General features: G+C 39.2%; 3 protein-coding genes and 1 long non-coding RNA gene across 10 annotated transcripts; 3 read left to right on the forward strand and 1 right to left on the reverse strand.

Annotated features, from left to right (window-relative positions):
* Positions 1 to 1,660: 1,660 nt before the first annotated feature.
* Bivm (basic, immunoglobulin-like variable motif containing) lies at positions 1,661 to 26,682 on the reverse strand. 5 transcript variants are annotated; one of them, XM_076550479.1, is made up of 11 exons: positions 26,545 to 26,682; positions 19,989 to 20,594; positions 17,692 to 17,795; positions 14,189 to 14,315; positions 13,044 to 13,139; positions 12,493 to 12,597; positions 12,182 to 12,276; positions 8,289 to 8,421; positions 6,071 to 6,157; positions 4,291 to 4,387; positions 1,661 to 3,353 (listed from the first exon to the last, which is right to left on the reverse strand). In XM_076550479.1, the coding sequence occupies exons 5-11, from the start codon at positions 13,055 to 13,057 to the stop codon at positions 3,060 to 3,062; spliced, it is 825 nt and encodes a 274-aa protein (XP_076406594.1). In that variant the 5' UTR covers positions 13,058 to 13,139; positions 14,189 to 14,315; positions 17,692 to 17,795; positions 19,989 to 20,594; positions 26,545 to 26,682; the 3' UTR covers positions 1,661 to 3,059. The 5 variants fall into 5 exon arrangements, with proteins under 5 accessions (XP_076406594.1, XP_015845585.1, XP_015845584.1 ...); XM_015990099.3 differs by lacking the exon at positions 17,692 to 17,795 and having other exon boundaries at positions 6,071 to 6,154; XM_015990098.3 differs by lacking the exon at positions 17,692 to 17,795.
* Positions 10,797 to 11,499, forward strand: LOC143268337 (uncharacterized). Its single transcript, XR_013044191.1, has 2 exons — positions 10,797 to 10,980; positions 11,086 to 11,499. It is a non-coding gene; the product is annotated as an uncharacterized LOC143268337 (long non-coding RNA).
* A 205-nt stretch (positions 26,683 to 26,887) lies between the features above and the next one.
* Positions 26,888 to 47,769, forward strand: Poglut2 (protein O-glucosyltransferase 2). 3 transcript variants are annotated; one of them, XM_076550477.1, is made up of 10 exons: positions 26,888 to 27,577; positions 28,821 to 29,026; positions 31,143 to 31,348; positions 31,505 to 31,582; positions 32,820 to 32,992; positions 33,113 to 33,350; positions 35,309 to 35,518; positions 36,152 to 36,241; positions 38,438 to 38,545; positions 47,696 to 47,769. In XM_076550477.1, exons 1-10 carry the CDS (start codon positions 27,396 to 27,398, stop codon positions 47,750 to 47,752), a joined length of 1,548 nt encoding a protein of 515 aa, XP_076406592.1. In that variant the 5' UTR covers positions 26,888 to 27,395; the 3' UTR covers positions 47,753 to 47,769. The 3 variants fall into 3 exon arrangements, with proteins under 3 accessions (XP_076406592.1, XP_006996868.1, XP_076406593.1); XM_006996806.4 differs by lacking the exon at positions 47,696 to 47,769 and adding an exon at positions 39,287 to 39,514; XM_076550478.1 differs by lacking the exons at positions 26,888 to 27,577; positions 47,696 to 47,769 and adding exons at positions 27,589 to 28,397; positions 39,287 to 39,514.
* On the forward strand, positions 44,173 to 53,447 carry Tex30 (testis expressed 30). Its single transcript, XM_006996805.4, has 6 exons — positions 44,173 to 44,228; positions 47,696 to 47,769; positions 48,225 to 48,455; positions 51,546 to 51,597; positions 52,043 to 52,248; positions 52,998 to 53,447. The coding sequence occupies exons 2-6, from the start codon at positions 47,755 to 47,757 to the stop codon at positions 53,169 to 53,171; spliced, it is 678 nt and encodes a 225-aa protein (XP_006996867.1). The 5' UTR covers positions 44,173 to 44,228; positions 47,696 to 47,754; the 3' UTR covers positions 53,172 to 53,447.
* Positions 53,448 to 58,560: the final 5,113 nt, after the last annotated feature.

Here is a 58,560-nt window from a genome sequence, read left to right on the forward strand (position 1 = left end):
GAGTGCCACAAACAAAGACCATATGGTACAAAATGGGTGAAAACCTACAAGTCTACAAGACAAGAAATCAAACTTGCCAAGACCCTGTCTTGATCTACAGAACTGTGAGGAAAGAAACTTGTTTTTAAGAAATCCAGTTTCTGGTAATTTGTTATGACAATTCTAGCAAATCCAGATTCTCTATAACCCTAGGGAAGTTTCTTCGCCAGTGAGAGCCTCCTTTTTAACTGGCACATGTCAGTACCACCAGCTTCTTGGGGGTAAATCTGAGTTTTTATATGAAACACCTAATAAGTGATGGCATTAAAATTAGGGGTATTATTATTATTATTACTATTTTATTAAGTGGAAGACTGGCAGAGTAGAAATGCTAAAAATGAAACTGGGTTAAAAAATATTATAGATCTTGGAGCAGTCGCCTGAACTCATCCCATGTCTGGAACAAAGCAATGTGGAAAACAGGAAAAGTTTATTTTTTGCACACTGATCATATGCTCTATAAAAACACTGACACATCACCACTTAAAACTTTAGCTTACACATTTGGAAGTTACATATCTGGAACAAAGCAACGTGGGGATACATTATAGTTGCTACACCAGCTTGATGTGATGGGATATAGCACTGTAACTGGTGTAGTAGTGGACAGAGGAATAGTTACTAGGTTTTAATTTTTGAAAGCTGGATAAGAACAAAGAGCCAGTGTGCCCATTTGAGTATTAGGCATGCTTTGAAAGCCAGAGGAATACATTTTGAATGTGAAATGCTTTTGAAAGAATAGCAACCAAGGAGTGTATATTTGACATAAAAGGTATTTGCTCTTTTCAAGGTCTAATGGGCTCTAACGTACTCAATTAAAACATATTCAAAATAATAATTTTAACACTTAATATAGCTTTCCTATCGTCCAACAACTATTCTAAATACTATACATAGTAGCATATTTGTTCTCAAAAAAAAAAAACTATCAAAGAGTACATAATCTCACAAGTGAGACAATAGCAATTTCAGAGCCAATCATTATCCTTCATTAGACCTATGAAGATTCCTAAGGGTTGACTAAGAAATCAGGGCAGGAATATTATTAGTTTGCAAGGAGAAGCATGAAGGAACTCTTACCTACATACCCTGAAAAAACTCTCCAAACATTACTGTGCTCTAAGTAACTTCCAAATGCGTAAGCTGAAGTTTTAAGTGGCTATGTGTCAGTGTTTTTATAAAGCATATAATCAGTGTGCAAGAAATAAACTTTTCCTGTTTTCCAGTTCTCACTTTGTTCCTAAGGTTTATATTTTATTTTTCATTTGTATCCTTTCCTCTAGGTTCTTCAAATCCATTTCTTTGAAATACTCAACTGAACTATTTAAAAAAAAAAAGCTTATATTGAAAACACTTGATCCACAAAAATTGCAACCTCATGTTGTTAAAACTAATATGAGAAATTTTCTATTCCATTGTGAAGTAGAGAAATAGTACCCAGGAACTTAAGAAATAGCAAGTATGGAACAGTCATCACCTTCTACGCTGTTTCACTTACTATAAAAAATTGCAAGATGTTTCTTATACTACTAGTTACATGGAATTGACAAATTATCATATGCTTCACACAGATACAAGGATATGGCCCAACTAAAACACAGACTCATTAACACTCACATAATTAAAAGTAGAAAACAAAACTTTATTTGATGAAAACATTTTAAAAGTTCCAGTATGAAGTAACAAAACCAATAACCTACAAATCTTTCAGTCCTTTGCATTTCAAGCTAAATAATCTCTTCAGAAATATGACCATTTTGTAATATATATCCCTTTCTGTAGGCTAGACATGTATGAGTGGGTAAATGGATATAAAATTCAAGAGAAAAAAATGAATTTTTTTGAAAAATAAAAATCTGAAATCTCCCCTTGAGGTGTATTGCAATATGGTTCCAACATACTCAGCACCTTGTAGTCACCAAGTTACTGATTTGAGTCCTGGAATGAGCCTATTACATGAAGAAACAAGATCTTAGAAATCTGTGAGTCATACATTGGCAGCAAAAGAAAAATGACAGCAGCTAAAGAGAAGCTCAGGTATTGAATTCACACTTCTGAAATATTTAACACACTAAAAAATCAAATGAATTGTTTGGATGTTTCACAAAAGAGACAGCTCAGAGTTGAGAATACAGAGTGTTGTTCTCAGAGTGAGCTGGACATTGCCAGTGTGTCTTCAGTGCTGTTGTTAACACATGACTCCATTAAGAGACCAAATATCAGATCTTACTGCACATATTACATGGATATAGAAACTCTGGATTCCAAGTACTCTTTTGCTATATCTCTAAAACAAGGTTTGTTCTAGGCCTGAAGACATCATTCAAGACCTATGCTTCTTGTAACTATTTCACAGTCATGTGCCAGATCAAGAGTATCGAATCAATGTCATACATAACTTGTGTATGACATTGTCTGCACCTGGAGAAAGGCCAGTTTCTTGAGTATTTTTCTGTTTCTTTGTTGAGGATCCTGAGACAGTTATTCAGGAAAGCTAAGAGGTGAGGTGGACACTGCTAGCATTGAAAGAACAATTAGACTGGAAAGATAATTTTAAATGAGCTTTAGCATGAACAAAAGCTAGAACTTAACAGCCCCCATTTTTTAAGGGCAGACAGTGCCTTGTAAATTGGTCTTAGAAATATCTGTAATAAATGACTAGGGATCAAGTTTCAAGAAATGACTTCATGCTTTAGTAGTTCAAGTTTTGATGCTGTTAAATACATTTCTATTTTTGTTTTGAAGCAGTTGTGATTTTATTGGTTTTTGTGAAACCCCTTGTCCAGATTGCTTATCTACTTTTAACTTTAAAAGGGCAGTAATCTGTGTTTATCTGCCTATATATTTGAAGCCACCTGTTGTAACACTATGTTAGTTTATTTACTGGAGAACTACAGGTTATGCTTTGTACCACAAGATCTGTTCCTATTGATAGACTTAATAAAACCAGCTTCTGCCTTAATGCAGTCCTGTACATAACAGCTGTATGGGTGATACCAGTGGTTCAGTTCTTGGCATGGTCAGTCATTGCCATTGTAATCACTGTAGCTGTGGTAGCCACTGTTCCTTCTCTCATGGATGCTAGACATCTTCTTCCATGCTGAGTCCTGGTGGAAACTAGCACTAAAGGACCTTCCTAGACGTCCATGCTGCTTCTTGGAGATATTGTCTTCACTCTCAGATTTGGCAATTCCCTGGGCATGTGTGGGAGGCTGTGATTCTTGTCTAATGGTTCCAAATGGAAAGCTCCAAAAGCCAAATCTTTGCCAACTGAGTCTCTGGAATGCTATGATGCAATGCAAATTTCCTCCAACCTGAGAAGGACAAAAAAGATGAAGACAATAGAGAGAAAATATGTATAAGTCTGTGGGGTCCTTATTGACTCCCTTAGAGTAAGGCTGTTATTCTTTCACATGTCTGAAAACACTTCTATTCTGCACTCATCAGAACACACTAACATACTCACTTTTCCTGACAGCTGCCTTTACAATATAACAAACTCCTTAGGGACCAGAGCACTCCTCTCCACAGCCTAGACTCAGCATAGTCATGGCCTCATATACCTAACTCATACACTTAAGATCATGCCTTATTCTTTTCTCTATGTGTGGTCTTTTTCCTTTCCTTCCCTCCTCTCCTCTCCTAAAAACTCATCCTGTTCCCTCCCCTACATATGTGTGTGTGTGTACACAAAGATTTTTGAGTCATAATATCTATAGCTCAGGCTGGCGTGGAAATCATTATCCTCCTATCTAAGAACTGAGATTACATGCATGTGCCACCACACCCAGCTGCATTTATTCTTTTATCAACAGGTTTATAGAAAAAGGATGCCTACTTCTTTCTGCAGTCATGTTTGTACACATGGCTCTGCCTTGTGACAATAATTTATCCAAGTTGGGCCAAGACTATCAAACTCAACCAAGACAGTTAAGTCTCAAGCTAGAACTGAAAATAAGTCATAAGTTGAAAGTCTGCTAGAAGTGCATATTCAAATAAAGCATTGTGAGCACAACATAGCCTACATAAGAATGACTGATAGATATTCTGAGCCACTTGGCTTCTACCATTACTACAGAACTAAGTGTTATTTCCCATGACTGTCCTCCTGGGCCTTAAAATAAGTCTTACTTTTCAAACTAATTCACATAGTTTGAACTTGGTTTCTGTTATTTACCACTTTAAGAGTATTAATAAAATACTGCATTTTGGTCATTTGGGAAGTGGCTTCCAGTGTAGCGGTGTTCTTACCTTCTTTGTTTTCCGGAACTGCAGCCCTCTCTCTAGATGTCGGATATCTAAGAATTCTGGATTTTGAGTGTTTAGATCAGTGACAATATCTGCCCATCTATAGTAAGAAAAGGAACAGTTTTCTTTAGGCCCAAAGTACCATTGTAATAAAGCTTTTTCCAAAAGCAAGTTACCATAATATACCACAGCAGTAATTGGTGATTATTCTCTTAGGTCAGCATTGTTCCACCTACTAGCCTTTAAAAGCTTCTTTTTTTGTGACAGTTGTGGTTATCCAATTCCTGTCAATGTTCTCAGTTTATAATTGGTTTCTATTCTTATATGTCAACATACCAGATAATATCTTGTAGGCTAAAGCAGTGGCATGCCACACTTTCTATTATAATAAAGTCAGTTTATTTTCTTATGGTGGGACATGGGTGGGATATGTTGTATAAGCTGGCCTTGAACCCTTTGATTCACACGATCCTTTTGCCTCATTTACTAATGTGCCACTGTGTGTCTAGCTCAATTTCTGAAAGAATTAAAAAATAACATGTCTCTACTAAAATACAAAATGGTTGTAAAGAAAAATCAAAGAAAGTTATACAAATAATAAGTGAATTTGTTAAAAACATGAAAATCAAGGACTAAATAGGAAATTGGGGTTTTTTTTTATATGACCAGCAGTAACTTAAAAAATGAAAATTTTAAATCAATTTATAATAGGAAGGACAACTTAAAGGACATGTGTGAGTTTATATTGAAAAATCAAAACCACTGCTAAAGGAAATTAAAGTTCTGATTATGTAGTGATACAGTCCTTGATGTTAGTTTATAAGATTCCATGCCATTATGATGTCAACTCTCCCTAAACTAAACCATGAATTCTAGAGATTCTGTCAGTCTATATGTAGAGGGCGTCATGGGAAGAAAAAAGAGAGAGGGAAGAGGAGGGGCAATGTGGGCAGGCACATGGCATGTACATGCTCTAGTGGATGTATGGAGTTTGGAAAATGACTATCAGTAGTTGGTTCTCTCCTTCCACCCTGTGGATTCCAGGGATCAAACTCAGATCATCAGGTCTGCATACAAGCACCTATACCCACCAGTCCTAAAGATTTTATTTTATCAAATATGCATCAGGATTTTTAGCAGAAATGATCCAATTCTAAATTTTTTATTTTATTATTATTATTATTATTATTTTGGTTTTTTGAGACAGGGTTTCTCTGTGTAGCTTTGCACCTTTTCTGGAACTCACTCTGTAGCCCAGGCTGGCCCCAAACTCGTGGAGATCAGCCTGGCTCTGCCTCCTGAGTGCTGGGATTAAAGGCGTGCACCACCGTCACCACCACCCCCTGGCCCAATTCTAAATTTTTTAGAGAAAAATTTTTGATGTTGTTCAAGACAGAGTTTCTCTGTGTAGCTCTGGCTATCCTAGAACTCTCTCTGTAGACCAGATTGGCTTTGCTTCTGCTAGGATTAAAGGAATGCACTATCATGGCCAGTTAGAAAAAAATTCTTAATATGTTACTTAAATGGAAAAGCAAGACAAAAAAAGGATAGAATTTCATTTGCATAAAATTCCCAAATAAGAAAAGTACATCTATGGTGATGGGAAGCAGAACTGGGTGGCTGTGGGGCTAGAGAGAAATAAAACATAGCAGAAATTTTTGTGGCAGGGTTGCACTGTGACTGGCTAATGACCACACAGATGTGCACATGTATCTACATGCATCTAGTTACACAATTTTGATCTGGGCTTTCAGTGAAGGAAATAAAAGCTACTAAAACATACCTTTTACAGTGAATGGCAGGATGTTTTCTACTTGACTCTCCAATTAAAATCCAATATTCCACTTCCTGTGGTGAGAGAGGACCCCTGCTAAACAGAAATATACATTCACAGTCAGCTTGATAAATGGCATTCACTCCCCAAAGTATGCTGATCCAATTATGTATTGGTAAAAAACAAACAAACAAAAACCCCAAAACATTAAAACTCAAAAATGGCTTTTGTTATTTTAGAATGAATACCAGCATTTTGGTTTGGGCCATTCAAGAAATCCTTGAATTAGATTTAAGCCTTAGTTAACTTCCATATTCAAAATCGGGGGTTAAAAGTGTTTTTGCATATTACCCCCTTGGCCCAGAAAGGAAGAACATCCTAAGCTGCTCTCTTCAGCTACTCCTTTTTTCAGGATGCATCTAAGTTTGTAGCAGCATCCTAAAAATATAGTCCTAAAGTGATCATGGCCTGGAGGTAGAAGCTGATGATTTTGAACAATGTTCCAGTCCCACCCCTGGAAATTCTAATTCAAGTTTGAAAAGGAGCCTGGAAATTTGCATAATTTTTAAGACAAAAAATTAATGTGGGTCATAGGAACAAGCATTGATTTATGAAGAACTCCAGCTATCTTATTTTTCAAGACAGGGTTTCTCTATGTGGTTTTGGTGCCTGTCCTGGATCTCCCTCTGTAGACCAGGCTGACCTCCAACTCACAGAGATCTGCCTGGCTCTGCCTTCCCCGGTGCTAGGATTAAAGGCGTGTGCCACCACCACTCTGCAGAATTCCAGCTATTAACAGAACAAATCAGTAAAAGTAAAAGCCTGTTTTACATTTGGTAGGTACCTGAAGGAAGGTAAAGGCATAGGTTGGAATCATGAAAGAAGTGCAGCAGCCAAGCTGTTCACTTGGCTCAGGTTCCCTGATGCGCCACATCCAAGGACCTTTGAGTGGGACATTTGGGACCCATGGCCTCTAGAACAAAAAACCCTCCTATCCTAAAGACCAAGCCACATTCTCTAGCCAGACTCTGGGCCCTCACAGAAGAGGGTAACGTCCAAGGTCCACCTCATCTCTTCCTCCTCCTCAGTCAGCAAGCCCACAAAGCCAAGTGTGAATCAGTGGGGCGAGACAGTCATACATGGCTTCCATTTTCACCTGCTCTTACCCATAACCTCTGCTTTCTGGTCGGTCCCTCATGAAGGAGCTTGCTAAGAAGAAAGAGTAACATTCAAACTCAGCACCCTTGTTTAGACTATATCTCCTTCAAAGAGACAGAAGTGTGTGTGTGTGTGTGTGTGTGTGTGTGTGTGTGTGTGTGTGTGTGTGTGTGTATGAAAACATGTTCATGAAACAGAAACCAGATTAAGAAAAGGGAGAGGCAAATATAACCATGAAGTTTAGATATGAAACTGGTCCTAACCTTCCTTGTGACAAAAGAGACAAACCCTGACAAATTCCATGTTCTTCACATTGAGTACAGAAGGTGCTTTTTAATGTACTCAGTTGTGTACTCTTGGTATAGGGCATGTAGGACAATGGTGAGGATACTGGGAATTGTTGTTTTTAAACAAAATCTCAATTATTTGATTTTTTTTTTCAATAAAGACTGGGGAGCCAGATGGTGGGGTCAAAGACTGCCAGCTCAGAGAGGCAGAGAAAACACTCAACTGACCTTCCTCCTGACCCATTGTTCCAGAAGCATCTCCTCTCCAACAAATCTCCAACTCATTGTCCCTTCTTTCTACTTCCTGTGTGCCAATCCATCCTCCTGAGTCCTTACTCTCTATGGTTTACATCCTGTCAACTGGTTACTTGTTCCGCCTCTTCACCTATGAAATGTTTTTATTTAATCAGAAAGCTCTTGGATTAAAAGTGTGTGCTAGGGCTGAGCCACACCAGAATTAGAAACAGATTTTTCCAGTAAATAATGCAACCTTGGGATTCACAGTGTGATTGAATATCCTGTAACAGGGGATAGCATGTGAATTCCCCTGAACCTCTGTATATAGTCAAAAAAGTGGTACTTCAGATGGCTTTCTCTTATAGTATCTGAGCAACAGCTTCTAAGTGCATTCAGTCCTGTAAAATATATGTACACTCGATGTGAACAAAACATACTACCAAATTCCCAGTTTCTAAGAGACGCGAATCTTTTTTATTCCTGAAAACACCTTGTACAACACATTTTCCTAGTTAAGTGCCCTTATTAAGTATGGAAATGCTTACCTGAATGCCTTACTAGCTTTAACAGGGGTTGCTTCAAAGCCAATTGGACAAAAATAATGATTTTGGCAATGATAGATATAAGCCAGTGATTCATCTTTCAATCCTCGGGTCAACTTTGACAAGGCCCCTGGAGCTACAAAGACAAAACCAGGCAAACTGAGGGCCATAAAGCAATGTCTGTATTTTACACAGAGGACTAGTGTACATAGTTTTGAACACACTGACATTCTGAGTTTCAGTAAGGGGATGAGAAACTACCAATGTGGATAAAAATATAAATGAATTTACTTTTAATTTTAGATAAACTCAGTAGCAAAACAAGTGAAACATGTCCTTGCTTACCAGAACTTTCTAAGAATACACCAAGTTGTTTAAGAAATTCAATAAGTATGTAAAACCCAAAATCATGGTCTCAACTTTTCTGGTGATGGACATCTGCCACTACAAGCTTCTAAATCAGTATGCCTATGCAAAGCACATCTGTCTTTAAACGCTACACATATAAACTAAATCTACAAAAGATTTACAAAAGAAACTTGAAATTAGATTCAATTATAGACATCCTAATGTCTGGATGTAGTGTATATCCCAACTTAAAACTTACTAATACATATAAATACAAACTCCAAGTAAAAACAAGCTACAATAATGGTGTGCAAGCACACACACACACAAATACATATACACACCTGCCACACAATAACACTCACACTTGCCACACAAAAACACACATTATCATTGTGTTGGCTAGTTTCATGTCAATTTGACACAGCTATAGTCATCCAAGTGGAGGGAACTTTGATTTAGGAAATGCCTCCATAAATTTTGGCTGTAGGCAAGCAGGTAGAACATATTTTTTTAAATTAGTGATTGATGTGGGAGGGGTCAGCCCATTGTGGGTGGTGCTAAGTTTGGGCTGTTACTTCTGGGTTCTATTAAAAGGCAGTCTGAGCATTAGGAGCAAGCCAGTAAGCAGCATTCTTCCATGGCCTATACATCAGCATCTGCCTCCAGGTTCCTCCCCTTTTTGAGTTCCTGTCTTGGCTTCCCTCAATGGACTGTGATTCGGACACACCAGCCAAATACTCCCCAAGTTGCTCTGGTCATGGTTTTCATCAGAGCAATAGACACCCTCACTAAGACAATTGTCTTTCTACATACATTACACAGATCAAAGGCATCAGCTTTGCAGTCAGGCTGAAGTTCCAAAACAACTATTTCTCCTGATCTGTTGCCCATCACTGTAATAGCTATCTAGTGATTTCAAAAATATTAGTATAAGAAACAAATTTTTATCAGCACTCAGTACTCAAAGCCATTAACTGGGGTTTCATTAACTTGCATTCCTGGAAGAAATTAAATTATTCATTAACAAATAGCTCATTAAAGCTGAAATCCTGCATAGTATGCTCACAGTGATGGACTTTCTGGGCACTGAATAGCTGCTGACCACCAAGAACTGCCAGTCAGTATCTGCAGGAGCTCCCTGACTGCCTCACATGGGCTAGGAGGGGGGCAGAGCTCTGCCTATGTACATGTTAACATTTCTGGCTTCTATTCTGAAGTTCCATCAAGGCATGCCACATAGACTTTCGCTTCTTGGCAGATCAGGACAGACAAGAAGTCCTCTCTACTAAAATTCCTACTTCACAAAGACTAATAATGATTAGCCATTCTATAGGTTTGAGTTGTATTCAATCACACTTTAAAAACTGACCCACGGGTAGTTTAGATGAAGAATTTTTAAAAATAAATTCAGTGAAGTCTTTCATTTTGTTTCCATAAACAAACATGATTTTACATAGCTTCCAGATAGTGAATTAAGATAAAATGTATAACTTTACTCTTCATATACTCAAGTATTGTAAAAGATGTCTATAATTGCCATTGCTTTAGAAAAATTGAAATTTTTTTTAAATTGTAAAAATGTACAATGAGAAGCTTCCTCGGATAACTGAAACTATTGTTTCAGTTATGAGAGTTGAACTTGAAGCCTTTGGACATGACAGGCAAGCTCTCTACCGCTGAGTAGTGTAGGCTCTGATAATTTGCTGTATTTCTTGAGACAGAGTCTCACTCTGTGTCCCAAGTACTAACCAGGCCAGACAGTGCTTAACTTCTAAGATGAGACAAGAGCAGGCTCATCCAGGGAGATATGGTCATAGACCAGGTCTTACTTTGTAATTCAGGTTAGCCTGAAACATGAAGTCCCAGGCTGGCCTTGTATGCAGAGTAATCCTGTTGCCTCAGAACCTCCTGAGTGCTGGGACAAAAGGCATTGAGACAATATGCCTGAAATCCCAGACATATTCAATAAAAGAGCTTTTGCCAGCAGTGGTGGCATGTGCCTTTAATCTCAGCACTCAGGAGGCAGAGGCAGGTAAATTTCTGTGAGTTTAAGGCTAGCTTGATCTACAAAGCAAGTTCCAGGACAGCCACAGCTACAGAGAGAAACCCTGTCTCAAACAAAACAGAACAAGCGGGGGGGGGGGGGGGGGGGGTAAGAACTTTCATTATAAATGTAATACAAAACTTCATTAGTGTTGTTGTAACTACTTTAATGCTCCAGATTATATCTGGGATTCCATGGGCAGAGGAGATGGATAAGAAAGTTTGCTCTCCTTGGCACTCACATCATTTTGTCTGCTGTAAACGCTCTTTTACCATGTCCTAGCTTTCCAGAAGCAATAAGGTGGGTTTTCTTCTGTGGAATAATGTTTGTAGGATTATTAAATATGACATATAGCATCTATACACATGATTTCTAATAATAGGATGTTTTTCTTCTTTCTCCAAGGTATATAACATTCTTCTAATGATTTCAAGATCAGCAAACTTATTCTTAAAGCAGAGCTGATGTGGCCAAAACAGGGAATGAGGATTCCTGTTGCACCCTCTCCCTTTCCTGCCAAGGCTCTCCCACAGAATCCTCAGGTTTCAACTGAGCACAACTGGAAAATGACTGCATCTTGCCAGGCAGTGGGTGGTGGGTTTTTTTTTGTTGTTTTTCCAATGATTTCTAGTTCCTCTAGTTCTTCATAAATTATTTGTACAATGACTGGATGGATATAAATGTTCTTGTCCAGTTTCCTGATGAATATGTTAGGATGCCTGGCACTGGGTCCTTCTGATTTCTTTTACTTTGGTTTAAATTTCCTTTAACATATCCCCACTCTTTTATTTGTAGAGTGGAATAAATCTTTGAAGTTGAGGCGATTCTTTAATCCTTATCACAATACCCCATTGCAACAATCTTGAATAAAGTCTTCAATTTCAAAGAGGGTCAGAAAAGTTTCTTCTTTAACAGTACCTTACAGTTGTCTGCTCCACAAAATTCAAAGTTTATTATGACAACTGAAAAGTCAAAATCATTAAACAATACAAATAATTCAACTACTATACAATAAATAATCATTAAGATGAACCTCATCAATATGTCTGTTAAAACCAAGACTGTTCTACAATAGTGTTGTCACTTCACAGTTTGTTACCCTATAGTTTTGTGTTATCATTTGATGAAAGTCCAGCATCAAAAGTCCTCAAATGCTTTCACTCTGTTTTAAAATGAACTGCAAATTCCATGCTTTATCTTAGAAGTTTTACTGTCAAGCACACACATACAGAACAATGTCCTAAACAATACACACAATGTATCAAGAGCAGTGTTTATAACATGCCTTAAAGTTCTAAAGTGCCCTACATATTACCACCATGATTTTCCTCTTAGATAAAGAGGTATAAAAACATCAGACTGTTGAGATTTTACTTGTTGTCCTAGGAAACAATATAGCCAATTTCTGAGATGTACTTAATCTGAAAGCTTGGACTCGTGTGTGTGTGTGTGTGTGTGTGTGTGTGTGTGTGTGTGTGTGTGTGTGTTCATTTTTACCTACCAGTTTCTCCAGCTGTTTTATTCTTCCCATGGGGCTTATATAGAACATAAGAACATCCTTTTACATGGAAGTGGTCATTAATTTGTCTAAACCATCTGAAAATAAGAAAATGATTTACTCATAGCAATAGTTTCATAACAAGGAAGGGCACTGTTCTAATTGTACAGAAACCCAAGCACAGCCCACACATGGCATATCTAAGGGAGCCTGGGACCCAGTACTAAAGTATCTTTTACTGTCCACACACACTACAGCATTATCAGTTCATAAAATTAGAAATAAGTTGTTGTCCCTAAGGGGCAGCTCCGTACCTCATGAGTGTTGTATTTCCAGTGAAAGGGCCAAACCTAATATCTTCAAATGGGGGTTGGAAGCCCAAAATATGTAATGCATCTTCTTGGGTAATAGGTGGGAGACTACAAAAGAAATATTTCCTTTCATTTCATTGTTCCAGTCATACCAAATACAATCTGCCTCAGTGTTAATATACAGGTTTAGCTAGCAAAAAGTTTTAGCAATATTTTTCATTTTTTATTTTACTGAAAATACATGCAAATATTTTAAGATGAAAGGCTTATAGCAATATGTACATTTTTCTCAGTTTTTGAAAAATCTGCTCTGAGTCTTCCATTATAAAAAAAAACAAAAACTTAAATTATTTTTTTCTTCTTGAGGCAGGGTCTATGTAGCCCTAGCTATCCTGAAACTCACTGTGTAGACCATCCCAGACTCAAACTCACAGAGATTTGCCTGCCTCTGCCTCCCAAGTGCTGGGATTAAAGGCGTGTGCTACCACACTAGGTTTCCTTCAAACTACTTTCAAAGATGGAATTTGGTGATAGCAACAACCTGGCATACTTACTTTCCAGCTCCCATTGTGCTATATAAGAAATTCCAACAAGAAATTAATGAGGAGATACCACATGAAGTCTTGTATTGTGGCCGGCTTATGCAGTACCTAAGAAATTAAACAGTTTCTTCACTTGAATGAATACAAAACATGCAAAACAGAAGTATACATCTTATGAGTGATTTAAAATGTGATCATTTTAATTTAATGGCAATTTAAGGCAAATTTTAATGCAGTGTAAGATCATTATTTGTTTAAAATATTTCCTACTTATTAAACACAAGAATACATGACAGTAAAAATCATCTATTTTATCAAGAAGAACTACATTATGGCTAGCAACCTACTAAAGCACATCTTATTCAAACCAAGAAAGGAATTATTGTTATATAAATTCTGATACCAACTACTCAAATTTCTATGTGAATGCCCAGCTGGCATGGGTACAGGATCATTTGTAACTTCTGAAATACTGGAGAAAGAAAGCAAATCACTGTTCCATTGTGTCAAGAGGTTCACAGATTCTTCTACTCAGACCAAAGAACATTCCTTTATCACCCACTATGTCCACATGAACCCAAGGGCAGGGAGCCCCAGAGCAGAACTGTCACAGGATTTAAAAGGAAAACACAAAATCCCCCAGACCGAGACAGAGACTAATGGACCATGACAAGCAAGCACATATATGGGTAACTTTTAGAACATTCTAGAAAATGTTAATTTAGTCTGGAATTTATACGCAAAAGAAATATTGCTAATTTTATTAGGTGTGGCAGTAATTACTCCAAGCTAAAAAGCCATTTTTAGAAATGCATACTTAAATAATTGGATGTAAAATAAGGTATCAGTCACTTCCTTGAAAATTCTTCAACAAAGAACAACCAGGCAAACAACTATATCAAAATTTAAGTATCATCCAAAGTAGCTTACCATTAGGAGGATTCACAAAATGAGACTGATGGCCAGGTGAGTCTAGAAAATACTGGCCCAGCTCCATTAGTCTACTTCTAAAATCTGAGATATACTTAAAGTATTTAGATACAATCTTAGAACTAAAGGCATTCATAATGAATGCAAATTATTAACTTATACCTGGCAAAATAATGTCAAATTATATATTTTTAAGAATAGAAATAAAAACTGGCATGGCCACATACCATCGTCTGAGATCTAACACTTTTCGCTGTTTAACATCTTCAAGAGGAGAATGCTGGGGACACTCCCTCTGATGCCGCCCTTTTTTATCTGAAGTTTTTTTCTTAGAAATTTGTTTCTTTGTATTGCCTACAGTACAAAGGAATATAACAGGAAAATTCTCAGATGAATTAAACCACCACACCAGAAGGTACAACAGAATTAGAGAGAAACTGCTATGCATTCTGAAAATGGTATTTGCAAACATCTTGAAGTAATTCCTGTGCTTTCTAGAATAGTCCTCTTCACTAGAAAGAAAGCAAGAAGCAAATTAAAAATAATTTGAACCACCAGGAATGGTATTTCCTATCAAGATTGTATCCAAGTCCAGAGCTAGTGTCTTAGAGATGGTAATAACCAGGCCAAAAGTCTTTAGTCATATCTACAAGTTACTAACAGGAAAGAATTAAACTAGACCACTTTCCTGAAAATGAATTCTTTCTATAAAACAAGAAAACGCACATTAACATAATTCTATTAAGATACTGGATCTGCTGTGATGACATTCTGTCCAATGTGTTACATTATTAAAATGCACTAGTAACCAGAATGCAAAACATGGTGTCCTCTCTCTCTCTCTCTCTCTCTCTCTCTCTCTCTCTCTCTCTCTCTCTCTCTCTCTCTCTCTCTCTCTCTCTCACACACACACACACACACACACACACACACACACAATCTTCCCAAAGACATGAATGACTGCCTACTGGGGAGGGAGAGATATGGAAAATGGACAAAAGAGACAAAAGTGAGAAAGAGAGTTTACCTTGTTTAATTTTGACACATTTATTTATTTCAGAACCATGTTGATATTTTATCCACTCAAAACAGTATATATATTAAAATATTAATCATAACCAAGACTGATTTTGTTAAAATGTTAACATTCCTTTCAGCTATACTCAGATGCATTAATATCTTCCTGACATCACCTATTTTAAATAAAATAAATCTCATATGAAAATTAATTGAGGCCAATATTTTATTTTTGTGTTATCAAACAGATTATGTAGACATAATACATGTTTACAGACTCACAGCAGGAGATCTATTTCAGTACCATACACAATAACCATGTAGCTCCTATAACCAGCTGGGACTCAAGAAATACTGCCACACAAGGGATATCTGTAAACCATTATACAATGAACACTATATCAAAACACAATTTCCCCTCCTGTTTAATTATTCTTTCTGTGTCTTCACAGACACAGAATATACAAAATGTTTCCGAGCTTAACAACCACTTGCAAATGTGAACTAAATCTCACTGGGCCAGATTCTCTCATTGGTTAAAATGAATCTCAGAGAGAAGACAGAAAAGTGACTTTCCTTGGGACTCCCTCCTCTGCCTCTTGATGACTTAATTCCCTTGGTAATTTTGGCAGGCACTCAAACTTGTGAGGCTAATGAAACACCAAGTCTGTGACTCAATGAGTAAAGACTGCCCTGTCATTCTTTCCTCAATGGCTTCTGTGAGTCTGTCCCTGTGCTGCTTTTGGGGTGTGTGTGTGTGTGTGTGTGTGTGTGTGTGTTGTGAATCTTCAACGGGTAAATGAGCATACACATTGCAAGTAAGAGATCTCCATACCGCCACAAGGAGATTTGGTTCTAGAGCCAATGTTTCACTGAACTTGCAGAAAGAAAGCAATGTCAAAGTAGTAGCTAAAGCATAACATACAAAATGACCTTGATTCACTGCTCTGTACCATAATCCTATCCTTTCTTCCCAACCCTACACCCATATAGCCCTCTCCCACTACAATCAACTACCCTGGAATTTAGAGAAAAGTATGAAGAAAGAAAATAAATGAAAATCCAGAGCAGTGTGTAACTACACCCACCTGTAATCCCAGTACTCAAAAATATTGAAGCAGGAAGATTAAGAATTATAGGTCAGAGCCTGGAGAGCTGGTTCAACAGTTAAGAGCACTGGCTGCTCTTGAAGAGGACCTCGGTTCAGTCCCATGTGGTGGCTAACAACCATCTATAACTCTAATTCCAGGATTCACCATGCTCTTCTGGCCTCTGAAAGTATCAGGCACACGCATAGGGCACAGACATCATGCAGGCAAAACACCCATATACATCAAGTAAAAATAAAATAAATAAACTTAAATGAAAAGAATTACAGGCCAGGCTGGCATACAGAGCCAGACCACTCTCTCTCCAGGAAATGGAGAAGGGATGGGGACAGCAAAGGAAGGAAGATCCACCATTGTTTTCCTTACAGAAGCACAAGACAGAGCTCTGGGCAATCATCACCAAATGAGGCTGAAAGGAAGCTGAAAACAGGAAAGTTATCAAAGAAATAGAGGCCCAAATTCTGTGTATAAATGTAGACCAAACCTTGTCCTAAGACCTGGACCACCACATGCACAGAGTAAACCCCAAGCAAGACAGTCAGGGATAATGGCCCAGTCCAAGAACAGAACTGTGCTGTGGGATGGTCTGTATGTCAAATTGCTCTGATTTGTCAATAAATAAAACACTGATTGGCCAGTGGCCAGGCAGGAAGTAGGTGGGACAAGGAGAGAGGAGAATTCTGGGAAGTGGAAGGCTGAGGCAGAGAGACACTGCCAGCCGCCGCCATGACCAGCAGCATGTGAAGACGCTGGTAAGCCACCAGCCACGTGGCAAGGTATAGATTTATGAAAATGGATTAATTTAAGCTATAAGAACAGTTAACAAGAAGCCTGTCACGGCCATACAGTTTGTAAGCAATATAAGTCTCTGTGTTTACTTTGTTGGGTCTGAGCGGCTGTGGGAGTGGCAGGTGACAAAGATTTGTCCTGACTGTGAGCAAGGCAGGAAAACTAGCTACAGAACTGTCTTTAAAAGACAGAACTGGCAATTTCAGTTCAATCAGAAAGAGACAAAGAGACAGAGAGAGGCAGAAAGACAGAGAGTGACACAGAGAGAGATAAAAAAAAACAGACAGTGACACACACACAGATGGGAAGGGAGGGAAGAAAGGAGGGAGAAGGGAGAGAGGAGAGAGAGGTTGCTAGATTTGCTTGCTTGCTTGATGGGTAATATACCAGAGTTGATACAACAGGACATCCAGGACACAATCCAAAATGATATAGTGTGTGAGAAAACTAAGAAACAATTCGCTCTTAAGGAAAAGTTAAGTCGAACTTTGACCTAACCCAGATTTTGAAATCTGCAAAGAATTTGAAGTATGAACTGTACTAGATAATATAGATAAAATGCTCTAGTAATAAATGAAGATACCAAGGCCCTGCAAGTAAGAAACAGAAGCTGTAAATCAATGTAACTTCTAAATCTAAAAGTAAAGAATGGAAGAGGATGTACCAACAAATATCAATCAAAAGAAAGCTGGGACAATCAGGTCAATATCAAAGCAGTTTTCATAAAAGACAGTCCTGAAACACATGCCATATTATTAAAAGGAATATTTTTCTGGAAGGTCATGCCATGTGTCCTGGATTAGCCTGGAACTCACTATGTATCCCAAGCTATCTTCAAACTCACGATCCTTCTGCTTCAGCCTCCAGAGTGTTGGAATTACAAACAAGTGCCACCATGCCTGGCTAAAGAGGGTCAATTCTTGAAAAAAGCATAAAGATTACACATATGAGTTTTCCTAGTAACAGAACTTCAAATCACACTTTAAAAATCTCAACAGTGGAGAGTAGAGGACACCAAGAAGCTGTCTTTACCTAGGCAATAACTGCAATGACAGGTGCTATTATGGAACTCTGGAGACTTCTGGAAATGTGGCACATTTTAAGGAAAAGCCAGAAAAGAAACCACACTTAAATAATACACAGCAAGGCAACTAATACTCATTCCCCACTCCAGTGACCAGCAACTGTAAGTGTTGCTGGGTCACCTAGGGGTTCAGGTTGGGCAAAAGGGACCAGGAGTGAAGAATGAGTCATCACTAAAGGCCCTGCAAATTCTAGAGGGAAAGTACACTCTCAGGCTCCCAAATGGGACAACAAAATTATCAATAAGGCAATTCCATAATTACAGTTAGAAAGTTTTATATCCCACTACAAACTCACAGAAAACAGGAGAAAGCACTCCCCAGCTTGTTTCAAGACACCTGCATAACACTAATTATAAACCCTAAATCAAAATATTACAAAAAAAAGATATATTGTACATAAATACAGGCACCAACAAAGCATGTAAGTCCCCTGAGGATTACAGATTTACACAACAATCTCTGGAACAACTGATTTCAAAATGCACAAACAGAAGTAGAGGTTTTATAAAAACCATCAGAGTGACTAGAAACAAAATAAAAATCCTAGTTCCATATAGCTATGCAACTTTGGGCAGATTTATCCCATCTAAGCCTCAATTTCTTCACCTATACAATTTGAATAGCAGAACCTAGTTCATTTAATCCTGGCATTCCTGTTAACTCAAGGAAAGTGAAAAAGCATTAATATCTGAAGATCACTCCAGTGCAAGGGTGTACACGGCACCCTGAGTGATGCCATCCTCCTACACTGTTCATACACAGCCTATTCTGCGTAGATAGAGGACTTTCTGGGTGCTCAAATTTTACTGTTGTCATTTTTTATATAATTTTTTATTTTTTTTATGTGCATTGGTGTTTTGTCCCATCAATGTCTCTGTGAGGGTATCAGATCCCCTGGAATTGTAGTTACAGACAGTTGTGAGCTGCCATGTGGGTGCTGGGAGTTGAACCTAGGACCTCCGGAAAAGCAGCCAGTGCTCTTAATCTCTAAACCATCTCTTTAGCCCCTACTGTTGTCATTCTTTAAAGAAGATCCTAAAAGATGATGTTTGCTTTTATTCCTGGTGCTTTAGAATTTCTGTTCATATTTCAGTAATAGTAATGAATATGTATTTCCATATCTTATATAACCATTCTTATTTATACCTCTATCTGTATTACATACAATATATAATAGTATAAAATAGTAATATTTAATAGTATAATATAGAAATATACACTAAATCTTAGATACAGAATGTTTGATTATATATTTAATTCTTATGTAATCCTGCTAAAATTTTGGTATGACAAAGAATTCTATATTTATAGGTTCACTGTTATCTAACATTTAAAAGCAATTTGAATGCTTTATGGCCCTGTTCATATTATCAACCAATTTAAGACAAGTACTTCTTAAGTTTGGCTTCATAAAAATACATCAATACCAGGTCTGACTGAAGAAAGAACTTCCCTACCATCAGGAAGTTTTAGAGCTATCACTGAAAGGGAGGGAAGGAGATGTCAAACAGAATCTCCTTTTAACATTTGGAACAAGTAGTGAATGGAAAGAAATGTGAACAAGTCCTTAGAAACATACATACAGACATGTGAGAAATAAAATGGACTTTAAAATATGGTAGCTACAAAAAAAATTTCAAGACTTTGATAAAAACATATGTTCTTTTTACATTGAAAAATTTTCAAAACAGAAGTGTCTTAATATGTTAGAAAATATGAGCATGTTCCTGCAAAGCTACAAAATAACAGTATTAATTAGCCTTTTCTGAGCTATTATGTACTTATCTTTAATACTTACATTTTATAATGCTCCAAAAATGCACACATAATGTTGGAAGTTTCCATGGGCAACACATTCAGGGACTAACTATGCCCAGGGTTACTCAAAAAAAAGAAAAAAAAAAAACTGCAATGACAGACAGGATGGTTAGCGATGCTACTTGTTCAGCAACAAAAAAATATTTCACTGCAAGATTTAGAAATACTTGGCATTGTTTTCACTTGTGAACTTCATAGCTCTTTCTTACCTGATTTGTGTTTCAAATTTGTGGTCACCCCATCAAATTCAGATTTATCAATTTCCCATGCAAGAGGTAGCTTGCCCAGGCTGGTGGATAAGTTTTCCAAGCTATTTTCTTCATTATAGATTATTTCTGATGTACTAGTTGGGATACCAATGTATCTTGAACTATTTTCAGCAGAAATCGAGGTATTATCAGGGAGGCAAGAAGAGCGGGCTGGGTTGGGAGTTTTGTAGATTGAGGTTGCCTGGTTGAGGAAGGCATAATCTGAACATATGGCATAAATTTTTTCCCTAGTATGAGTCACTGGACAACTTGAAGGATAATGACCATCTCCTCTGGGGCCCACGACTGCTCCTGAGGCACTTGAGCAAAAAGATTGTACAGCACCTTGGAGATCCTCTTCTGGGGACTTGTTCTCAGATTTGTGCTCACCATGTCCAGAATCAGTGGATCTTCCAGCTTCTGCAACGTTAGGCATTGAAAGCAACAGCAGATATCTCTGTTCCTAGGAAGAAGTCACAACCCTCTCACTTTTGAAAAACTTTTTCTGAAAACTTTGGCAAATTTTCACAGCATTCTATAAAAGCTTCAGAATTGACAGATGGGATCCTAAGAAAAGACAGAAGGGAAAGATTGTTTGGCTATCCAGCAGGCATGATGAATGGCAATAAACTTTATAATGAGTATGTTTCATATACCTGCACTCAATGCAAATTGATTTTATGACCATACAGCCTGAGTTATGACTAACCATCTATCTTATATTAATGATTAGCTTAGGGGATGGGGAATACAGCTTAGTTGGTTAAGTGCTTGCCATGCAAAAATGAGGACCTGAGTTGGATTTTCAGCACCCACATTAAAAAATAAATAAATAAAAAGCTGGCTGACCCATAATGCCAGCTCTGGGTAAAAAGAGGCAGGAGTATCCCCAGGGTTTGCTGGCCAACAGTCTAACCAAATCAGTGAGGCTCTGGTACAGTGAGGGACCTTGTTTTAAAAAATAAGATAGAGTAATGTGGAACACAGTCAATGTTGACCTCTGACCTCCACACACATGTACACACATGCATGTGCACTTGCACACACACACACACACACACACACACACACACACACACACGAGCTTAAAGCAAAATATGAGAATGAAATACAAATAACCCAGTTACAAGGGGAAAGTCACATCTGTAAAGACATTACAGAAATGAACAATGAGTTCATGAAAAGAAGCTCATTATCATTAGTTGCTATGGAAACACAAATCAAAACCACAATGGTTTACCAACTCATACCCACCAAAATGGCTATAATAAAAAGACACAGGCAACAGTGAATGTTGGGAAGTGTGTGGAAAATCAGATCCCTCATATGCCACTATTAGAGATATAAAATGGTCTGATGAGCTTACCTAATAGTTATTCATACATTTCAACACTTACTGTGTAGTCTGAAAATTTCCCTCTCGATACAGATGGTAAACATTAAACCATGCCCCTGAATAGCAGCATTACTCATAATGACAAAAAGTGAAAACAACCCAAAGCCTCGTAATTGACTAATGGGTGAAGGTGGCACATCCATCTGGTGAAACACTACTTTGCAATAAAAAGAACTACTGGTCCTGATACAAGATAAATGGACTTTGGAAACATTATGCTAATGAAAAAGCCAGTCACAAAAGAACTGATCCCTCAAGAGTTAAATTTACACAAAACCTCCAGGAGCAGCAAGTCTACAAAGCAGAGTGTACCTTTAGCAGTTGCCTTGGGATGGAAGGTTCAGCATGATAAGCCTTTTCTTTGAAATAATGAAGATATCCATAACTAACACAAGAACATAGTAAAGGTCTAACTTGGAGAATATTCTAAAATGCCACTGAAGTGTACATTGTAGTTAGTGGATTGTATGGCATATGAATTAAATCTAAGTAATACTGTCTAAAGTAGTACACTGACCAGATGATAAAAAATGTATATAGGGATAAAACATACATGATGATAATGATCATGTCCAACAAATAAAATTTACAATTTAAAGTTACTCTCACTAACTTCTGATCATTCCCAAGGAAAACTGGGCTTCAAGTCTAATCTGATTCCTCTGAGGAAGAAAATAGTAAAGTTCAAATAGCCATTGAGGGCATTCAAAGAAGCTACAGCCTTACAAAGGAACAAGCCCCTAGTGAGGCACAGCATCATAGGAAATCAAAGGTAGGTGTCTTGTGGAGCAAGACAGGCTTTTCCAGGCTCCAGTGACCAAGCAGTGCATGAAAGATTAAATCCATCCATAGGGGTCATTGTGACTTTTTACTACTGAAATATCTTCTCATTTGCTTATGGTAAACACTAGAAATGAAAATAACCACAGATTATGATTTGCTCAATAGCCATCACACAAGTATTAAATGGTACAAGCCTGGCTGAGTCTCTAAGAAACAGATATGATGAAGAACAGAGGACCCTCCAGCATCTCCTGAATGAAAGGGGTAAAGGTCACGAACACCATTAATGGAATTTAAGGAAATACACTCCTAGGAAGGAGACTCCGTCTGTGCCAAGTAAGCTTCCCCTTCTATAAGACATGACTTCGCTTCACAACTTCAAGCAGGCTTTTTTCTCATTTGCAGTTAACAGTGGCTCACAGGACAGAGGTACATTATCACCAAAGTGGTACCTGCCATGGTTTCACTGAGAACACTTTTTAGTAAAGAAGTCTTAATGTGTCTACAGATAGTGTCTGAGCTTTCTCCTTTTTCTTCGTTTTGTGGTGTGATGGTGATAGTGCAAGAAGATGCAAAGGGAAGCATGATGCATGAGGTTTGCAGACAATGCTGGTTTTCTCTGATGATTGGATTTCTACAAGTTCTGATTTCCAACTTCCTAGCTGTGATTCTCATTGTTGGTTGTTTTCTTTACTTTTTTGCTTTTAGCTCTTTTGGGGGCCCACCACCCAGCTCCCAAATAAATCACACACAGAGGCTTATTCTTAATTATAAATGTCCAGCCTTAGCTTGGCTTGTTTCTTAACCAGCTTTTCTTAACTTTAAATTATCCCATCTACCTTTTGTCTCTGGGGCTTTTCCTTTTCTTACTTCTGTAAATCTTACTTTCACTGTTACTCCATGGCTGGCTGTGTAGCTGTGTGGCTGTGTGGCTGTGTGGATAGCCCCTAGCATCCTCCTCTCCTTGTTCTCTTGCTCCTTCTTCCTTTCCTCCCAGATTTCTCCTTCTATTTATTCTCTCTTCCTGCCAGCCCCACCTATCCTTTCTCCTACCTCACTATTGACCATTCAGCTCTTTATTAGACCCACAGGTGTTTTAGACAAGCAAAGTAATACAGCTTCATAGAATTAAACAATTGCAACATAAAAGAAGGCAACAAATCTTTGCATCATTGAACAAATGTTCCACAGCATAAACAAATGTAACACATCTTAAAATAATATTCTATACCACCTCATGTCCTTCTTTAAAAGCTGTGTGGTGGAGGGGCACAAATGTGTCTGTGGTTGGGTGAGGAAGAATAACAGATAACAGATGGTCAGCTGGGGCAGTGGACAGAGGTTACTGAGTCAGTGCATCACACACCCCCAGGCACTGCCCTTTGTAGATCAAAAACTGACACTTAACTCTACCCTGCCATCACTACCTTCCTCTAGGCAAATAAAATTTTGACTATGGGAACAGCAATATATATCACAGTTTGGTGATTTTATGCTCATTTGGAACCTACAGAAAGGAAAAAAAAAAGTGTGGGCAAAATTGAATGTGGTAGCCCATTTCTATAATCCCAGGACTCAAGAGGCAGAAACAAGAGGCTGCTTCAAGATTGAGTCTAGACTAAATTGCATAGCTAGTTCTAAGCCAGCCACACTGGGCAGGACCCTAGCTCAAATAACCAAAACTAAATAAACAAAATAGGCAAGGGAAACAGCCTCACTTAAGAATGAAAGATATGACTGAACTTGCTAGACCATGAAGGTGATTAAGAACACAGCACTCGATTAATAAAACATGTGGCCATCTGTTTTTGGTTTGTTTGCTTTAAGCAATAGTCACTGAACAAGAACAATCTCTTTGGTCTCATTCTATCTTAAAAAATAAATAAATAAATGCAATCTACCGGAAGATATATTTTACATAGGTTGTCCCTGAAAATGAAAAGTATTAATATTTCTTCCTTTGAACAACTGTTTTATGTGAATATCCCTGAAAATATGTATATTTATAGGTTTGGTGACACAAGTAAAATATATTGCAGAAAAAGTTATGAAGTATCAGAAGGTATTTCACAGAAAATGATAACAAAATGACCCAGAACCCATGCTAATGTTTTTATTTCCACACCATGACTGATCCACATCTGTGCCCCTCCGCAGTTAAACTCAGAAAGGCTTCTGCTTTGGTATCCTCAGGACTTTACTAAGAGCCTGCTTTATTAAAATGAAGAGAGCACAATTGCTGGAAACAAAACAATTACAGACATAGATCATTCTAATAAGCTGCAATCGTAGTCTCAGGAAAAATTGGGGTATGAAGGGCTGATTGTCCATCACTTAGCCTGCAGATGTCGAGATTTGTATCTCCTTCCATCTCTATGTTTATAAGTCCATGCCACCCACCCTTTGAGCTATCCTTTCTACCCTAACCCCTACATAGAGAGCAGATAATATAATCGGCTACACATATGTCTAATAGAACTTCCCTACCTAAAGCCTTCAGCTCTTGGAGCAAAAGGCTAACTCCTTAACTGGTCTGAAATCTATCTCTTTAGAGCCACCTTACCCCACATACCCTCCTCTGTCCTTCCACAGTACTTTTTGGTTTTCTGAAATCTGTCTTCTAGCCCCCACCCTCTTACTATTCATTCTCACCCACCTTCTAAAGGTATACTCAAATGCCACTTGGATGTTCCAACCAAGCCAGGTTTCCTGTTCATACAGTGGAACCTTTCTTTCCAGAACATGATTTTACTTGTGTGTGTGTGTGTGTGTGTGTGTGTGTGTGTGTGTGTGTGTGTGTACAAACGGCTGTCTCCTGAAAGTCTAGTTGTCCTGACAATTGTATCCCAGGGCCTAGCCTTTGTAGAAGCTTAGTCCAACAAATACTTTTTAGGTGCCTACATTGCACCAGACATTATTGTAATTGTTTCCCCCTCATTTTGATTAACATATTAAGACTTGGTAATGAGAACGATTGCAGGAATACAGTTCAATTCCTCAATTTATTCACAGTATCCCCCAAGCAGTAGCAACCCCAAACTTTCAGGACAGCACTAGAGAAATGATTTGTGAAAGTCATTGAAATGGACAGTTCTATCAAATAAACATACCTATTGCAAAGCCAATATTCATCCCCTGAGTTATATTCAAGTTATGTGCTTTTCGTGTCGACATGCCTAAGTATCACGTTCAGTAGAGAACTAGACATCTTATAAAATCTCAATAAAGCTGTCCACATGTCACAAACAGTATAATCAATATTCTGTATAGAAAACAACTGAGACGCAGAACAGAACAGTTTTGCTGAGGACTGTTGAGAACGCAAAGACACCAGCTTGGTCCACCTTCTCCATCATCATCCTGCGCACAATTTCCTGTCTCCTCGACCATCAGACCAGAATCCGCTCCGGATGGCCTACCTGCGGGTACCAGATTCCTGCAGCGAACGGTGCCCCCTTGGAACCCAGGTTCTGGGAAGCCAGGAGACTTCACACCGCCCCCCTTTGAGGCTCCGAGGCAACCTGAAGGTGACAGCAGTGCTGGCGGAGCAGACCCGGGAGCACCAGGGCGTTAGGAGTGCAAGTGCAGCAGCGGGGCTGTGCCGGGTTCCTACTCCCCGCTCACAGTGGCCAACCGAGAGCCCAGTGTCCCCAGTCCCCCTGGCCGAGGCTAGCTAAAGCCTACTAGGCTCCTCCCGGCCTGCTCCCTCACACCCAGCCGGAAGACAAGGTTCACCAGGAGGGGGAGCGCGCGCAGGCCTGTAGGGTGCCGCTTCCAACCTGCAGCGGACTGGAGGGGCGGGTAGCAAGCGGGCAGTGACAACCCTGGAGCTGGTAGGGGAGGCCGCGATGGGTAAGCTGATATCACCAATAATTACAATGGCGGAAAAATAAATAAATAATCCCCAAGTCTTGGCTCGCAACCAGGCCGGCTTTAGCTCACGATCAACCGGGGGGCGGGGGGGTGTTCTGAGTTTTCCACGCCCCTTGCCCGGTGGAGTAAAGGACCCAGCCTGAGACTTCTCTTGCTCTCTGGACCAGATGCGGGTGTGCATAGAGGATGCCCACTGCAGACCTGGTGCCCGAGACCCGTTAGCTCAGCGTGGAAACCCGCTCCTGGAGAGGGTAAACCAGTACCCACGAATGCACTACCCACGGGTGCACCCCGAAGCCGAGCTTTGTTTCGGTGATTTCTATCCCCTGAACCTCTCCCTCCCAAGAGACCCAGCTCAACCCTGATCCTTCCAGGAAGGGCCGGCATCGAGGCAATGGCGGCGCTGCGCAGAGGCGGAGCGCATGGCTGACCAGTCCCTGGGCCCGGCCCACCACTGGGGAATACCTCTGTTTTCGTTGGGTCGCGGAACTCCGGTGCTGGAAGGCAAAAACAGATCTGCATCCTCGAGCCTCCTACCCTAGGCCCGGAGTCTTTCGTGCCATTCCAGCGCACAGGGACAGCGCCAGGACCTTGGAGCCGGGTGGTTGAATATCATTGACAACACCTGCCTTCCTTTCATCGTTTAATCTATAACTGCCATTTGTAGGTGCGGTGGATACCGTGGACAAAATTTTTGTTGGGAAATCTTAGCTGTAACTCCAGACATGCCAGTCCCCTGTTGCGCAACTGTAGTATTTAAGGTTTCCCCGAAAGATGGGATCCAAAATTTTAAAGGGGGCGGGGGAGGGGTACCCTGGCAGGATTTCCGCTAGTCTTATGGTGGACTACATATCCCAGGAAGCCGAGGGCCTGGGACGCGTGTCCACTTTGACCCATTCATCCACTAGCAGAAGACCTTACTAAGCCGGACCACCGCGCAGTCCAATCCTTCGCCTCCCACCTTGGCTGGAACCTGCGACGGATTCGTTCCCAAAATAATGATGCTTTAGTGGCAGGAGTAACACAAGTTTGTCATTGTCCAGAGAAAGAAGATCCTGCGTACGGTTCTTACCCGGTTCAGCAGAACGAGTGGCGTCCCGCTGGACATGCCAGCCCTCGGGTTGTGACATTCTCTGACACAGTGGAGACCAGCGGTCCGACCCCCCCGCACATCAAGCGACACTTTAGGGACCTGCTGCTTTTTTGGCTGCTGCTGCTGCTAGGACTGGCCGCGGTGCCCCTACCTACCCAGGCTAGCTCCTTCCACTTATCACGTTTGCATTTATCCGTGGATCTTCTGAGAGTCAGTCTTGTAAATGTTCAGCATTTCGCTGCTTTCCTGCCTTTTTCTGGGGACTGTGCCAGCACTTGCCCAGACCGGCGGAGAGAGGAAGCTGAGCCCAGAAAAGAGCGAAATATGGGGGCCTGGGCTAAAAGCAGACGTGGTCCTTCCAGCCCGCTATTTCTACATTCAGGCAGTGGATACCTCAGGAGAACAGTAAGTGAAGAAATGACTCCTCAACTGTTTGGAATCGCGGTTTAAAATTACTGGGGGTTTGTTGTTGTTTGTTTTATTTTTGTCCTTCATTTTTATCTGTCCCAACTCTTCTTTTCTCCAAACAGTTTACATTCCAGACTATTTTAGTATAACAGACTTCCCCTTCAAAATCAATTTTTCTCTGTAACTTGGAATAATTTTGAAATATGTATTCAATATAGTATAAAAATGTTGCTATAATGACAGCTCTTTTCATAGTTGTTTAGATGGGAATCGAGGCTAAACAGATCTCGCTTTTTGTTGTTGTTGTTGTTGTTGTTTGTTTCGTTTTTGGTTTTTCGAGACAGGGTTTCTCTGCCTAGCTTTGGAGCTTGTCCTGGAACTCATTTTGTAGACCAGGCTGGCCTCGAACTCACAGATCCACCTACCTCTGCCTCCCGAGTGCTGGGATTAAAGGCATATGCCACCACCGCCGGGATCTATCGCCCTTATTTTTAAGTGCTTTCCCACAAGCTGTTTTAAGAAAAATAGTACAACTGTGGAAACTAAGTACTAAAAGCTAAACACATCCCAAATGCAGGACTATTTAGTCCTTGTGTTACTAATATGATAGACAGTTATTTTGATTTTTCCCTTAACTAAACATAATTGGAATACTAGTATTTTATTAGACTTCCATTAGTAGTATTTTAATTACGTGAATGTGGGTAGCGGTATATACCCACACGAGTCCAGGGGCTACAGAAAGCCCGAGAGGCCATGGATCTCCTTGAGCTGGAACTGCCTGTAGCTGTGAGCCTTGAGGACCATGGGACCTAAGGTAAGTCTTTTATATGACACTAAGTGCTCTTAACCATTGTTATCTCTCTAGACCCAAGAATACTGATTTTTTTTTTTGAGTCATTAAGAGCAATTCTTCAAAATAAGGTCATCTTGAAGTAACCATTTAACAAAAGACAAATTGCCAGATGTGCTGAGCAGGCTGATAGAACTATTGTTCTTTATTTGCTTGATAAATAGCTTGGTAGTCTTAATGTATCCCCTGGCAACTGTCTAATGGAAGTATTTTATATTATTATTTTATTTTTATCTTTGATCCATCATATTGGTTCTGGTACTAAAAGCCTAAGAGATAAGCAAGCAAGTATATCTTAGAAGGATACTCAACCTTTACAGATTGAAGAGAGTAGTGTGCATTTGCTCTTAAAATAACCCTCATATCTCGTCTATCTTCCCATCACAGGTTCACATCTTCTCCAGGTGAAACGGTGTTCCAGGTTAAAATCTCAGCACCTGATGAGCAATTCACTAGAGTTGGTGTCCAGGTTTTAGATCGAAAAGATGGGTCCTTCATAGTGAGATACAGAATGTACGCAAGCTACCAAAGTCTGAAGATAGAGGTTAAACACAACGGACAACATGTGGCTAAGTCTCCTTACATTTTAAGAGGTATTTTGAAACAAAATTTTATGATAAGATTTAAATACAAAAATATATGTCATTCCATCAGTAAGAATTCCTTCAAAAAACTTAGCATACTTTTTTCACTGAAAGAAAAAACTAGATGTTTCTTTAATTGAAAGCTAAATTAGGAGGCCCAGCAAAAGAGAGACATTAATTATAATTCACTAAAGATCAAGAAACATTTCTAGAGAAGTTGCTCCCTACAGACGCATCAGTGAGAATAATCAAGTTAAAAAGCTGGAGGGATGGCTCAGCATTGAGGATCACATGCTGCTCTTGCAAAGGACCAGAGTTTGGGTCCCAGCACCCATGTATGGTGGCTCATAGCCACCTGGAACTCCAACTTAAGGGAAGATGTCTGTCCAGAGGCACCTACATTTTACATGTGCATAATACATGATTTATAATAATAAGTATTTTGCCATTTGAGAGGTTTTTAATGTATAATTTACGACAAGGTTTTATAAATCTTTTGAAACACAGCTTACAATAAGAGATAGCATACATTTATGTATATAAATTAAAATTGATATATGTATATGAACATATGAAATTAAAGCAAAGTCTCAGAAAACCGCACTTACCATTGTAACCATTCCCTCTTCTATGCTGTACTACTTTAGATTTTTTACTTATTTTGTGTGCATGTGTGTGCAAATCTTAGCTATAAAAAAGAATTATCAGGGCTGAAGAGATGATTCAGTGGTTAAGAACACTAGCTGCTTTTCCAAAGGACCTGGGTTTTTTTTCCCAGCATACACAATGGCAGCTCATGACTGTAACTCCAGGTGCAAGGGTGTGATACACTTTTCTCACCTCCAAAGGCACTGCAGGATGTACATGCAAACAAAACACCTGTACATATAAAAATAACAGAAAAATAAATAAATAAAAAAGAATAATCAAGTTAGATATATAGTCATAGATAATTCTTGAATGAATGAATTAAGTAACTAATAATCATCATTAAAATTGCCAGGTGTGGTGGCACACCTTTAATACTAGTGCTCTGAGGAATGAAGAGACAAGTGACCTCTATGAGTTTGAGGCCAGCCAGGTGGCTTGAAGCAGAAAAAGGGATGGATCATTGGTTTGGTTGTCATGCCGGGCCACCATTATAGAGACATTCTCTGCTGCTTTCTCTCATAGGATCAGAAGAAAACTTTTTCACTTTCCCTTTCTGGGGGAGACCAAAGATCTTTTTTAACTGTCTAAATTCTTCTCTTACATTCTACTGGGACTCTGGTAGAGTCCAACCTGCAAAGCATTAAAATGTGTATGAATTCCATTGTCACCTGTTGACTAGATCAGGTCAGAAGCTGAGGATTTCAGAAAGGAATAACATAGTGCTGTTTCAGATTCTTATGTTAGCATTATTTTATTAATGTATAATTAATTCATTGTGATATTAATGAGACCATATGTTTTTAGGATTTTTACTTCTTTATATTTCTTTTAAAAAAGAAGGGGGGAGGGAGAGTAGGAGTCCTTTGTTTACTTCTGTTGCTACTGGCAATGGTTTACCCATTGAGAACAGTACTTTGGATACTCTTAAGAACCTGTTTGTATAATAAACCAGTAAAACTGTAATTCATTTCACTTTTATCCTTCAGAACACAGATTCCTCATTCTTTTGCCAATATTTGGTTATTCTTTTTTTAAAAAAATTATTTTATTTATATATGTATGTGTGTCTCTAATGGGGGTATGTTCACACATGTGCAGATATCACAGAGGCCAGAGTGGTATCGGTTCCTCTAGGCCCAAAGTTATAGGTGGTTGTGGGTCCTAAGAACCTAACGCAAGTCCTCTGCCAGAGCAGCAAGCACTCTTAAACTACTAAGTCATTTCTCCAGCCCCATGATTATTCTTTGGTATAGGAATTATAAAAAGTAATGAATTGTGTCTACATGGAGCATGAATTACTACCCATTGGCTTGGTTTGCACCTGTGCAAAGTGAGCCAGAATAGAAAAATATAGGAAGAAGAGCTGTGAAAAGCTGGTAGGATAGAAGGCTGATGAAAGTTCATAGAGTGTGTGTTTACTATGCTTCCATTGCTAAGTGAAATGTTCATCACTGCGTTGTTTGTATGTGAACAGGGCCAGTTTACCATGAGAACTGTGACTGCCCCTTGGAAGACAGTGCAGCCTGGCTACGGGAGATGAACTGTCCAGAAACCATCACTCAGATTCAGAAAGATCTGGCACATTTCCCTACTGTTGATCCTGAAAAGATTGCAGCAGAAATCCCAAAACGATTTGGACAGAGGCAGAGCCTGTGTCACTATACCTTAAAGGACAACAAGGTACAATATGATCAAAGTCTGCTTGTTTCATGCACTCTGTAGTGTTTTGACCATTTGATTACAAAAGGCTACTTTTGTTAAACATCATCCTATGTTCCTCAGCAACATCTGCTGGGACTTTTACACTCACATAGTAAATGTCAAATTCTCTTCTAGGTTTATATCAAGACTCATGGTGAGCATGTTGGCTTTAGGATTTTCATGGATGCCATACTACTTTCATTGACTAGAAAGGTTAGTATGTTACAATGTCAATCTATATTTTACAACTTAATTTTTCAAAACATCATTAACATCAATATTAGGGGTATTCTGTTCTAGTGCCTTCTATATTGCTATCCTAAAATTTTGTTGTTGTTTTTTTTTTCCTGGTACATATATTAGTTATTAAGGGCTGCTATAGTAGCTTAAAACAGCAGAGAATGGCTCCTGAGGCCACCAGTCTGAAATCAAAGTATTGAAGGGTCACACTGTCCTTCTCTGCCTCTTTCCAGCTTCTGGTGGTCCTCCATTCTTGGTGCTCCCTTGTTCACAGCTTTGTGACTCTAATCTCTGCCTCTTGTCACATGACTTTCTGCCTTCAAGAATCTGAGACTCTGGTCTCCTCCCATCCCGTTCCCTCTCCTCTCCCTAAGATGCCGATCATAATGAATTAACAGCCCATTTCACATACTTGTGTAGCCTCATCTTAACTAATTAAATCAGCAATGACTTATTCCAAATAAGGTCACTCTAAGACATTGGGGCTTAGGACTGAAGCATATCTTTTGGGGGTAAATAATTCAAGCTATAACAATACCACATGGAAAGAAAACGCCTCTAGCTCATTAACAAGAACCCAGGTCTAAAGTCCTAAGTGTTGTATTTCCCTACCTCTCTCCACTCTCCTCTCTCTTTTCTTCTTTCTCTGGTCTCATTAGAGTCTCTTGGTAGTATTAGAACAATAGAAATTAACTTTGCCTGCTTCTTGGTTTTAATAGTAAGTCTACTGGCCAAGTTGGACACCACAGAAAGCAAACTGAGGATATTTATTCACATGACCATATTCTGAACAGTTTCTGGCCATTAAACCTGAAGTAACTGCCATTGCCTGAAGTTGGAGAGATTGGCCTTTTATCTGTGCAATGGCTAATTTTGTTAAATTAACATACTGAATGATGGGTTCCATTGTGACATTTTTATACATGTACATCATGTGCTTATATTTACACACAGTTCCTTTTTTTCCCCCATATTTTGAGGCAGTGTCTTGCCCAGGCTGGCCCTGAACTCGGTATAGCCCAGACTAGCTTTATGTTTACTATGCAGCACACTGGCATCCAACTCATAATCATCCTGCCTCAGCCTCACAACTGCTAGGATTACAGATAAGCACCACCATTTCTAGTTTCAACTACTAATTTTAACTGTTAAGTATATGGCTGTGTGCAATGCAAAGACTGTGAATAAGCTCTTGCCTCCCCACAACCAGGTGAGGATGCCAGATGTGGAGTTTTTTGTCAATTTGGGAGACTGGCCTTTGGAAAAAAAGAAATCAAAGCCAAACATCCAGCCGATCTTTTCCTGGTGTGGCTCCACAGATTCCAGGGATATTGTGATGCCTACCTATGACCTGACTGACTCTGTTCTAGAAACCATGGGCCGGTGAGAGATGGTCAGGGTTGACCCAGAGCCTTGGTTTGCTCTCTTTGGTGAGTCCTTTTCTATCTGATTTCATGAGTTGATGGTTTGGGAGGAAGACATGTTCCGCTTCCTGTCTTCTAGAGTAAGTCTGGATATGATGTCGGTACAAGCTAACACAGGGCCTCCCTGGGAAAGGAAGAACTCCACAGCTGTCTGGAGGGGCCGTGACAGCCGCAAAGAGAGACTAGAGCTGGTAAAACTTAGCAGAAAACACCCAGAGCTCATCGATGCTGCTTTCACCAATTTCTTCTTCTTTAAACACGATGAGAGCCTGTATGGGCCCATTGTGAAACACATTTCATTTTTCGATTTCTTCAAGGTATGACATCACCTATGGCCATTCCTTTCTGCTTTCCAATATGTATAAATAACACTTTGGGGAAGGGAACTAAAGTCTACAAGTTACAGAGGATGGGAAGGTGTCACAAAACTGAGTACTGAGGCATGGAAATGCAGCCCAATTCTGGATTCACCACACAGCACTGATGTTGAATAAGCATTAATGGGATTTAGTTCCTAGAAAAAGCTATTTTCCCAGCTAACCCTTAAGATAAATGCGTATTTGGTCAAATCCTTTTTTTATTAGTAAATGTGTGCAAGTCACTTTAGAAATACTACTCCCCCAAATCACAGCATTACAAGAAGATATGACAGGTAATGAGGTGAAACCCATTCAAATGTTCTGGGCATTCTGGGGATGGTGGATGGTTTTCTGTACCTTGGGTATAGATTCCTAATGTTTCCCAGGGAGTAATCATTTCTGACAACTCCTTTTCAAGCAGTGGGTATCGCCCCACTCTCGGTGCCCCCAGGTGGTTTCTCAAATTCTTTGGGTCAACAAAAAGTGGGAGAAAACAAGAAACTGATGAGCTCTTCTGCTCTGTGGATGCTGAACATTCATTTGATGTGTTCTATGGCAGTAGGTAGACCTGAGGCGTGCCATTAATTCATATGTTGGTATTTTTCACATATGTATATTGAAACAATTTATTTATTTATTTATTTTTATTTTATGTACATTGGTATTTTGCCTGCATGTATGTCTGTGGGAGGGTGTCATATCCCCTAGAACTGGAGTTATAGACAGCTATGAGCAGCCACATGGGTACTGGGAGTTGAACCTGGGTCCTCTGGAAGAGCAGTCAGTGCTCTTAACCACTGAGCCATCTCTCCATCCCTGAAATAGTTTAAGTGTAACCAAAAAAAAAATGTTAGCCATCCCTTCCCAGAGGGTGTGGAGTGCATGTATGTGTGTTTATAGGTACACGTGTGTGTGTGTGTGTGTGTGTGTGTGTGTGTGTGTGTGTGTGTGTGTGTGTGTGTAAAGGCAAAAAGAGCTTTGGGTATCATTCCTCGGGAGCCATACACCTCGGTTTTTGATACAGGGTTTCTCACTTGGCCTGGACATGTCAAGTAAGCTAGACTGACTGGCCTGCAAGTTCCAGGGACCTACCTGTCTCCCACTCCCTAGTATGCACATGCCACCATACCCAGCTTTTGTACAAAGGTTCTGGGCATCCTCAGGTCGTTACCTGAGCCATCTTCCAGGCCCAAGGGCAGTATTTCATCACTTGGTTTTGTTGTTGTTGCTTGTTTGTTTATTTGTTTATTTGGTTTTAGTTTTTCATAGAGAGACAGGATTTCTCTGTGAAACAGTTCTGGCTGTCCTGAAACTCACTTTGCAGACCAGGCTGGCCTTGAACTCACTGAGATCCACCTGCCTCCCGAGTGCTGGGATTAAAGGCGTGTGCCACCACAGCTGAGATGAGATCATCACTTGGTTTTATTCTTACATGTTGAATTTTCCACAACTAGGGCTATTGATTTCCATAGTTCTCTGAATAGTATTATTCATAAATGTTCTTACTCCAGAACTTACTAATTCCCTTAAGACATATGTGTAGCCATGTCATATTTTAAAAATACTATTGACATGGCACAGAATGTGCTGCCATAGATGCACGTGTAAATCAACAAAGAATCAGAGTATTTACAAAGTCAAAGCTCTACCTTTCCTTATGGTTTAGCCTTGGGACATCCATATTATTAATTTGCTAGCTGCTTCAGTGTTAGATGTGTAGCTGTGTTTGAGAAATTTGAGGCCATATCAAATGAACTTTTAGCTCTAGGTCAACATAGTATATAATAAGTACACTTATTAAATGTTAATGGAGAGGGAAAGTCTGTCTGAGGATGGAAAAATGGTGCATAGAAGGGGGAAGAAAAAAGAATAGAATGGGAATTTAGTGAAGGCTCTTTTACTCTCCTGCTTTGCAGCACAAGTATCAAATAAATATCGACGGTACTGTGGCAGCATACCGCTTGCCCTATCTACTGGTAGGCGACAGTGTGGTTCTAAAGCAGGACTCCATCTACTATGAACACTTTTACAATGAGCTGCAGCCTTGGAAACACTACATTCCAGTCAAAAGCAACCTGAGCGATCTGCTGGAAAAGCTTAAGTGGGCAAAAGATCATGATGCAGAGGTAAGGTCATTCTCCTAGAAGACTTGCTCCTGCTTGCACCACTGCATCATAGGAGTATTGGAAAAATGCCTGGACACTGGGATGTTCAGATACAGCTTTTACTTATACATGGGATGCTGCCTGAACAAGGGTAGCTCACAGTTCCCCTCAAAGTGAACATCACCACAATACTTTAGATTAGCTGACCACTCTGCTAAACTCTAGCCTTGATTATATTTTCTTTTTCAGTCAGGTTGGTTGGGGGCATAAACAGTGCCTGTCTGGCAATAGATGCCAGTAACTACTGTAGTGTAAAATGAGGAATTATTACTACTAGTAAGCTTGAGGTTAAGTGTCTGCTGAAAATGAAGAGAAAGCATGCAAGGCTTGCTCTGTACTTGATAAATTGTCATTACTTTGCTTGGGTCTAGCTCCTCTCTCCACGGGAGGCTTATCTCTAAGACATCCCACATGGCAACTTGGACTTTCAAATCTTGCAAACCTCTCTGGGCTGAAGAAATATACTCTGAAATGCTACATAAGCTACTCCCAAAGATGTTTTCTGTCTCATCTCACTATGTAGTCTGAAGGTCTGTTTGCATATGTCTGCAAGAGAAAGAGTACCATTAAAGGGTGTTTTTTTAATTCCCATAGGCAAAGAAGATAGCAAAAGCAGGACAAGAATTTGCAAGAAATAATCTAATGGGTGATGATATATTCTGTTATTACTTCAAACTTTTCCAGGTTAGTATTTTCACACACACACACACACACACACACACACACACACACACACACACATACACACACACACCTTTCATATTGCTTGTGACTAGACATGTTATAGTCAAACAACAGTTAGTGTAAAATTTTCTAAACGTTTAGAAAATTAATAATAACTAATAATAATAACTAATTATAATTAATTATTTATTTAATTAATAGGATAATTAATATAATTATAATAATAACTAATAACTAATATAAAGACATATACCACTTTAGTAAAAATTAGACACAAATACTAATAAGTATTTGAGGCTTGGAGTGTAAAGCACATATCTATCATGCATGAGGCTTTGAGTTCAATTCCAGGTACTATAAGGAAAAAAAATGTTGAATACCGAGAATGTAACAACATCAAATGAAAAGCTTTCATATTAGGCCTCAGGGCCTAGGCTTGGGGGTGGGGCTGTATATATGGAAAGCAAATCCTTGGGTATGAAAAGACCCATGGACTAACAGGTTGAGAGTTCAAGGGGTCTATGGCTGTACTCCCTCAAACAAGTCCAGGCTCATCTAATCTAGGAGTTAAACAGGGTCGGAACTATTTAGTACTTGCATGAGAAACTGCTTGGCAATACTGAGTACTGTAGGCATTCAATCAGTAAAACTATGAAAAAAGGTGTTAATTAAACAAAATGCAAAGTATAATCAGCCTCTTGGCCCCAAATAACTCAAATCTTTTCTTGAAAATTATTTTCAAGGACCAAGAATTTGTAAATTGTAATCCCAACATATCTGATGATTTAAAAGGCTTATCTTAAAAAGGAATGCAGAAGTAAACAAGTTATTTGTTAGTAATAATAGTAGAACTAAATTAAGATTCTTGTCTCAGAGTTCCAGATATCAAACACAATATCTTAGGCCCTGCTACTAAGCAAAGATGGTCTGTCTCTGGTCTATTTTACAACCTATTTTATAACCTTTGTACTAGCCTATTTTATAACCTTTCCTAGAAGGTGGTGAATGATACAGAGAGTGAGCTATGTAAAACAGATGAATTAGACCGGGGGGGGGGGTGGGGGGGGAGTGGTTACAGCCTGAATATCTAAACATCCATTGGGTTATGCCACTTATTTAGCTAATGTTCAGCATCCATGTCTAGCACAGTGCCCACTGCAGAGTAACAATATAATCAAGGACTCAGACTCATGAAACCTTAGCGAGGAAGGAAGAAGTAGGCTCTGTTCTCCTTCTAGGGAGGATTTCATGCAACATTATTTCCACTTAAAGCAGAAAGTAGTTACAAAGAAATATTTAGTCTTATAAATTTTGGATTTCGGGCTGGCAAGATAGCTCAGGAGTTAAGAGCACATACTGTTCTTGCATCTCCCATCATCCATGTTGGGCAGTTCACAATTGCCTGTAACTCTAGCTTCAGGACATCTGATTCCTTGGTCCCTGTTGGCATTCACACTCATGCACATCTCCACATTCAGACACATAATTTAAAGCAATGTTTTTAAAATGTGAATATGTTAGATGTAGAACACATACCTGTAATCCTGTCAGGAGATAAAGACAGAGGATTGCTGCAAGTTTGATACCAGTGTGATCTACATTCAGTAGGCCAACTATAGTGATATCCTGTCTCAAAAAACACAAGATAGGGCTGAGTGATAACTCAATGAGTAGAGTGCTTGCTGCACACACATAAGGGGACCAAGTTAGGACCCCCAGCACCTCTGTGAAGATGTTTGTGGCAGAACTTAATCTGTAATCCCAGCATTGGGAAGCAGAGACAAGAGGATCCCTGGAACTTATGGCTAGCCAGTCTAGTCCATCAGTGAGCTCCAGGTTCAGTGACCCTGCCTCTAAAAATAATGTGGAGAGAGACTAAGAAAGGCATTTAATGTCCTCTTTTGGCCCCTACACATCTATGTGCACATCACACACACACACACACACACACACACACACACACACACACACACACAGTTGTCTAATAAGGCATCTACTAGGAATTGGTAGCCAATGTTCACAGCACAATCAGGAACTCTGTATTGGGCATTTAAGATGGATTTAGAGGACACTTTAAGTAACAGTTAAGTGCATATGCATTAAAAGTATGGTTTACTTGTAAGTTCCAGTGTGTCTCATTTGGTGAGTATACTTAAAGAGCTACTTAAGGAATGCTTTTGTATTGATGCTTAACAGGGCTATGCCAACTTACAAGTGAGCAAGCCACAAATTCGAGAGGGTATGAAGAGGGTAGAGCCACATTCTGAGGATGACCTCTTTCCTTGCACGTGCCATAGGAGAAAGGTAACAACACTAACTTGGCTCTAGTGATGTGAAAGAACCAGTCCATGTGCTTGCTCACTGTCTGTGAAAATGCAGAAATTCTGAATGCAAGTTCAATTTTTGGTAGCTAATTATTAGCCTGGTGGAACTCTGTACACCATGACAATCTATAAGTAGGAATTTTGGTCCTTTGCAGTTTTGTGTGTCTTTGTTGAGAAATGGTTTGCCATTAATTCACTGGCCCCTCAGTGGCACATCATTTATGCTAATCCCTTTTTGTGCTGTAAGAGTCATGAGAGCCAATAATGAAACTGATTAAATGTCACAAAGTTTCTTTTGGCTCTGCATGAGATTGAGCAATTTCATTTCCTTTTTATCTCTTATGTGATTTAGATAGAACTGGTACCAGATCAGTAACTTCCACCAACTAGTTGGCAGTTTGAATGACAGTGGCATATCTTGCTCTTTGTCTATGCCGTCTCCTCACACTTACTATTTGTAACACAGGGTGTAATGGTGATACAGACCCCTGGATATTTAAGATCTCCATCACGCATTCCCATGAAGCTGAGTGTGATTTTATACCTGGGTGATTCTGGTCCTCCAGAAATAGTCCTGGGCTCTTAAAACACCTAAAAGAAACTTGATTTCTTATTTTTTTTCTCCCTCTCATCATATTTAGGAGAAAATAGTTGTCTGGTATGAGTATTCTTGATTCCTAAGATTTCTTAGTGGCTCTTAAATTTCTCTTCTTAATTACAGACCAAAGATGAACTCTGATATGCAAAATATCTTCTATTCAAATGATGGTGCTCTGAAGACTCATCTTAACTGTAGAGAAGATCATTTTTAAGTATTAGTTCCAAAAACAATGTAAAATCTAGTGGTGACTATTTGCATTCTCAGAGTGTTTCTTCTTATGCAGTATTCCCATGACTGTCTTTTACAGAACATTTTTAAATTTTTATAATAAAACCACCTTTAAGGGCCTATTCTGTACCAATTATTAGCTATGAATAGAAAAAGGAAAGTCTGGGTCCTTGATTCTGGCCTACTGACTGCTTGCTCTGAATCAAATAGACCTCCAAAAACAAAACAAAACCCAGCCAGTTATGGTGGTTCATGTCTGTATTTCCAGCACTCCAGAGGCTGAGACAAGAGGATTGCCATGAGTTCAAGGCCAGTTTGAGCTACATAGTGGTTTCAAGCCAGCCTGATATATATAAGGCTGGCTTGGAAGACAGTAAGATGTTATACCCAAATTGCCGTGGGGACCCCCAAAAGACCACCATGGAGACCAAATCCTGTATGTAAAAGCAAAGAGCCTTTATTTCAAGCTCTGGAGCTTGGTCCCTCTGTCTGACACAGCGGTGAGAGCAGAGATCCCTGAGCTCAGGTTGGGCAGAGTTTTTATCATAGCAGAGGATGGGATGAGGGGATTTCCAGGGTCCAGGACCCTGATTGGCTGAAAATTGTCTAGGGGTATCAATAAAACAAAAATAGGTATGGGCTGACGCAAGGGCATCTGACAACCCTATCTCTAATGGTTAGAATGTTTGGGATGTCAGGTACTTCCTCATCCCTGGGTGGTATCAGCTTAAGGCTTTGATGGATCTGGGTGTTGCCTGTCAGTAAGCCTGTCACAGAAGCTGTGTCTAGGCCCCTAAGCCTGTCATGGCTGTTGTGTGGTCAAGCTGTTTTGGGGCCCTTCACAAAAACTCTGTCTTAAAATACAAATAACTGTCTCTTTTAAGCTGTTTTTAATCTTGGAATGGCTATTCATTCAATCCCAACCAAACCTCACTCTAATAAAACATGCAAGAGCTGCCTTTATCTGGCCTCTGCCTCTGTTGTAATCAAATCTGTTACTGCTTACTAACAGCCCTATCACCCAATTGTCTACCCAATGTCACCCAATTGTCTACCCAATGCATGTTTCCTTCCTGCCCTGGTATTTGCTTTTCTCTTGGTATGGAAGCCAGGATCCATTCTTCTTTGTCCAGCTCATTTCAGGAATGTAGCACCTCTGAGTCTTTGTTATATACTCACCATACTTGGAAGTAGTTGCCTGTAGACTCTCCACCCCAGACTTTCAGCATCTTCAGTACAGAGACCATTCTTTTTAGTGTCTAACAGGCTTGCCTGAACCTGGAAGGGGCAACAGATTTTAAATGGGTAAATGAGTAATTACTTTAAAAATGCAAAGCAAGTACTAGCTGGGGGCCAGGCATGCTGGTAATATGCCTTTAGGCCTGCCACTCATGTTCTCCTCCAGTTAGTCAAGTTCCACAGTCAGTCTCCTTGAAAAATGCCCTGGAAGAATATCCAGAATGTTTGACCTTATGTTAGGGAATAGCCCAACCAAGTTCACCATCACTAATTGGAATTCATACAATGAATATTATTGAGCACCTAATATGCATTCAGATACTGTATTAAGTTCCAAAGATAGATCAGGGAATAGTTATTGTCTCTTCTTGAAAACGAATGGAAACTTACAATCAATAAATAAGTATGGGTTGTGGCTGATAATGGCATCACAGGGGTAAGTAGTGGTGCCTACTTAACCCTAATCTAAATATGCTAATTGGACATTGACTGTTGCTATAGCTTATGATAAGCCACTGTTAAAATATTAAAAATTTACTAATTTATTAGAGCTTATCAATCAGAAGAGCTTTAAATAGCAGTTGTTTTTTCAGATAGCTATTGGAACTGTTTGTATTCTATTTTTCTGGTTTTGTTACATTCATTTATAGTGGATTACAGAAATAGCATTTTAATTTTGAAACAGTGTAAAAAAAGCTATGCTCATTGTATTATTTGGTCATGCTGAATTAATTGGTATGGTAATTGATTTAGACATTGTTTTTTTTTCTCATTTCTTTTACTTCTTGAGACTTTTATATCATGTGGTTATTTATGTTTTAATTTCTTTTTTCTTTTTCTTTTCTCTTTTTTTAAGACATGGGCTTACTAGATAATTATGGTTGGCTTAGAACTCTATGTATAGCAAAATGGCTTCAAACTAATAGAGTTCCTTTTACCTGCCTCTGCCTCCTGACTGCTGGGATTAAAGGAGTGGGCCACCATGCCTGGTCTTGACTTAGGTCATTTTAACCTCTCACAGAGCAAATCTGGCCCACCACCCATGTTTGTATAGCTTCTAAGCTAAGAATAATGTTAATGTCTTAAGTGGTTGAAATCATCAAAACAAATTATATTCTAGTACATGCAGAATTCAAATTTTGGTTCATAAATAAAGGTTTGATATTAGTTTCCTATTACTTCTGTGACAACAACTTGTGTTGTTACAATTCTGGAAGTCACAGTCTGAGATCCGGAGTTGGGCACTTGCCTTTTTTTCTTCTAATGCTGCATTCCTAACATTTCTTGCCTTGGGAACCTGTCTCCATCTTCCTAGCCTACAGCCTAATGTCTTAAAGTCTTGCCCAGCTTCTTTGACTACAGCAATCTGAATACTGTAGCAGTATGATTCACAGGCTGGTAAATGGATACATAAAACTGTTTAATAGAATTCAGCAATAGAAATGAGTTGGTGAGAAGAAGCAGAGTACACTTGCACATTCTAAGTTTAAGATGACAGATCAAAGCTATCAGCCCATGACTCCATTTATGTGAACTATCCAGAAAAGGTAAATCTGTAGACACAAATCATGTTGGGGGTTGTCTGGTGTTAAAGGTAGGAAAGAAGAGCAGCAAGTTTCTTCTAGAAATGATATGTGCTTAGAATTTGATGATGGCTGCAAATAATTGTATAGTTACTGGAAATCATCAAATTGTATACTTTAATTGAAACTTAGGACATGCAAATAGAGTAAATAAAGCATAACTAGAATAGCAGACAGGAACTAGCAATGTAGCATAGTGGTAGAATGTCTGCACGGACAAAGCCTGGGGTTCCAACCCCAACAATCCAAAGAAGTGAGGAGAGAGACTGGGGTAAGAAGAGGGGCAGGGAAGGAAGGAAGGAAGATTAGCAGACAATAAGGAAGTATTAATTAAAAGTACTAAGACTGTAACATGAGAAAGCACTTGTGATAAATGGCTTTCAGCTAATTGCATTTTGGTATGTACTGTGCCAGAAAAGAGGGCAGTGAGGAACCTGCCTGACTCCATTTAAAGGCAGGAGCCATTATGCTGTATTTTTAAAAATAAGTTTCTACTTACTGTGAGAGTTGAGTAGCTCTGTTTTCTGGAACCTTCCCCAACCCATGACCTTTATTTGTGTTTGGGAGTATCTTGACTCTCCCTGACCCCTCCTAGTCACATGGTGGGTGATCACATGATTTTTTTAAAAGTTTTTTTTTTCCTTATTGCCCCATTGTCTCCCTTCTTTAAGACTGTTTGTGATTTTACTCCTTAAAAAGGGTCCAAGAGATGGACTCTGGGCGTAACCTGACTTCGGAGGCAGTCACTGGCCAGCTCTTGGGTGCACCCGGGTAAAAATCAAGCTTGCTTCAAATTTGTCTCAAACTGTGGTAGTGGTCTTATTCTCAAAGTTGGGATTAACACAGGTACCAGAGGGGGATTCATTCATTTAGGAAACATTTGCTAGACTTTATCCTACACCAGGAGATTCGGTCAAATACACATACACATTCTCTGTCTGTCTGTCTGTCTCGCCCCACAACCTTTTCTTCATTAAGGGAAGTTTAAACTTTGAAAAGCCTCCCTGCAAACACACACACACAAAGAAAAAACAAAAAACAAACAAACAAACAAACAAACAAAAAAAAAAAACAGGAAAAGACATATGAGTGAAGTCCTAAGTAAAAGGTGTAATCTGATGAGCTGAACAGTAAAAGCTCTGCAGTGGGGCCGGCTTGACAGGTTTATGGTGAGATGTCAAAGCCCTGAAGCCTGGGACCTTTTGACCCACGTAAAGAACCGGATTCGGTTCGGCTCTGATGGACTTTGGGAGGGACTGGGTAGATGGGTCCTTTAACCTCAGGGCCATCCAGCTGCTGTGATGACACACTAAGTGCTGGGCACAAAGGTGGTAGCAACACACCCTTCCGGAGACCAGTACATAAGGCAGTGTTAATGGTGGAGCCTTAGCCTAGCCTGGCACAGGTGAGAAGCATCCAACCTTTTGACACTGAGTTCTGACTTTACTCTATACAAAGCTCACACCGAACCACGCAGTAAAGTTGCCAAAAGGAAATTAAGTCGCAAAAAATTTAATTAATTAATTATTTAGAAAATATGTTTAAGTACACAATTTTGTGTTGGATCACATGCATAGCTGTCTTGTGTGCATGCGGCAGCGGAGTGGGCGCGCCTGAAAACCAAAAGGATAAGGAATCCATGGCGGGTTGAGAGGAAGGCGCTAGTCAGAGTTGACTCCATGTCTTCTGAAGGGACGATCGGACCGGAAGAGGCCAAGGTGGTGACCGGAGCGGCTTTCCCGCGCTGCTCGGCTGCACCAGCGCACTGACTCCCGGTTTCAGGATCACCGCCCTCGAGAGGCGGGGCCGAGCTCAGGCCAGCAGAAAACTCTCCTTCCCGGCGTGCCTAGCGGCGCGCCCCACGAGCCGGGGGGGGTGAGGGCGGAGCCCGTGCGCGTGCGCAGTAGCGCACCGCGCTGACGGGGTTGGCGAGGCGGTCCCTTCGAGCGTGTTAGTTCGCTCCCTGAAGAGAGTGAAGACGGTTGCGCTCCCGCGGTCTCGTGCGTTCGCTGGTAAGCGCGGCGGCCGCGGCGGGAAGCGCGGGCAGCGGGGCCGCGCCGGGCGGGCGGCTCCTCGGGGGCTGTCGGTCGCCGCCCGAGGCGTCTGAGGAAGCTTGCCGCCGTCGGGCAGCAGCCGGTGGTCTGTTTTGCCCGGGAGGGCGGACACGGGCTGGTTCGGCGGGCAGGCGGGGCCGGGCCGGGCCGCGGACACTCGTCGCGGGCTGTCGCGGGTGACGGGAGAGAAGCCGTCCTCCAGACGTGAGGCTCTCCCCCGGTGGCGGCTGCCCGGCCCGGGGCTCACGCGCTCGTTGAGCGAATAAACGACGATTCCCGTTGACCCCTGACCTCGGGTTTGGATTTTCTGCTCGTTTAGTGGGTAAGACCAGAACTCAGTTTTGTTCGCCCGGTGACAGCCAACGTGGTGCTGCAGACGTAACAGACAATACGTAATTTTTTTTAAAAACTGGAAGTCAGGTGGCCCTGGCGTTTTGACGGCTTTCTGGAAGGTATGACCATAAAATACTACCTTCTGAAGATAAGTAGCCCCTCCCTCCTCCCAAACTCAACTCTTGATTATCCACACCATTTGGAACCGGTACCGAATCAACTGCATTTGTTTTGTGTGTCAGCATTCAGTTGTCACCTTGCTTCTACCGGGTTGGTGCTGTTTTCCCCATCTGCTGTGTTAGACATTGAGGAGCCAGGCTTCAGTACTCCCTTATCTTTCAAAAAAAGCTAGAGATAAAATCGACACTGTCACTTGCTTTGGGCTTTTACCCTATGGGACATTTTTAGGGTTACTCAAACAGTCTAGAACAAGTGTGTGCAACAGTTGTGAAGTTCATCATGAAGTTGGGAGTACAGAGTTTTCCTTAAAAACAAAACCCCAGGTTAATCTGGAAGAGCTTTCTAGGTTGATGGTAATTTGAAAACATGCGTGTAATTTTACTACTTTCTGAAATCTCATTAAAATTACAGGGAAGGATGTTTGGGGGTTTTGTTTGTTTTTGAGGGTTTTGTTGGTGGTGGTGGGTGGTGGTGATTTGGTTTGGTTTTTTGAGACAGAGTTTCTCTGTGTAGCTTTGGAGCCTGTCCTGGCACTCACTCTATAGACCAGACTGGCCTCGAACACGGAGAGATCCACCTGCCTCTTCCTCCCAAGTGCTGAGATTAAAGGCATGTACCACCACTGCCCGGCTGTTTTGGGTTTTTTGTTTTGTGTTTGTTTGTTTGTTTTGTTTTTTGTTTTGTTTTTTGAGACAGGGTCTTGCTCAGACTGGTCTCAAACTTGCAGTGATTCTCCTATCTTTGTCTTTCGAGTCCTGAGATTATAGGCAAGCCCCACCCAACCTGCCCCCCCCCCCTTTTGGACATAAAGTCACTGGAATAAAGACCTTGGGAAATATTAACAGTTGAATAATAAATTCTAAAAGCAGTGGCTAAAACAGCAGTTAGGAACACAATAAAACTAGTCTGAATAAATCATAGCCTCCAAAACACACAGAAACTGGCAGCACTAGTTATAGTTGGAAGTGCATCGATGTGAGTACAGGTGGAAGACTTAAAATGTTAGGTTAAATCTTTCTAAGGAGCAGCAGGATATTTAGATTCCTTTTCCGCTTTCACACTCTTGAGTGATTACATTCCCCATAATTAGACTAGAAGGAGGCTTATTTTGACAATTTTTTTAACTGGAGAACTCAAGACAAGTAATTGTAAGGATATATTTATGAAAATAAGGGCCCCAAAGCCATAATTTCTTTATCCACTTCTCTTTCAACTTCCACAGCTTTAGTAGCCAGATTAATAACTTCCAGGCCCAAGAGAGTGGGGGTGAGATGAACAGAACAATGAGGAAACATGTATATATATACATGTTTAACCGTAAATTAAATGTGAAGAGACCTCACTATTTACATTTTCATTTTCAAAGTTTTGTGTTGGGAGCTTGGAAGATGGTTCAGCTGATAAAGTACCTGTTGTAAAAGCTGAAAATCTTGTTTTTCACATCCCCAGCATCCATTTAAAAGCCAGGCCCAGGGGTTGTGGATTTAGCTCAGTGGTAGAGCACTTGCCTAGCAAGCGCAAGGCCCTGGGTTCGGTCCTCAGTTCCTAGAGAAAAAAAAAAAGCCAGGCCCAAACTGGAGGAACCCAGGTAGGCAGATACTTAAAGCTTATTTCTAGCTAGCCAGCTTATCCAAATTGATGAGCTCCAAATTCAGTGAGAGGCCTTGTCTTAATAGTGGTAGAGGAAGACACCTGATGTTCTCTTCTAGCTTCCACATATAGACACACATATATGCACTTGTACACACATGCATACAACACAAAAAAAATTGATTATGTGCTGCCTATTTTTAAAAGTTTTTTAAATTATAAACAAATTATTTAATGTGACATTTCCTCTTCTGTGAATTTTTCTTACAAATATACCTATACACCTATAAGTATAATATCACCTAGAAACTAGAATCACAAGATGCAAATAACACTGGTTTCCTTGAGAGGAGTTCTGAGTGAAAGGCAAAAGTGGAATGAGACAATATATTCTTCGCATCTTTTGAGCTTTGAGCCATGTTAATATTACCTAGTTAATAAACAAATGCCAATGAAGGCATAAACAAATGCAATGAAGAGTGATAATGGAAATTGTGGTGCCAATGATATGCTGAAAAATGAAAGCTCTCTTAAAATAAAAAGGAATGAATACTGAACAACAATCACAAAAATTACAGTAGCTTATACCCATTCGTGTTTATGGTTCTTCAGGTCAGTTGTGATTTAGACTGGGTTCAGGCTTTAATTTGGCTTCAAATTTGCTCAAACTGTCTTCATTATGGGATTCTAGCTGAAAAATGAAAAACTTCCTGGGATAGTTTTCCTCTATTGTTCAGGTGAAATTTGGTTCAAGGTTTCTAGGAATTTGCCATAGCTCAACTCAGAAGTAGCACTTTGAAATGTTCCAGTAGCCAACCCCAGAGTCAATAGGATCACATGACAAAGACTGTGGTTACATACTTCTGTTACATGGAAAGGGGGAAATGAAATGATGAAAATATTTTAATAGCTGTAGGGAAAGTAAATTAAAAATGATTTATATTATATGGAAAAAGGAATGATGAAAATTATTTAGTAGATATATAAAAATTAAGTTGGGGTGGTTAAGAATGAAGATTCTTATAAATATATTTCAAGAATATTTTTGTAAAGGTACAACATCCCAGTTTGGAATGAACTATTTTAAGGCCTCTGCATCAAAGTGTCCCATTTACCTTATATAATATATGCCAGCTCCTGTTATTAGTTTTGAGTACCCATAAATATCTTGAAAGTAATATAAGAGTAAGTAATAAATATATAGAGAGATACCAGTTTATAGAGAACTAGTTTTAGATTGTGTTTATTTCAGCTTTTGAATGTGCTCATTCATAGTTTTGGGGTCTGGCAACTCACCTTTCACAACAGAATTTTCTTTTCAGGGAGATGCCCTTTGCTTCTTGGATGTAATGCACTTTATGTTTATTATTCATCAGTGAAAATGAGTCATACAGAGGTAAGATATTGTCGTGTGTTCTGTATCTTCATATTATTTTTTGGGGGGAGATGGGGAAATATGTTAACCATCACTTGTATATAGTAGTCTTATTTTCAGTTTGCATGGTGAGAGGCAGTACAGAATTGGAATTGGAGAGTAAATGCCAGAACAAGACTACTTTACTTTGATTCTTAGTTAATAGCTATATAACCTTGAGCAAGTTACTTAATCTGCTGTGCCTTATCTGTAAAGTAGGAATAGTACTTGCCTCATAGAATTATAAAGAATGCTTGCAAGAGTTAATACTTTAGCACTTAAAGTACTAGACAGTAAACAGTTCTTAGAAACTATAAATATAACGACTTGTTTGGAGGCTATGCATTCCGTCATGAGTCTTAGCAAAACAAAGTATTTATTCAGTTGTCTAAATAGTCGAGGAAATAATTTGACCCTTTTGTTCTTTTGAATTTTAGGTTAAATTAAAAATACCTTTTGGAAATAAATTACTGGATGCTGTTTGTTTGGTACCTAACAAGAACATAGCATATGGAATAATTCTTACACATGGAGCATCAGGAGATATGAATCTTCCTCATTTGATGTCACTGGCATCCCATCTTGCATCTCATGGGTTTTTCTGCCTAAGATTTACTTGCAAAGGTCTTAATATTGTACACAGGATTAAGGCATATAAAGCAGTTTTGGTAAGAAAAATATATTTACTTATAAAAAGGCTCTGCTTAAAATTCTTCATAAGTTTAAGGTATTTTGTTACCTGATTGTTAGATAAAAGTGTTTTAATGAGTATCCTTAGAAACTTGGCAGTAATACATAGGGTATTTAGTGGTTGTGTTTCTCTTTTTTTGTCATCAGTTTGTTTTCATGGAGATGAATGTTCATATCATACGTGTTCTTTCATGCTGCTGCCCAAGAAGCTACTTAGAATTTTCTCAGTGGGAAAATGTAACTTTAGAATATAGTTATGCCAATCTAGATTTTTAAACCTACTATATTATTGTGCATATCAAAATATACCACCCTTATATGCTAGTATTTTCATCAAATTTGAAACTACTAGCTTTTAAAAAATAACTGTCCCTTATCAAGTTTACTGTTTACCACCCGAGGTGGAGACATGAACCTGGGAGACGGGGACCTAAAAATGAGGTGGACTAAAGTCTCATGCAATAGCTAACTTTATTAGAATTTGAGGCAATTATACTCTGAGAGTTAAGAATCACATGATTAAGGTGTTCAATTACAAGGACAAGCCACATGTGGCAAAAATATGTTTTCCATAGAGGTATATAAATAACAGCTGAAGAAAACTCCCTCCTAGCCAATACACCTGGGAGAGCATGAAAACCCATTCCAAGAACAATTCTGTGCTTTGAAGAAACTAAGGTCATAGGACTCTAGCCTTGTTTTCTTGGAGTTTTCTCAGAAGCACTCAGAATTCTCACACAACTCCATTCTTGGAGTGTGTTCCGACATCTCCCCCTTTTTTGTTTTTTTTTTTTTTGTTTTTTTTTTTTGGTTTTTTTTTTTTTTTGGTTTTTTCGAGACAGGGTTTCTCTGTGTAGCTTTGCGCCTTTCCTGGGACTCACTTGGTAGTCCAGGCTGGCCTCGAACTCACAGAGATCCGCCTGCCTCTGCCTCCCGAGTGCTGGGATTAAAGGCGTGCGCCACCACCGCCCGGCTCCTTTTTTGTTTTTTAATAGGATATGCAGAGTGGTTTTAATTTGAGATATTTTAGGTAAATCTAATTGTCATTTGATTCATCAGTGTCCTGTAAACAAGCAAATTACAACATTAGAATAGTGGAAGCATTGGAATTCTCTGCTACCAACGGCAAAGATTCAAACTGTCCAGTACTATTAGTTACATTATTACATTGATAGGAAATTCTAGAGAATAGCTTGAATAGAGACCCATATGATTAATTGTTGACATTAATTATTTACTAATTGAGCCAGAAAAATAAGATAAGCAGTATTTTATGGCCGTTAAGGTGCAAATAAATCCATTCCAAAGGTTTATCATCTTGTACCATAATACCTATAGGAGACAGTTTAGTGAGAAAAATAAGTTTAAAGGCAGTGAAAGAATCCACTTCGTACCTAAATGCTTTTGGTCTGGATTCAAATAGCTGTAGTTCTTTCTTTGCCTCTGGAAGTAATGTATGAGGACTATCCAACACCATCTTAACTTCTAGAGTTTTAAATAGATTGGTTAGTGCATAATTAGGTAGACATTTTGATTTTGCTGAAATTGCACTGGAAATACCAAGCACAGCTCATGAGGCCAAGGAGAAATCGTTAGATGAATTACTTTTTCCAGCCATGCTCTAGCTTGCCTAGGTTGTAAAATTAGCCTTTTCATAGGATCTCCTAAGTCCTCATCAGAAAGTAGAAAGAATTCAAGATTAGATCAATTATCATATTCTTCACCCCATGCTTCAAGGCCATTTTTAGACAATGGAGGGTAAGTATTTAAAGAAAGCTCCAGTTAGGGAGCTGAGGGAACCATTCCTGGCATAGGTGTCACCATTTTTACTTTTGATTTTGCCTGCACAGGGAAAACTTCCATCTTTGCCTCTATCAATTTTAAAGTTTGACCATTCAGTTTATATTCAAGGAATTAGTCATCTCTTTGTCATGATTAATATCCTACTTATCTTCCTTAAATATTTTAGTAACAGTTCGAATCAATGTGCAAGTGACCCAAAATTGAACAAGGAACTCCCCCCACCTTGTTTATATGCCTTTTTAATATTCTTTCACTCTGTCCCGTACTTCTTTATCTAAAGTTCCTTCTAAACACCAGGAATTATAATCATAACCAACTTGCAAACAATCTAGTAGTTGTGATTTTGATACTGTGGTCCTTCTTTCTTTAAGAAATGATGCACAAGCTCAACATACAGCAAAGTTTTTACTGGTTTCTGCACCATTTTGCTCATTCATCTTCTGTGAGGGTCCCCACTCTTTATCTCATAGCTGACTTCAGGTCCCTGTTTGGGTACCACTTGTTTACCACTCTATAGATGGTGGGACCTGGGAGAAAGAGCCAGCAAATTTAGGCAGACCAAAGTCCCATGCAATAACCAACTTTATTTGGGGAGGCTGGGGGTGTTTCGAGACAGTTTCTCTGTGAAGCTTTGCGCCTTTCCTGGAACTCACTTTGTAGACCAGGCTGGCCTCGAACTCACAGAGATCCGCCTGCCTCTGCCTCCCGAGTGCACCACCACCGCCCAGCCAATAACCAACTTTATTTAGAGCTTAGGTAATTTATATTCTGTGGGTTAAGAAAAATCGAATCACATGGCTAAGGTGTTCAATCACAAGGACAAGAAACATGTTGCAAAAACGTGTTTTTCAGTAGAGGCATATGAATAACAGCCGCTGAAGTAAATTCACTCTTACCTGCTACACCTGGAAAGCCCATGAAAACCCATTCCAAGAACAATTCTGTGTTTTGAAGAAGCTGAGGTCACAGGACTCTTGTCTTATTTTCTTGGCATTTTCTCACAAGCACTCAGAATTCTAACACGACTCTGTTCTTGGACTTTGTCTGACAATTTACTGCTTAAATATTTTTATAAAGGCAAGTTGATTTTTCCCTGACAAAAGGATTAATAGCAAACACATGACCAAAGAGGAAAGAACTATATCTCCTATAAGAATCTGTAAATTATGTCTTTGCATAAGTTTTTGTATACATCAGTAATGGTAAGAATATCCAGTGAAGTATAACGTGAGAGGAACTGATAATTTTTTGGTTGATTTACCTAGAATTACCTAAAGACCTCAGGAGAATACAAACTTGCTGGTGTTTTTCTTGGAGGTAAGCTTCAGTATTAACTGCATTATAATATTAAAATTAGTTATTTTGTTTTGATACATAACTTTGATACTTTATTGTAAAGTACTTTATATGTTTAAAGCAAATTTGAAGCATTTATGTGTTAAAATAGAAGGCTTACTACCTTTATTCATAGCATTTTATTACTCTTGCAAATGATGCATTGAGAAATAATTTCTTCACCTTTGTAAGTATTGAAAAAAATAATTGCTTTTTAAAATTTGGAGTAAGCTAGATCAGTTTTTAGCTTTTCATAAAGCTGTAGGTTTCCATTAAGACCATTGGAATTTGTTGCTTGCCATTCTTTTGAGTTAAGTAATTTTCTCCCCTCAATAAATAACAAAGAACAGCAAATCTAATTTTACCAAACTATCGCTACTATTGTATGCATATGTTTATATTTCTAATTGAACTTAATTGGTTTTAGGCCGTTCAATGGGCTCGAGAGCAGCTGCTTCTGTAATGTGTCACAATGAGCCAGATGACACTGATGATTTTGTTCGAGGTCTCATTTGTATTTCTTACCCACTGCACCATCCAAAGCAGCAACAGAAACTCAGAGACGAAGATCTCTTTCGTATAAAGGATCCTGTACTATTTGTGTCCGGCTCAGCAGATGAAATGTGTGAAAAGGTGACTTGGAATTCTATATGTATGAGTGAAATATATTAGGGGGACGATTATTACCTGCCATATTCAGCTTCTGGACATAGTGACCCACACCTTTAATCCCAAACTCAAGAGACAGAGGCAGATGGATTGCTGTTAGTTCAAGACCAGGCTGGTTGTCAGCCAGGGCTACACCCACCCTGTCCAAAAAAAAAAAAAAAAAAAAAAATGCTTATTAGTCTATGTTAGTTGTGTCTTTGTTACCCTGTAACTTTGTAGTACATAAAAATAAAAACACTGACAAAATGCATCTCCCCAGAAAGGGATTTGGTAAATAGAGTTCATCTTTATTTGTAGAATTAATATCTGATTGTTATGATTTGGGAGATACTAGGATATATATTTGGTTTACCATTTCAGCTTTGAGATTGTTATTGACTCTCAAGTAAGCATTGGCAGTATTCATATATTACTGAGTATTATGAACTACTGTTTCCCAGAGCACACAATTTCCTTAGGAAAAGATTTTTTTGGGGGGAAAAAATTTGAATAACTCTAATCTGCTTAAGTTTTTTTGTGCTAACAAATGCTTGGGTGTATTCTATTATGTGATTATTTGAGATAAGTGGACTGACACTGCTGTAGATATTTCATTATATACTCCAAGTTGCAGATATTTAATGAATAGTTTTGAGTGAATGCCAGTCCAATATAGATGAGGAAAAGATAATCTTTTAAATAGAGTCTAATATCCTCTTTTGTTTCTTCTTTAGAACTTGTTGGAGAAAGTGGCACAGAAAATGCAAGCTCCCAGTAAAATCCATTGGATTGAAAAGGCAAATCATTCTATGGCAGTGAAAGGACGGTCAACAAATGATGTTTTCAAGGAAATAAATACACAGATCTTGTTTTGGATCCAAGAAATCACTGAAATGGACAAGAAATAATTGTCATTAAAAGCCATGTTATTTTGAATAAAAGTACGGTTAATTTGATAAAGAACAATATACCTCTCAGCATTGTGAGATGTATTTCAGACTAATGTTCTTTAATGTTGCCCTATTTTTGAAACATGGTATTGTGAAAATATCCTTTACAAGATGTCTTTTGAAAGCACTGTTATAGTTATATGAAGATAATGTACAAATATTGAAGTTGTCTATAATTTATTTTCATTAGTATAGGTAAGTTTTGAAAAATTAAACATTTGCATTTTGTTATAATGGTGCTTTGTCTTACTCTGAAATGCGACTAAGAAAATGCTTAGTTTTGAGAATCTCACCTTTTCAAAAGTGTAAAGGAAATGCTGGCAAAATGGCTCAGTCATAAAGGGCTTGTTATACAAGCATGAGTACTTATATTTTTTTTTTTCAGTTTGTTTTCATTTATTTATCTTGGGAGGGGTGGTGTGCAGAGGTCAAAGGACAACTTGGGGAGGTTGGTTCTTTCATTCCAAGGTTGGTGGCCAGTGCCCTTTCCCTTAGCCATCTTGCCAGTCCCTGAATACAATTCCTAGTACCATTGTAAAGATGTGGGCACAAAAGCAGTGTGCCCTGTATACCTAGCACTGGGACTTGCTGGCCAGCCAGTCTGACCAAACCAGTGTGCTCCAAGTTCAGAGGCAATGTCTTTAAAAGTAAGGTGGAGCATAAATGTATCCACATGTGCACACAGAGACAAAGTGAAAGGGATGGTGTTGGAATGATGTTCAGTAATGGACGTGCAGCTTGAACCCCTGGGCTCAACACAATCAAAAGAAGATCATGGAGGTGCATTTCAAACATAAATCTTCAGTAACAGGTTGGCAAAATTGAGTGAGTTGCTGAGAGTTTCCGACATAGTGTATGAAATCAATAGATGATGCATTAAAAAAGTTAAACATAAGCCGGGCGGTGGTGGCGCACGCCTTTAATCCCAGCACTCGGGAGGCAGAGCCAGGCGGATCTCTGTGAGTTCGAGGCCAGCCTGGGCTACCAAGTGAGTTCCAGGAAGGCGCAAAGCTACACAGAGAAACCCTGTCTCGAAAAACCAAAAAAAAAAAAGTTAAACATAGCTAAATAGTTTGACTAGTGTATGCTCTATCTAGGCAGAATTAGGAGTTCTTAGAAGGTACACAAAAAAAATGAGACATGTTAAATTTGTAAATAATTTTAAAATAAGGAATGGTTCTGTGCTAAATTCTATTAATAGCTTGTCAACTGCCCTTAGGCACTAAGCTTCAAGTTGCCCAGGTCCCTCATTCCTTCTACCCTGGTAGAGTAGATAAATTTTAGTTATTTTTTTCCACCTTAGATATGGCATAAAAAATGAAAACTTAGGTAACTGTTCAGATCATTCATATTATAGTTGAAAATCATGTATAACTACAATTGCAAATTTTCTTTATCACTATAGTACTTTTTGATTAACTCATTTCATGAACAAGACTTAAGTTTTCTAAAAATGTGTGAACAATGAATATTTAAGTTTTTTAAATACTATAGGTGTCAAAACATTGTAAGCCAAAAAGCATGCCCCAAGCTATCAGAAATATAACCATTGGCCCATTAACAACTATAAGCTCACTGACAAATGATAACTACAATTTAAACTAATTAGAGCTAGGAATGTAGCTCAATGGTAGAGCTCTCACCTAGCATGAATGAGGCCCAGGGTTCAATCTGCACCACAGAAAAAATTATAGTAGGGAAAGGATGGACAGTACAAAAGGTAATTTATGCAAACCATCAGAATATAGAAGGTTAGTAGTGAGGCTATGAAACTTAAAACTATAGGTAGAATATAGACTACTGACTAGTTTCATGTCAATTTTTTTTTCCGGTTTTTCAAGATAGGGTTTCTCTAGCTTTGAAGCCTGTCCTGGAACTCATTTTGTAGACCAGGCTGGCCTCAAACTCAGAGATCCACCTGCCTCTGCTTCCCGAGTGCTGGGATTAAAGAGGTGTACCACCACTGCCTGGCAGCACTTTCTTTTCTCCCAACTTCTTAGTTTTTCATCACAGCAGTAGTAACCCTAAGACAGCAATCAAAGATACTTTAAACAGAAATAAAAATTAATATCCCTGAGTTGTGTATAAGAAACTACTATGCTTTTTTTTATGTAATAGCATGTCATTGAAAACCATGTACCTAATCATGGTTGATAAAAATTTCTAACTCTTAGCAATGAGCCGTTGGTCTAAGACTGAAATGAATACTGAAAGAAAGACCCTGCTTATTGCCACGTTTAGTGGGAAAGTACACAATCCCTTTTAGTTTTTGCCTCAGTTGTTAAGAGCACTGGCTGTTCTTCCAAGGGTCCCGAGTTCAATCATGGCTCACAACCATGGGATCTAATGCCCTCTTATGGTGTGCAGGCAATATATGCAGCCAGAACACTGTACACAAAATAAATAAATCAAACTTTTAAAAAAAGGAGTCCAAAATCTTGTTTGAATATTTTTAAAAGAGCCATCCTGCTGCTCTAATAGACACTTACCCACTAGTGTTTATTTATTTTAGTTAGTATATGAGATAGTGGGTTTTATTACAATGACTGGGCTTTTTACCTGAGTCAAACACAATTTGTCAGGACTGGATGGACTAGGTGTTACAAAGGTGTCCAATGGGAAAAACTGACTAATTGCAATATTTTAAATGATGCTCCCACTTAATTGTCTCCTTGCTTTGATCAGTTGGTATTTCAAGTTTAAAATATGAGCCTCCAAAGGTGGCCTCATGAGAGGACCCTATCAACACTCTGCCCCTGTCCTTCATATTCTAAACCTGTAGCCCTAATGCAGCCAACTTGAATTACAGTTTTGTGAAAAGGAAAACCTTTCTGTCTCATCCTGTGATTTTTCATTTTGTTGATATTCATTCTTCAAAACAGTTTTACCCCCCACTCTTTGCAGGTTTCCTTGATTTCCAGAGTATCTTTTGTCAAAGACCAAAAAAAAAATGGCCCTCAAGGGGAGTGGCACTACTAGGAGGTGTGGCCTTGTTGGAGTAGGTGTGGTCTGGTTGGAAGAAGTGTGTTACTGTGGAGGCAGGCTTTGAGGTCTCATATGCTCAAGCCACTCCAGTGACACAGTCCACTTCCTATTGCCTTCTGAAGCCAGCACCATGTCTGCCTGCATGATGCCATGCTCCCCGACATGATGATAATGGACTGAACCTCTGAACTGTAAGCTGCCACTTAATTAATTATGTGTTTTCCTTTTATGAAAGTTGCCATGGTCATGGTGTTGTTTCAGAGCAATAGAAACTCTAAGACAAGCATGTTATTCCTTTGTCAGTCACACTCTGACACCATCTCATATCCATTACAAACTCACATCAAGGAATGCTTTTCGCTCATCCTTTAAGTACTTCTTGGATTTAGTGTCTTACACTAAATTGAATCAGTATTTGTTGAGTTGAATTGAACTATTTGATTAACTCTCATAATTACAAGCAACCCCTGGCTTGTTTATACATTTATTATTGAGAGTTCTTGTTAAAATGAAAGTTTTGTCTTGAAATTCAAAAAGGTTAAAAAATATGAAATCATTCAATCAGGTTTTTTTTTTTTTGGTTTTTCGAGACAGGGTTTCTCTGTGTAGCTTTGTGCCTTTCCTGGAACTCACTTGGTAGCCCAGGCTGGCCTCAAACTCACAGAGATCCGCCTGGCTCTGCCTCCCGAGTGCTGGGATTAAAGGCGTGCACCACCACCGCCCGGCTCAATCAGGTTTTAAAACTTAAAAAGAATCCCTGAGTCACTTCCTGTGTCCTTAAATACTGTTGGTTGTGGGCTATCTCTCTGATGTTCTAATTTTTACATTTGCCTTCATGATTATTAAGAATATATGTTTTTTTGTGCTGCTTACTTATGATTGATTTCAGGAGAGGTTTCCAATGCAAGGAAGCATCTATGTGACAAAACAGTCTCATCCCAGTAGGCAGTTACATAGGAAACATACCATAAAGCTCTAGAGGCTGTTCCGAGCCAGTGGTTTGTGTAAGAGCTTGTCAGTGGAGTACTAGCTAGGGATTCAATGCCATAAAACTTGGGAACATGGAGTACAGAGGATAATACTATAATGAATCCCCCTGGAGTTACTTAACATTAAAAGAATTTGAGAAAATTTGCCATCAAGATAAATCAAGTTATCTGTTCAGCTGCTTTAAATTTAACAGAAAATCTACCACCACTACTTCCCAAGAAAACCTAAAAGACTTAAAAATCTAGGGAAAGTGGTTCTTTTAGAAAATCACTGCCATTGTGCATATGTAGGGAGACAGAAGTGAAGGCATACTTGAGAAACAGTGATTACAAAGGTTTCTTAGAGCTACAGAATCCCTGCCATGCACTCTGGAGGACTGTCATTGCAAAGTCAAAATCCAAGATCAGAATGAACCCAAGGTAAACACAAATATCTTTAGTCTACTCTGTTGAGAATGTGTTGTTTCTTTCACATGCCCCAGTACTGAGAAAAGAAAGCTCAGTAACTCTCATGTACTCAGAGGAGGCCTAAAGAGTTTACTTCAGCAGAGTAAATACCTTTTTCCTCAACTCTGAATAAATGAAGCCCAAGAAATATTAATTACATCATCAAAGGAGAGGGGTCATGCATCCAAAAATGATGTTGTTCACGCTATCCTGTGACTAAAATTGTGCTTGCTTAGTCAATTTCCAGGCCTACTTGCTTAGATTAGGGTCTAATCTGTCTAGATCTGCCTCTGACCCACCCTTGATTCTGATCAAAAGGAAATTCACCAATAGGCCATTCAAAAGTCTGACTTTGGTTTTGAATGTATGAATAAATTGTTAATAGGGAACTTGAAAATAGAACCCTGTAGCAAAAGAAATATAAAATGTTCCAAGAAGTTATACAGGATCGACAGACACAGTTTATCATATGTTCTACACAGTGGCAACAGTACATACTTAAACTAAAAAATTATGTAGAATATGTCAAATTCTAGATAACTAGAAAAACAAGTTTTGTTTTTATTGTTGTTTTTGTGTTTGATACAGGATCTAACTAGTAGCCTTCAGTGTCCTGGAACTCCATATGTACTCCAGGATAGTCCTTGAACTAATAGAAATCTGCCTGCCCTCTGACTCTTGAGTACTAGAATTAAAAGCATATGCCACCATACCTAGTTACAGCATCCAGTATTTTTATTTGTTACACCTGTCAGTTAACATTTATTCTAAGAAAGAACTATATTTTCTTGACTATAAAGAAGAATAAAATACACTATTGCTGATAGGAAGAGAAATTACTGGATTAAATGGCTTTCTAACTTCAACTCTACATATTTTTTTCATTAAGGCAACAATTCAATTATGTTAAGAGATTGTATGTAAAA

Source organism: Peromyscus maniculatus, chromosome 13 (assembly GCF_049852395.1).
Source record: "Peromyscus maniculatus bairdii isolate BWxNUB_F1_BW_parent chromosome 13, HU_Pman_BW_mat_3.1, whole genome shotgun sequence".
NCBI classification, from domain to species: domain Eukaryota; kingdom Metazoa; phylum Chordata; class Mammalia; order Rodentia; family Cricetidae; genus Peromyscus; species Peromyscus maniculatus.

What these genes read in the sequence shown, in the direction of transcription:
- Tex30 (XM_006996805.4), top strand. An exon ending in TGCTGGTGTTTTTCTTGGAG is followed by an intron (nt 51,598 to 52,042) that starts GTAAGCTTCAGT and finishes AATTGGTTTTAG; the next exon opens with GCCGTTCAATGGGCTCGAGA. An exon ending in CAGATGAAATGTGTGAAAAG is followed by an intron (nt 52,249 to 52,997) that starts GTGACTTGGAAT and finishes TTTCTTCTTTAG; the next exon opens with AACTTGTTGGAGAAAGTGGC.
- Poglut2 (XM_076550477.1), top strand. Translation starts at nt 27,396, where the DNA reads ATGTTCAGCATTTCGCTGCTTTCCTGCCTTTTTCTGGGGACTGTGCCA. An exon ending in ATACCTTAAAGGACAACAAG is followed by an intron (nt 31,349 to 31,504) that starts GTACAATATGAT and finishes ATTCTCTTCTAG; the next exon opens with GTTTATATCAAGACTCATGG. An exon ending in GCACGTGCCATAGGAGAAAG is followed by an intron (nt 38,546 to 47,695) that starts GTAACAACACTA and finishes TTTTCTTTTCAG; the next exon opens with GGAGATGCCCTTTGCTTCTT.
- Bivm (XM_015990098.3), bottom strand. Translation starts at nt 20,463, where the DNA reads ATGCCTAACGTTGCAGAAGCTGGAAGATCCACTGATTCTGGACATGGT. An exon ending in CCTGCCATTCACTGTAAAAG is followed by an intron (nt 4,388 to 6,070) that starts GTATGTTTTAGT and finishes TTCTTACTATAG; the next exon opens with ATGGGCAGATATTGTCACTG. An exon ending in AGTTCCGGAAAACAAAGAAG is followed by an intron (nt 3,354 to 4,290) that starts GTAAGAACACCG and finishes TGTCCTTCTCAG; the next exon opens with GTTGGAGGAAATTTGCATTG.